This window comes from Schistocerca americana, chromosome 6, assembly GCF_021461395.2.
Source record: "Schistocerca americana isolate TAMUIC-IGC-003095 chromosome 6, iqSchAmer2.1, whole genome shotgun sequence".
NCBI classification, from domain to species: Eukaryota; Metazoa; Arthropoda; class Insecta; order Orthoptera; family Acrididae; genus Schistocerca; species Schistocerca americana.
In genome coordinates, this window is record NC_060124.1 from 150,578,833 (window position 1) to 150,650,921 (window position 72,089).

Below are 72,089 nucleotides of genomic sequence, written 5' to 3' on the forward strand. Positions count from 1 at the left end.
TTGGGTTACCCTCCTCTTCTATCTTGTTCTGCTCCTCATAGGTCTGGGCGAAGAGCTCTGCTTGTCGTAGTGCGTCAAATACTACGGTGTTTCCGTCCATTAGTGCTGACTTTCTTGGTTTAGGGTTCTTTAGGCTTTTGATCAGCTTCCAGTCCTCTCTTCCTCTGAGTGTTAGCTCACTCATGCGGTCCTCCCACTTTTCCGCCTTCCATTCTAGCACTCTTTTGTGTATTTCACGCGTGAGTCTATTCACCTCTCTTCTGTCTTCTGGGTTTCTGTCTCGAATCCATCGCTTCCTCGCTCTGTTTTTGAGGTACTTGAGGTCTTGGATCAACGGTGGGAGCTCGCTGTTCTTTCCTTCCACGAATGTCATTTTGGTTGTGGCCTTTCTTTGCGCGTTTAGCCACAGTCTAGTTAGTAGTTTAGCTCTCTGGTCGTAACTATTAAGTATATCTTTGGCATAATTCCGCATCATTTGAAATGTACCTTTTGTTGACGTTTATGTTTAGCTGAAATAATGGATGACAATCCACTGAGTTCTTTAAAGGAAGCTTTACAAGCATGCGTATCCAGTGGCAATAGTAAGTAACTCATAGAAAGAAAGTACGTTTGTAAACCCTAACTTATATTTGATACACCAAATACCTTACTTTACGATGTAACTTGTTGTGCAGAGAAATCACCAGAGAAATTGAAAGAATTGGAACAGCAGCTGTATAGAAAGTATCTGACTGAATGGCGCTCTGAACCGAAAGAAAACCATTCGTCCTACGACGTAATACCGAAGTTCTATCGCAAGGTTAGTCAGTGTTCCATTCATGACTTTTTTTTCACTTTTCTCCTAAACGTGCAGTCTTACGTTCTCACCACTTCAGGAGCATGGTAATTACTGTTTTATACCTTAATTTCGTTAAAAGTATATGTGGTGATTTAATAATTGCCCAAAATTTGCAGCTACCAAAGCAAGATGATGTTCTTGCGCAAAAGTTGAGAGAAGAAGCCAGAGCTGTGTTTCTACAACGAAGAGGCCGTCAGTTGTTGAACAGCAATGAACTGAAGGTTTGTAACATTTGTTGGTTCTTCGAACTGTTGCTGGTTTTATCTGATGTGATTGCCTGCAATCTGTTAATTTTTAAAATGTCGTAGGCTCTGTGGGTCCTGCTGGAGAATCATCATAGCCCACCCTTATCAGATGATGAACAGTTAATTAACTATGAAGACTTTCTGAAAGTGGCAGAGAAGGGAGGACCAAAGTGCAAGTAAACATCGTTCTTGTTTATTAGGGTACGATCTTGCTTTAGAGATGGATTGTTTATTTGTATTAATGATAATGCCCATCTCCGTGATTGACTGCATGATTTTTTAAGTGTGTTAGCGCAAAGTTTCTTCACACTGTGTGTAAAAATGAGCCTCATAGCTTTAAAGTACTGTTGAACAATAAATCTTTTTTTGTGTGCTGTTTATTGTAGAGGCAACTGAGAGCATGGCATCAGTATTTTGCTCTGAGGTAGTGCCTCTGTGCTATAATCAGTTTTTCACCACAAACAGGCTGTTTTTAGTTTCATATTCATTAGTTATCTATATAAAGGGACTGAGACTTGATTACATATGTTTGTGTTTTCAGCAGGGTGCTGCTATCTGACTCTCTCCAATTGATCAGGGAGAAGCTCAATTCCATAATGACTAACCTCTTCCAGTTTGTTCTCACATCTAAATTCCTTCTCTTCAATAGTGGTTGTGAACAAACAGATGGTTTCACCAAGGGTTGCCCTCTGTTAACAGTAGAGCTTGAACATATGCATGGAGGATTTTGAAGAGAATGATCTCAAAAATGGTGCACTGAAATTCATGTGTGTCCGTAGCTATTGTGGTGACACATTTGACATGAGGCTACATGGGTGTGATGGCTTCAGTATTTCCTCCAATGTTTGAACACTGCAACTCAGCATCAGTTCACCATTGAAGTGGAAGATACTATGGAGCACAGTGTGTGCAGAAAATCCATCCATGCTTCTTTGTACCTGCACACTTTCAGCTACCATTATTGCCAACAACTTGAAGATGTGCAACGTGCACTGATCCATGGGGTGTATGCAATATCTGACAAAGAAAGCATACCAATGGAGCTCACCTGTCGTAAAGGTGTAGTCTAAGAGAACAGATAAAATGAGTGACAAATCCGACTTGCTTTTGAGCAGAAGGTAGACGCCCAACAAATGGAACACTATGAGGAGAATAAGACAGTGGCATACCTGCTGCGTGCCAACAAAGTTTCAGAACAACTAGCAGAATCGTGGCTTCGTGTAATGTGTTTTTTGTCTTCCTCCAAAAACATGAGCACCGTTAGGTACTCTGAAAGGTGAGGTGGGACTTTGTCAGCTGGGTGCCTATCATAATCTGTGTAATACGGTTAGCCGTACATCAACCAGAATGTGCAGACAGTCAAAGAAGGATGCCTGGAGCACAGGAGACTTGCCGAACTCAACTAAATGTGTATTTGTGTAACACTACATAGCTATGGTGCGCTTCATGAAATGTGAACAAATGCAAGTGTTAAGACAAACATCACCATTTTGGGATTGTCTCTTAAAGGAGGCTGTTGAGTGAGCAGCGGCCTGATCAATATGGACAGTGGTTCACTCTTAGTAAAGCGTGAGACACAATCTTCAGTCACCGAAGTCACAGCATTGACAAAGAGCGGCTTCCACATCCAATGGGAGAAGCAGAAATACTGATAGGCCAGAGTTCATGTGCACCATGCAGCAAAATACGGTGTATCAGAAACATAAATAGTTGTACCTCCAATATATTGTCATCATTGGTTTCAAAAAGTCATTATATTGCTACTTTAGGAAACATTCCATCTCTATTTTTAGCTATGATAATTCTATAAAATCACAAGGGTTAATCAAATATAAACCGGAATTTCTTTTTATAAGTGTATTTAAGCTTCAGAAAAATTCATACACACAAATTTGTCTTTTTATGTAGTATCCTGTATGGGAAATACATTTTTCCCATTGGATAGGCAGTTTCTTGGTTCTATTTTTGTAAAATGAATGTGGCTGTGACAACAGCTAGTTGCACATGAACACTTCATCAAATCTGTGTCCTCAGGTTGCTTCCTTTAGTGGTCCAAACAAATGAAAATTGCAGTGGGATAAGTCTGGACTGTAGGAAGGATGTTGTAGCATGGTCCAGAACAATTCTTGGACATTTTGTTGAGTTTTGGTAGCAGTGTCGTATCGAGCATTATCATGAAGCCTGATTGCATCCTGGATTGGAAATGTGTGCGTTTTCTGGTGATATGCACATTTTTTGTTTAGTCCAAAAGTTGGCAATAATATGCAGTGTTCACAGTACAACATTAGTGGAGAAAATGTATGTGAAGAACACCTTTAAAATCAAAATAGACTGTTGCAAGAATCTTCCCCACACAGAAACTGTTTTTGGCTCTGAGAGGTGCAGATTTGTCAGTTTTGCACTGTTCCAAGGTGCTTTCTTTTTGGTTCGGGGGTGTAATATGCACCCACATTTCATCATAGGACACAGTCTGTTACAAAAAATATTTCCTTTCAGTTTCGTAGCATGACAGTACCCATTTACAAACCTTGAAACAATGAAATTGGTGTTCTGCAGTGAGATGATGAAGCACCCACCTTTGGATGCTTTTCCAAACCTAAAGTTGTTAGTAATGATTGCCTGAGCACTACCGTAGCTTATGCCATCCTCAACAGCAACTTCAGCAACTGGTATTCAACAACTGTCTTTAGTGAGCTGGCTAAAAATGCAGATATTCTCCTCAGTCATCCTGCTCCGGTGACATTAGTGAGCTGCATTCTCAGTTGTTTCTCATCCTGTTAAAAACTGTTTGTGTCTTCCGAACATTTGAGGCTTTCTCAGGTTGTTGTCCTCAAACTGTGTTGCCAGTCTTTTCAAAATTTCAGATGGTTTTATGCCCTCTGTGTGAGAAACTTGACTATAATGCATTGCACAACAGATGACGGTACTCTTGCTCTGAGATTGCAATTCAAACTAAAGAAACAGTCCAACATTGTTCTAGCTGTTGAGAATAGTCACTAGAAATGAAACCAACAATGAGCAGTGATTGTCCCACTCTTCATTTACCAAAAGGTGACTAAAATGCTGGTTTATATTTCATTCACCCTTGTACTTTCATTTTTTTCCATAGCATATTGTTGTAATATATAATACATAATCTTTAAAAATTTCTGTTACTCTTACTTCATTGCAGGCACTATTTCACACCACGGGTATTTGCTAAGTTGCAACATGGAGATCCCTATTGTAGAATCAACATAATGGTACTTTTCAACTACATTATGCGTAAAGTATGGTACCACGAGACTCGCATTGGTTTGTCTCTCTACGATTTTGTGGGTCAGGGCTATTTACGTGAGCTGGTAAGGATATACTCTTGCAAATAAATAATATAATTATGAAAAACACTGACACATTGGCTGCATACAACTTTAACATTTCTTGCTCAGACTAATCTAACAATTACTGTTCTATTTCCAAGTTCATTAGTTTCCCATTTGTTTATTTTATTAAATATGATAGCCAGATAGAAGATATATATCTGTCTAATAAATGTATGTTGCTTATTATAAGCAAGAATTAGCATCAGTCTGTAATTATCACCTGTTTAAGAGTTTTACACACACACATACATACACACACACACACACACACACACACACACACACACACACACACACACACACACCGGAAAGTTCAAAGCTTTCAACTTAAGCTTAAAAACTAAGACAATAATTTTGTGGATCAGAGAGACAGAGAGAGTCCTCATTTGATTGCAGTTTTACTCCCAGGGTAGGTTATTGGTGTTAATGTGTGCTGCGTCATGTTGCACAAGCTACGCTTATCTATTCAAATTAAACGGCACATGGCACTATATATTGCATGTCATTGCTCATATGCACTTGGCACACAGGGGCTGTTGTGTTCCATTGGATAGAATGTTTTGAAATAAATACCTTGTAGTGCTGTCCATGCACCAAGTTATTTCCAGTTTTGGAAGAGAAACTATTGCAAATGTCAAGGTTGTAGGCGAGTCCGAAGAATGATGTGATATGGCTCTCCATGCTAGTTTGGCATGTGCAGATGACTTCATTTCTGTGTGATTACCACAGCTGACATCCATTCACTCACTCATTCACTCTGTTCCTCATCTTCAGTGAAGTTCCTGACACTAGATTTTACAAAACTGCACAGTTCTTTTATTTAGGGCAATCCACTCCATCAGCTGAAGAGATTCAAGAAATGACTTACACCATTTATGAATATATCCAGTGCAGGTACCACAGAGAACTATCATGATTTCAATCAAATGTCACTAGCCCCTCACTTACCAACACATGTGAGTACTGACTTGCTGCAGATGTCAAAACTCTTCTGGGTTTTCTGGCTTATAATTTTTCAAGCAATATATTATTTTGTCTGCAACTTCAATTATAGTTACATCTTTTCCAATACTCAGAATACTATTGGAGAAAGTATGTAACTGGCGTGGAAGTAACTGAAGGGTGGTGAAGCATTGCAGATTTTTAAAAAAATTCTTCGTGATGATAGAATACTTATCAAGGGACAGGAGGTAGTATTTTAATGTTTGGAAAACATCATTACTATTTCAGCAGCTAGTACAAGAGATGCCGATCTAGTTTACTGTGATGTAGAAGTTTCTTGCATTCTTTTCCGCAAACTCACAGAATGATTTTAGTTGTTCAACTTACGTAGCATAAATATGGAAATTTCAGTAGATTTTTACGAGTTATGAGTTGTATATCAATGCGTGATTCATCTGTGCCTGTGTGGGCACCATTGTGAACAATGTGAGCAGGACATCTTACACCTATTAAATTATTTTCACTCTCTTCATGCAACATAAAGTAAAGTTAGTTTTTACCTTTCCTTTTCTTTTCTTTCATCCATAATTGGTATTTGTGTTGTCAGTCAAATTTGCTACAACCATTTTCTTAAGAGTGAACTTTGCCAACATATTTAGGAAATATGAAGTCGAATGCTTGGTACGTTTAATACCAACTCCAACACTCATTATCATGCCTTCATCCAGATGGTGAAGCTTAACCACTGAAGGAGCCAGCTCAAAGTCCATGTGGCTGGAAGAATCTACAATCTGTGAAATAAATTGTGCTTCTTTCTCTTCCTTCATTATTTGTTCAATAGCAAGGAATACAATCTCATTTGTGATAACTGGTTTGAGCGAGTTAACTATGTCACTGGTTCAGTCAATGGACTTGAAACTACTTTCACGATTAGTACTTATTAATTTTGAACTTAGAGTTAACCTGAAATGTAGAATAATGTTTTGTAGGGCCTCATATGAGTTGCTATGCCAGTGCATTCTTCATGCCCAATGCTAAATTTCACAGTACAAACTGTACACTGAGCATACTCCCTGTGTCCTTTAGTAAAAGGGAATCCTTGTGGCATCTTATTGTTTAGTTTGCACTTGTGGTTTCCCATGATTAACAGAGTTAATATTAAAATGAAGTTTATCAGTCACCACCTCAAGGACTGGAAACAGTAAACTGTACAACATACTGAAATTAGAACATGTGTTGTTGTTTATGAGGTTACAGTACCATTGTGTTGCCAAAAGAATTGATATATTGTATTGAACTTGACAACCGACACAGTTTAGTTCTTTCGTGCGAATGAAGTGTAATAACAACATTCAAAAAACTCAGACAAACAAAACATTGTATCAGGATAGGTGAAAAAGAAAAGTGTAACAATGTAAGATGAAAAACTGAAACATTTTGTTAATACTGTAGAACAGAAGCAAACTGGTGCTTTTCATTTATCATTTTGTTAAAAATCAGGAATATCACAGAAAAATCAGGATGAATAACTGTAGCCATAAAGCTCTTTCCTCTCTAATTAAATGTAGTACCTCTTCCTTTATTGTGAGATCTAAATTGTCTAATCGTTAACATTCTTCTGTAACCACATTCCAAAAGTTTCGATTCTCTTCTTGTCTGTGCTATTGGTTGTTTATAATTGCCTTCCATGTACCACCACACACAAGATAAATTCTTTCAAACAAGATTGTATAACACCTAAATTTATATTTGATGTTAGCATATTTTTCTTTTTCAAAAAAGCTGTTCGTACTATTACCTTTCTACATTTGTATCCTCTTTTATTTTGTGTTCTGAGTTCTTTTGATGCCCAAATAGCAAACACTGTCTGCCACTTTTAAAGCCCCATTTCCTGACGTACTGTTGCCAGTAGCATTTGACTTAATTTAACTAAATTCCATTACCCATGTTTTACTTCTGTTAATGTTTATTTAAAGTTTTCAGTTCTTTTCCTTGAACTTCAATTCTCTTTCCATATTTCTCTTTAGCTTCCTTTATGGATTGAATGATGTGTGTTATGCCTACAACCCTGTCTCACCCCCTTCTCAATTACTGCCTTCCTTTCATGTTCCGTGAATCTCATTACCTTCAATCTGTCCTCTGCAGAACAATTTGGAGGTAACATGTTGCTGCCTGATAACTGCAGGATTTCAAAGAATATATTCCAGTCAATCTTTTCAATAACTGTTTCAAAATCTACAAATGCATATCTTCTAAGATTAATCTTAGGGGCAGCATTGCCTCACCTGTTTCTACTTTTCTCCTAAACATAAACTGATATTCAGAAAGGGAGGCACCATTGCTATACGGATTTTGCAGATGGTAATGGTAGGCAGAGGGCCACCTTTGCAGCCTATATACAGTGTTATCAGTTTTGGATGTGTGTTTACAGTGAACCTTCAATTTTACATTTTCCGTGTTTCCATACCATAACTTCATAGCCGCTGTGAAAAACCCACAAGATCAATGCTAAATTCCCTGATTTTACATTTCGTCCTAGTAAGATTTACCTCGATTCTAAGTTCTTACTTGATGTCTCGTTTGACTTTATCATGTTTTCTTCCTGTTGACATTTGATGTGACTGAAAAAGTTTTAAGTGGCTCAAAAGACAGATAGTTCGCATCACTGGTGGTGGCAAAATTAAGGGACTATTTTAGGCTGCTATGGAGTGGTGAGATGAGAGAGAGGAAATTCTGATGTAATCCACAATCAGTGTTGCCAACACAACTTGCAGTATTTAGCTTCACCCTGAAATTATGATACAACTTCTGCTAGATTGCAGTGGTAATGGAAAACAAGACCGTCGGTGCAAAGTGTACCGGATCCAGCCAATACATGATGAAGGAGTCCAGCCACCATGTTTTCTTGTGCCACTTGTAACTCAGTCTCATCTTCTTGCATATATTTCCAATGTACTGTATTCAGCAACAATATCTATCGTCAACCTTTTAAATTCAAACCCTGAGTCTCGAAGAATATGCTCGGTCGTAATTGAGTAAAGGTTGCCCATTTCTGGCTAGTGAACGGTTATTGTTAAGTTGCCCAATAGCCAGCATAGCCACCACACAACACTAACACATGTGAAATGAGCTCACGGATGTGTAGAGAGGGGGAGTGGTCCTTCAGTGATGGGATTGCAAGAAGGGGTGAAAGCATTTTTTGAAGTGCTGAAAATATACTTTTCGTCCAGATGAAGTGCTGTGACAGAGGTATCTCACAGAAATTGAACAAGGGCACATTTTGAAGACTTCTGTGTTCAAATCTGACACGATACAGTTGCAACAACTACATACACTACACATTTATGTACTTTGCAGCACACACTACAGTTTGTAAAGGCTGGCAGCAGTGATAGAGGGCATGAAGCAAAACTGTAGCATCTGAGCTTTCTTTCAGATTTACATTTTACACACTGTACAGAAATTCACTGAGCCAACTTCCAATAAGCTTGTAATATGTCAACTAGGGAAGTAAACTCATTTTTTCATGTCTCTGTTTCGCTCATCAAGCCTAAACTAACACTTCAAAGGTGGTGAGCATATGAAATGCAACTCATAAGAAAAGCATTAAACAGTAACAGCAGTGGTGACAAAGTACATCATTAAGCAGATGTCCACGTGTACATTTATGGTTTAACCACTTAGCTGCTGTGATGTTTTTGGTTTAATTCAACATGTTCATCAATTTTTGCGTTTTTCTAGGTGTATACAAAGGATGATCTCTCAAAAATGTCTGTTTCAAATGTATAATTTGCAGTCGAGCATGGTGGAAATCAGCTCGATTACCTTATACCCAGATACCACAGTTTTTTTGTTGAGTTTTTACTTGCTGTTACACATCTGTGATTTTTTTAAGAACTGATGAAATTCATTACCACAAATTATTGTATAAACATTGTACTGTATATTTAATTTCCTTCACTTGGATAGATTTTATACAAAGTATTTGAGAGGATTGCGATTTTTAGTCATATGCACCAATTACATCTGTTTTTGCTCATAATTTGGGGAGTTATAACATTTTCCTCAATTCTGCAGTTTCCTCCGTTTTTCGTATAAGTCTGGACCACGCGAAAACGTAAAATAGAGGTTTTGCTGTATTTGGAAAAGGTACAAGTATTTCATTGGAACAATGCCGATTGACAGTACCACAATCAAATTAGAGTAAATTAGGAATGTCAGAAGTGTTTGTTACTAGTGTCGAGTGCAAGTAGTTTGAGATATAGTAGTTTGAACAGTGTAAACAAAGACATTTGTTTGTTCCATGTGGTTGCACAAACAAATGTTAGATACGGGTGTGTATATGCATCCGTACACAGATGTTAATATATCTACGGAAATACCATTTTGTTAAATGGGCCATTATCTAGGACAAACAAAAGACAGACAAAAGTGAATACAATACCTCTGAGGTCTGACACGTAAAGAACCAAATGATCACCACCAATGTCAATACAAGATTGCAGTCTGCCATGCAATGGTTGCCGTACATGTTCCAGCATTCCAGTGGAAATTGCAGCACAGGCAGAAGTAATACACCATTTCATACCGTCTGGTGTCGTTGGTATGTTCTTGTAGACAGCGTCTTTCAGCTTCCCTGGCCAAGGTACAGGTCCTCTTCATCCAATCCATCGATTTGGAAACAATACCTGAAGACACGCAGTTTTAATTTGTGTGCTATCATGTTGATACCACAGGTTCCTCCTAGTCTGAAGGGGAATGTTGTCTAACATGACTCGGGTCTGTCTGCAGGTTGAGATACCTGAGCAAATTCAGTGTTCTCTCTATGAATAGAGGGCTGAGGAGGTGATGGTACACTATTCCACACTACATGGTTAAACTCCATGGGCACTGATGTACCACCTGTAGAAGCCGACAGGGATTGTTAACAGAGCAGCAGTGCATGTTTCTGAGATTTACTTGGTCATGGTTCGTAAATGTTGCTTCATCCGTAAACACATCTTAATGGTTATGCTCAAAAGTTCGCAAGATTCGCAAAATCATTTCCATGCAGCATTCGATGAAGAGATATGTGATAGCGATGGAACTTAATGTCAGTGGAGAATGTGTGCCATTTTCTCATGCAACTGTATGGGAGCTACTTCTATGTCTGAAATATTTGCAATGCAAGTATTAGGTGATTCATCGAGTATAATCCATATTGTTATGGAGCCACGACTTATTGCAGTGTGCACACACACACACACACACACACACACACACACACACACACACACCACCTGTCAGTACCTGGCTTTTTTGTTATTTGCATTATTATAGTTTTCTTATCAGTATGAGGGTATTTTTCCAGTTATGTCGTGGTTGATTCTCTCAATAATCTTAATTATTCTGAGAGATTGTTACCCACTCAGAGTGCCTTGTTTCAACTTAGGTCTTTCAGTGCCCAATAAAATTCTTCATATTACCCATCTCATGGTCATCCACATCTTCTTTCCTTTCCATAATATTTGACTCTAGTTTCTTCCACTTTTACAGCCCTGCTTTGTATGCCCCCACCCCTCCCCTTCGAGCCCCACTTTCGGCCTCATCCTACTTCCTTCATACTGGTTTGCTGTTAAGAGTTCAAAGTGTTCATACGGCTGCTTCTCTTTTTCTCCAAAGGTTTCTATTATTTTCCTACAAGTGATTTGTATCTTTTGGGCAGTCATGCATGCTTCACCAGCTTTGTAGTTGTCTCCTAGCCATATCTGCTTTGGCACTTTTTACTTTCTGTCAATTTTTTTTAAGAACCTGTATTCCCTGTTGCCTACTTCATATGCTGATTTTTTTCTGTTTTATACTTTTATCAGTTAAATTTCATGTTTCGTGTATTACAGAACTTTGAAGCTGCTCTATTGAGTAGGTTATACATTGAACAAACTAAGTGTAAAGTGAGGGTTGAAGGTGAGGAATCTGAATGTATTATGTTGGAGCAGCAGAGAGAAAAACAAGTGAATCAAAGTAAAAAGTAAAAATGAAGAAGCGGAGGAAGCACTGGAGAAGGAACACACTAGTTAAGAAGACCAGCTCCCTAAAATACTTCGGAAGCATTATTATTTGAATAATACAGGATGTACCAAAAAGAATCATCTGATTTAAAAAAATAATAACTATTATGTTGTTTGAGATATGTGCATGAACAATGTACTGTTGGAAAGAGTAAACTCTAGAGTTTTACATGGTTCCTGCTAGGTAGCAGCAGTGTGTATCCACTTCAGTTCTATTAAAAATGGTGTCAGGACAACAGGGAGCGTTTTGTGTTCTACGTTTTGCGCAGTGCAGCTCAGTAATAACTGTTCAGTGTTACTTTCATACTAGGTATGGTGTGGATCCTCCTACTGCACAGAGCATTAGACAATGGCATGAACAATTCCAAGAAACATGTTTTTTGTGGAAAGGCAAATCGCCGGGCCGTCCTAGAGTGTCTGACACAGACATTGAATGCACCCGCCATAGTTTCACAAGGAGTTCACAGAAATCCATTCGCTCTGCAGTTCAACAGCTCGACATACTCCCAATGTCCATCTGGTATGTGTTGTTGACGTTTACACATGAAACCGTACAAAATTCGCCTACTGCAAGCTCTTCATGAAGGTGTCAAACAATGTGTGGATTTCTGTAATTTCATTATTGGCAAGATGGAGGACGACCATTTTCTTCCATGCTTAGTGTTTAGTGACAAGGCAATATTTCATTTAAATGGAAAGGTGAACCATCATAATATGAGAATATGGGGTATGGAACAACCATTTAAAGTTGTACAAACATGGAAGGTGTGTTTCGTGCTGTTGCATCGGAAAAGGTGTATGGTCCATTTTTCTTTGCCGAGAACACTGTTACAGGAACCACATATTTGGATATGCTTGAGAACTTTCTTTTTGCGCAGTAGGAGACTGACTTAAATGACTTCATGTACCAACAGGATGAGGCACCACCACACTGGCATCTGGATGTGGGGGAATTTTTAAATTGAAGGATTACTGAACAATGGATTAGTCGCACTGGACCAGATGATTCAGCCTTACACTACTGGCTTCCAAGGTCACCGGACCTGACTGTGTCTAATTATTTCTTGCGGGGGTTTATAAAAGATTCTGTTTATGTGCCTCCATTACCAACAACAATAAATGAACTGATACATCGCTTAACAGCAGCCATTGAGGCTGTAACTCAAGACATGCTTGCTGCGGTGTGGGAACAATTTGAATAGCACATTCTGCATCTCAAAGGGGTGATCGAACACCTATGAAAAGGTATTAAAAAAAAAAAAAAAACTTCTTGTGTTTCCCATTCGTCAAAAAACAAAATTCATTGTATATGTTTATTAGTTTCAGGAATATAAAACATGCCAAACTGGATTATTCTTTTTGATACACCCTGTATCATGGAGGATGCACACTTATCTACTGTTCTCACCTACACGTATAAACTTCATATCTAATTCCGTCTTACAAAAACAACAGGACCGTTAGCAATATGCAGTCCAATGTCTGTATTCCAACCAGACTGTGAACTAATGTGGACGTCACGCAGCTATTTATAGCAACTCCTGATGCCCTCCATGCCCTTTGCTGCTCTTTCATTTTCCTGTGAAATGCACATTCTTTCCGCATTTTCCTGTTCTAGTGTATGTGATGGCTGATGAAATCTTAATAAATTGAGTGCCAGACCCCAACCTTTGCACAAATTAAAACCTCCATCCCTTCTTATGAGGTTTTCAACATCTTTATTTTGATAGACACCTTAACTTCTCTATCCAAAAGCATGATATTTCCATCATAATACTAGTCTCATCATATTTCATTGACAATTACATTTTAGGCAGTGCTCAGTGACAGTTCACTTTCTTGGTTGTTTTAGTAGGATGTGTTGCTGATGTTGCTTTTCTCTCTCGTCTACTGTTCTAATAGTCTGTCCCACATAATACATGCTACCTTCACATACAATGCAGTATGCACCTGGCTTTCCAAGATCTAGATTATCTTTAAAATTACAGGGATAATTTCTTATCTTTGTTGACAGAAGCAAAATGCACTGGACACCATATTTCCATAGAAATCTACAATCTCTCTGTGTATTTGGCCAGTATAAGTCGGATTAGTGATTTGACTTCTGAAATTTTCCCGGCGTATTTCTTCTTCTAATAATTTCCGGGTATGCAGCCGGATCCCGTCGACATTCTGCCACGATATTTCGGCCCAGAGACGTCCGGCCATCATCAGGTGAGTACACAACTACTGAAGAGCCCAGGATACCGCGACTGCACCTGGGCTCTTCAGTAGTTGTGTACTCACCTGATGATGGCCGGACGTCTCTGGGCCGAAATATCGTGGCAGAATGTCGACGGGATCCGGCTGCATACCCGGAAATTATTAGAAGAATTAGTGATTCTTGGCCATTCTTTCTCTGTCCCAGTCTCAACTTCTTTCTCAGGCATTCTTGCTTTTGTCTATGATGCCCACTCTGCTTGACAATCTGAGTAACTATTCCTTCAGAACTTCAGTAAGTCTCTCCCTGTCTGAAGTGTTTGAGCTCTGTGGACCAGAACAAACAATACTGCAATTTCTTGAAAGATATCATTTTTATGCCAGTGACTGTTAAACTTTTTATTTCCACTATTGCAATTTCGGCCTCGGGCCATTATCAAGTACAGATGTTTTGGCTTAAAGCCACGTCTACAAGCTGACACATTTATGTGTCATTGTCATTTGCTGTTATATACATTGACAACTGTGTTCCATGAAAGTCCATTCAGCCATTTAAATTTCATCAGCTAAATTAAATAAAAATGTTTTTCGCCATTGCTCTGTCTTGATATATGCTACGTAATACATAAGAGCTACGTCATTCACTGTTATATATGTTAACAAAGACATATAAATATGTCAGCTTGTATAAAGTAGACATGGCTTAAAGCCAAAAAATATGCACTTGATAATGGCCTAAGGCCGGAATTGCAATAGTGGAAATAAAAAGTTTAACAGTCACTGGTGTAAACATGATGTCTTTCAAGAAATTTCACATGACTGTGAATCCCAGTTATGAAAAGTTAATGCTGCCATTGTTTCATTGTATTCTCAGTATTTTTATACAGCATGTTTTTAACCTCTGATGAAAACAGAGGGGTGTTACAAGATTAACATGTGTATCTGTCTGTGGCTTCACAGCTCCAAAACAAAAGGTCCAATTTTAATACAGTTTTTTTTTAATTTTTTTATTTGGAAGCTGGTGTAGTAAGACTGGTTCATAGCTATGTTCCATGGAAGTCCATTCAGCCATTTACATTTCATCAGCTAAATTAAATAAAAATGTTTTCCGCCAGTGCTCTGTCTTGATATACACTACGTAATACATAAGAGCTACATCAAGTTATGGAGGACCAGACTGTATAGCTGAAAAAGATCGAAATAAAAGTCCACTAGAACATATGTTTGCCTTTTATGGTTGACAGACAGTGATGATTTTTGGCTTGAGAAGTCACCCATTTCAGCACTAACAAAGTAGGAAAAGGGTGATTGTAACTCAACTGTAAAAGATAAACATATGCTTTCAAAGACTCTTTTTGAGGACTACAATTCAGTATAAAATCAAATGATCTTGCCATAACACTTTAAGCAGCCTATTGCAAGAGAGTGCAATGGCAGCCCACTTTCTTCCGGCTCGATTTAGAATTGTCACCATTGCTTATTACTTATGTTATATAAATTAGTTAACTATATGCTAAAACACAGTCAATAAATATATGTGTGAATTAAAGAAAGAAACGTGTAAATTCCATAAGTGAAAAGATCTCGTGCTGCAGAGTCTTGTTTCATTCCGGAAAGTAGTCAGGTGAATGTGGGGTAGCATGTTGATCATACTGTGCTAATAATATAAAGTTTAAATAACATGAAATGAAACTTAAAGTTAAAATTAAAAAGAAATGTAGAAAATGTATAAAAACCTTAAATAAAACAATTTTAGAAGTTTTTGTGTTGGGTATTTTTAAATTTTAAGTTTTTAGAGGTTTTTTGTGTATTGTATTTTTTTATATAGTACAAATATCTATTCAGTGGTTGCTCAGTTATTCATAAGTACCACTTGTTTCTCAAATGTTACCTCTTTTAAATATGGTTCCTATCTTTTCTGAAAGATCTTGAGACTACTTTGTTGGCTGTGCTAATTAATGAGATGTCTCTACAATATCTTCATTCATGTTTATCGCCTTTTTTACTGACTGGTAATATGGTCGCATCTTTTCCCTCTCCTGTCACTCTGTTTTGTTCCAAGTGTTCGTTATGGGTTGGTGCATTTCTCAAGTTCGTCTTCTCTATTTTTAAGTAGTTTTGTTTTTATTCCATCACACCATGGAATTTTGTTGATTTTTACTAGTTTGACTCTACGGACTGTATGTTACATTGTTGGCGATGCTACTAAGACATCAACATTCTGATATTGCTGTTGTTCCTTCTTTTCTGTACTTCCAACTTGACATTTAAAAGTTAGTCAAAAATATTCCTTCCAGATTTCCGTACTTTTTGTTCTTTCCAAAATTATATTTCCATTTTTTCATCTTTTATCCCATAGATCCCTGGTATATATCCTTTACTGAAGAACCTATGTGACTTGTAAAAATCTCTTGCATTCCCTGTAGTCTTATCCTCTTCTGCTCTTTTAATTAGACTCTCCACATGTTCTCCCCCTTTTTTTCTTCTGAGAAGATTATTAGCATTTTCATGTGCTTGTTTACTTTGATTGGAATCTTCATTTTGGTGTTTTTCCATTGTTATTCTCCTGTATTTCACTTTTTATTTGCATTCTTCTAAGAACGATAGATTTTACTCCCTCTGTTTTCCACACATGTCTACTGCTGCATCTTCCACATTTGCTTATATCATTTCCCACTTGCCTTCAAAGCCAATGTTGTCTTCCATTGTTAGAAACTCAGATCTACCTTGAAGCTTAATGACATATTCCTGCACATTGTCATTATCTTTCAATTTGTTTTTGCCAATATTCTGTTCTATTATGCTCTTACCTCTGCTATTCATTATCATTTTTCTGTTATGACTAAGGAACCCCCCCCCCCCCCCTCTCTCTCTCTCTCTCTCTCTCTCTCTCTCTCTCTCTCTCTGTGTGTGTGTGTGTGTGTGTGTGTGTGTGTGTGTGTGTTTTGCAGGAGACTGTTCAAGTGTGAGGAATGTTGTCAACCATGGCAGCACACCACTGAGATGTGACTGTGGTTGCTCATCCATGTTAATCTTAAAAGAAAAAAGGCTGATTATACCCTTTGAAGAGACATTACACCACATTGTGACTTTCTGACTGTGTAAGAGCTGCACAGCAAATTGAAGAAGCCTTCATTGTGCCTAATTTTAGTCAACAGACAGTGACATTCGGTTTTCATAATCATTTCATGTAACTGTGGCGTGATATTGACCTTGTACAATTGCAACTTTAAATTTGGCTGCGTAGTCATTCTTCTTGACAGAGGCTTCAGAAATAATGATCTTAATCAATGTGCTCTTTCAAGTTGAATGTTGTTCAGTCCTGCCCAAATGAAATTAGAAAGAAAAGTGATCATAGTTTTACTTACAAGTGATAGTTGATTTATGATATTTTCAGTGTAACTAATATTAATGTATGCTGAATTTATGTTAACTAGCAACACACAGTGTGAACGTGACACATACACATTGAAGCAGTTCAGAAAATGGTCGGTATCTTAGATATCTGAGTGAAGCCTGTGGCCAGTAAATTGTAGAGGCTCATCAACTAAAGTACGCATTTCAATAGGTATTTTGTAATGGTTGTAGTTTACAGTGTTTCAAAAGAAAGCACACTGTTTTTGCAAGGAGCCAAGGTGTTCCATAAATTTAGGTTGTCTTGGAAGGAGATGATTTTAGAAATTTTTGCATGTGTCTCTAGTTATTGAGAGTGGAAGTTCTCAAGGGTATATAGAGGACGTGTTTACTTCAGTTGCAGTACTTCTGTATTATGTTTACAGAGAGAGTAGATGACATGTACAAAGATACTATAATTCATAGTTGATAAATGTTGCAGATACAAACCTAAAAATGAAATACTATGCTTACAGAAACTTCAGAAGTAAGGCTTGTAGAATGAAAATAACTTTCACATATTCATTTATGTCCTTGTTTGCTGAAACATTTTTGTCTTGGAAGCTGGTGGTTTTTTTTTTTTTTTTTTTTTATTATTGTGATATATCCTGCACAATTGTAAAAAAAATAGGTTAAAGAATACGCACATTTATTTGCTTCACCACAAATTTAAGTTACAGAAAAAAAATTATGTTTCAGTGCAATGTAAATGATGGTTATCATTAATGTTAAAACCTGAATCTCTCTAATCCAGATTAAATCAACATATTTATTTAAAACTACATTGGTAGAAGTCAAGGTGGCACTGTTTTGATTTAAAAAGAGCTGTCTCTTTCTGTCAGAACAAATCAACTTATGGAAAACTAGGTGTTACCCACTGCTATGTTCACATATCAGTAGTTTTTTTATGATGAGAGATGGTGAATAAGTAAGCTGACAATTTATAAATGTGTATGTATATAGTGCTGTAGAGATGCATCTATATATGCAGTGCCAGTATACAGTAGTAGTTTTTAGCGATTGCACTGTCACACAGTTCTGGATGTGAGATTTTTTTTTTACTACCAGAGCATCACACAGTAACTGTCTCTTCTTCCCATTCCAATGCATTATAGAGTCTACATTTTTCATCCATCCCCCTAAAATGACTAATTTATATTAACATAATCATTTAATAGATTGTAATCATATGCAGCTTCTCACTCCCACCCTCCCCCCTCTCCCTGCTCACCCATGTTCCACATGTAAAAGTACGAAGTCTCTGTTTGTCGTACAGCCTTTAAATGTTGCCGTTGTTGTGAGTCTTGAAGCATCATGGAAGCTGTATGAGATGCGTTATGGTCAACTGGGCTTGTGAGTCTTCTACTGCCTCCGTAAGTGTCAAGGCTGCCTGACTGCATGGAAGCTCCATTGGACCTGAGATTGCTCCAGAGTTAGTTGGATTCGAGTAACTTTCGCAGCTTGAGCTCCCTTAGAACTTAGTGCTAAATCAGACTTAGCGTTTTGAGGCTTATCATAATAGTTTTAAATATGGTCCTTGGGCTTACCATTGGGTTTTATTGTTGTATCTCCAGCTCTGCCAGGTTGTGTAACAACTCGGTATCACAAACCGCATGCACAATAACATTGGATTTGCACTTTTCACAGAATACTCTACGAAGTACAAACACTAAGAGTTACCGATGATTGCGCCATGTTGTCTGCATCCCACACACATTTACCATAATTAAACATGTTAATAATATAAAAAAAAACACTTTCTGCTGTAGCCTGTGACTTTCCTCAGGTTTCAAGCTATCTCCATGACAAATTTCATCAGAATCAGTTAAGCAGTAAAGTCGTGAAAATGTAATAGACAGAACTTCTTTTATGTTTGATAATATTGATATTGGTATGGAACTATGGATTAAACACATTGAGAATTGAATCAGCGGTGTATTGATTATGTTGAATCATATTGTGTTGAACATACCAACCAATAAAAGCATTTTGAAATATATGGTAAAGTTCAAAAGTGAAAGAGTAAATAGTTTTTTGCAAAGAATAAATATTTTTGTTTAATGCACGTAATATTCTCCAAATCAGTAAGTAACTTGTTCTGTATGTAAACGTAGTCTTCCGCAGCCATTGTCACAGTCAATAAAATCCTTCTGGAGCAGTTAGCAATACAGCCTGAGGAAGGTACCTTGCAACAGTCGCCGAAACGTTGGAAGTTTACAGATGACAATGCGGCCTCAAACCCAGAAGAATTTTATTGACTGTTACCTTGTACTACAAACTTTATAAAGTAACTTGTGTTCTTCCTCAAGGTTCAAGCTATCTCATACCAATTTCATGAGTATCACTTCAATGGTGTAGTCATGAAAATGTAACAAACAGAATTACTTTCGCATTCATAGTATTAGTATGGGTTAAGATTGTATAAACATTGCATTCTAACTGTTACTCATGGCTGTGCTCACATAGCGGTTAAATGAAAAGAAATTAAATTAAAGGAGACCCCAGTCATGATGTTCGGGAGCTTCTGCTAGTCCTTTTACTCTCCACTGATGCAACTTCTGCATCAGCGATGATAAAATGGTGCTGAGGACCACACACACATCCAGTCGCTTGGAAAAAAATACGACCCGGACAAGAATCAAACACGGGACCCCACGGTTGACGGTCAGTAACATTTCCCACATGCCCACGAGCTGCTCACAGATATAGACACACATCTTAGAAGTTGTAACAGACACATTAAGATTAGTGGTTGAACTGCAATGGGGTTATGACTGACATTAGTATGGAAGTGTGGATCATTGAATAAGCATTGTATTCATTACTTTGTATGTAGAACATATCAAACAATAAAAGCCTTGTCACAAATATGGTAAAATTCAAAAGAAGAAGAGTAAATAGCTTTTTGAAAGAGTAATTATTGTTCCATATTTCGTGTTATATTCTTCAAATCAGTAAACATGTTATACTACTCACTTTCTAAAACATCTTGAACCCTAAGGAAGAACATAGGCTATCTCCACGCCAAATTTCATCAAAACCGCTTCAGACCCTGTGAAAGCATAACAGATAGTTACTTCTGCAGTTATCATATTAGTAAGGATTTAGCAAGTACAAGAATGTGACAAATGATACAAATGGAGAATTTATTTGCTTTATTATCTCATGCGATACTGCTGGTCCTTCATTTCTGTTTAGTACTATTGCAGACTACACTTACGTGACATTATTATTCATGTTGCAGGATCTAGAAAATTACATCATGGAGCTGATACCTACACTCCCTCAGTTAGATGGACTGGAGAAATCATTCCATAGTTTTTATGTGTGTACAGCAGTTCGCAAGTTTCTCTTTTTCTTGGATCCATTGCGTACAGGCCGTGTACGAATCCAAGACATACTTGCATGTAGCTTCCTTGATGACTTGCTTGAGGTGTGTACTGTTGAATTTGTGTTATGCTGTTTGATTTAGAACACGTGTGTATTTATGGTTGTAATGTTTAGTAGGTGGGATAAATAATAATGGACCCTATGACATAGGCTAAAAATATGTTCAGAACTAGTGCAGTTTCAGATTGGTGAAGGCACTGTACTTATATTCAAAATGGGAGAATTTCTATCTCCTTCCAACAGTCCTGATTTGTGTATTGTGTGGTCTCCTTAAATGACTTCAAGTAAAAGTTGTGTTAGTTCGACAGGCCACAAACTCTGCTGATGGGCATAAAACTCTCAACTTCCTCCTTACCTGTCTTACCAGATTCAAGTGTCAGCTCTAAACAATTAATTGGACTGTAGGAAATAATTCTTATATGCTGATTCAAGATCTCTGCAGTATAATGTACACTTTTAAGAACAGATACACTCCAACAAGGCACTGACATTAAAATACTGCTGCTCTTGTAAATATTGTGGTGGAAAAGTATGGTAATTTATATATAACTTGTATACAATGACATTTACAGTTGCGTGATGTGGACCTACCAAAGGACCTGCAAGATAGCAACTGGTTTTCAGCTCCATCAGCTTTACGTGTCTATGGCCAGTACCTGAATCTTGACAAGGATCACAATGGTATGCTCAGTTGCAGTGAGCTTTCGGGGTATGGACAAGTTTTATATTCTATAATAAATGAGCAGTAGTATTATCTTAAGCTTCTGTTCTACAAGCCTCTGTGTAATGTTTTTTATGTCAACTTTTATATAAAATGAAACCTTTGAAGCTGTTTTACATTCGATGTGGTGAGGTCCTTTCAATTGTATAATGCCTTCAGTATTCATTACTGTAAGAAATAATTGTCTTTAATTGAAGAAAACATTCACACTTAATTAACAAATATTGGTTCACTTCTTCTTCAGGCAATTAATGCCATTGTTGTGGTTATTGTTTTTGAGAATCTTGCAGCTCCTGTGATATATGTTAATGTAGTTGAACTTAAGAGATTATTATGTTTGTCATAACATTTTCAATGTAATTCGTGAATGAGTTAATGAAATATTTTTTTAGGTATGGCACTGGTACTCTATCAAAGGTTTTCACGGAACGAGTATTTCAAGAATGTCTCACGTATGATGGTGAAATGGATTACAAGACATACCTTGACTTTGTGCTGGCCATGGAAAATAGACAGGAACCACAATCCCTGCATTACCTCTTTAAAATTCTTGATGTACATGGCAAAGGCTACTTAGATGTATTCACACTCAACTACTTCTTTCGGGTGAGTCAAAAATAAATCTCTGTCTCTCTCTCTCTCTCTCTCTCTCTCTCTCTCTCTCTCTCTCTCCCTCTCCATCCCTCCCCCCCCCCCCCCCTCCCCCTGTCCCTCTCTCCCTCCCCACAGCAAAGATGGATCTGTCCCAAGATTTCAATGAAGCTCATGCTAGACTGTAATCCATGACTCACTCTTCCTAAACTGCAGTACACAAAACACTTTGTGTTGACCCACTACTGTCTTGTGTCACATTGACTGAGCAATGCATGGAGTGACATGTAGCAGCAATTGTCTAAAACTCTAGGCCATGCCCATTCAATCATTTCGTGTCCAGTGCAGCTCCTCTTTCTTAATTGTTACAGTCACAAACTAGATCATTAATTTTGATATACCCAGCATATTATAAGGTCAGATACAGTATTAAACTTAAATTATTCTCTAAAGAAGCAACAGCCAAATAATAAAATAGCAAGTCAGGTGAATTCAAAATGTATTTGTGAGAAACATGGGCTGTACAGTTAATTACATTATCAGCATTCCTTAGGTTTAAGAGTATTTGTGTTCTGAATTACACAAAAAATCCAAATTGGGTGTTTTACAGATAAAAGACTAAACATAGTTTTGTTAGATTTTGCTGCATATTTGTAAGCTGCCAATAATGTATCAAAGGGGCTTAAGCTCAGTGTCTAAAGAGCGCCTCACTGGCATGTATTGCATTCATGCCAATATGTGCCTGTGTAACATTAGAATTGTTAAATAAACATTGTATCAAAGTGCTCAGAGGCTGTACACTTCCGAATCATTATGTTCAACTCTGGCCTGCTCCAAATGTTGCCTTCTCTTCCCCATCTCTGTCCTGGAGGTTTCAGATGTAGAACTACGTCCTCTAGTGTACGAAAGTTGAACCACAGGAAACTGCAGCTTGGATGCATTGTGGACTGCTTACAGAGCTGTTTATAAATCTGTAAATACAGCTTTGAATTTATGGAGTTGTTAATAACAGGTCAGGAAGAAACCGGTGTTTTCAAATATACATTGCTCATTGAGCATCTTTATGTTATGTTAACCGGGGACCTAGAAATGACAGAGAGGCTCCGCCGCAGTCGCAGTGGTCTGCAACCCCACGATGGCTACTACAGTCCACATCACCCCTCTGGTGCCCCACATCGAACCCAGGGTTATTGTGCGGTGACCCCCCCCCCCCCCCCCCCCCCCCCCCCCCTCAGGAAACGTCTCACACCAGACGAGTGTAACCCCTATGTTTGCGTGGTAGAGTATACATGGAGAACTTGAGAACTTGTTTGCGCAGCAATCGCCGACATAGTGTAGCTGAGGCGAGATAAGGGGAACCAGCCCACATTTGCCGAGGCAGATGGAAAACCGCCTAAAAACCATCCATAGACTGGCTGGCTCACCGGACCTCGACACAAATCCGCTGGGCGGATTCGTGCCGGGGACCAGGCGCTCCTTCCCGCCCGGAAAGCCGCGAGTTAGACCGCACGGCCAACCGAGCGGGCTGAGCATCTTTTCTTTCAATTTTTTCAGGTGGGCATAAATTTCTAATTCTTCATGTGTGTTCATAAAGTATACCTTCTTCATATAATGAAGGATTACCTGACTACCACCACTTCACATCCCAGCATCTGCCTGTGGTTGAATTTTCTCAAGCTAGAGGACGTAAGTCTACCCTTAACATGGATGCCCCCTCCACTGCAACTATTTTATGCTTTTATTAAATCTGAAAACCTGTTTTTAGCCTTTTATTTGTAAAATTATGATTTGGATTTTTCAAATGTGTCAAAACATAAATCCTCTTAAACCCTCTTATTGTGTAATGAATTATACGCCTAGCTTTCTCACGAAATCATTAGGTACTTTAAATCCAACTGACTTTCAGTTGTATGATTTGGATGTTACTTCTTTAGTGCATAATGTAAGTTAGGAATGGCCAAGAAATCGGCACACGTGCAGTGCTCTTGCTCATGTACCATAGCTCTCTCGCATGGATGCGCACTTCCCTCACTGCCACACCATGCTGTCTGAGTGTGAGAAGGGGAACTACTAAAGTTCCACACCTAAACAGCAATGCAGTCACGCTGCATATGGCTTGATTTCATATTTATCAATTACATAGATCACAAACAAAACAAGTTTCCATTAATTAAACAGTGAATATCATATTTCCAGCAGTATGTATTGCCTTTCAGAAAACTTGTCTGAAACATATAACCCTGCCCTGCATAAGAACCAGGCTTATTTCAGAAATAGAGTGACCATGAAAGAGTGTCAGGTGACGTCTGTACACTGGTACTTAAGTTTTTCAGAGAACACGTACCACTCCATACAGAATTAGATGATGTGGCTTTCCACATGTGTGCAAGTAGAGATTTTACTTTCTGTACTGTTCAGGGTAAAAAGATATCAATTAGATGATCTGCAGATGTTATCCTCAGTGAAAGCGAAGAAGAATTACAGGATTTGTTAAATGTAATGAAGAATTTCGTTGAATGTAACTTACAATTTCTTAAGCAGAGAATATGTATTGAGAGCGAACTAAAAAAAGACGAAAGTAATGAGGAGTAACAAGATGAAGTTAACGAATTTTGCTACTGTGGAAGCAGAGTAATCCATGATGGACAAAGCAAGGAGGACATAAAAAGGAGACTAGCAAAGGCAAAGAGGGCGTTCCTGGCCAAGAGAAGTCTACTGGTGTCAAACATAGGCCGTAATTTAAGGAAGAAATTTCTGAAAATGTATATTCGGAGCACGACCACTGTGTGGTAGTGAATCGAAGCATTTGAGAAGTGATGAAGCATTTGAGAAGTGATGTTACAGAAGAATATTGAAAATTAGGTGGACTGATAAGATATGGAATTAGGGGGTTCTCCGCAGAAACAACGAAAAAGGAGCTTATGAATTGAACCAACAAGGAGGAGAGAGAGCATGATAGGAAATGTTACACATCAGGTAATATCTTCCCAGGTACTGCAGGGAGCTGTAGAGGTTAAAAATAGTGAAGAAAGACAGATTTTATACATCCAGCAAATAACTGAGGACGTTGGTTGCTAGTGTTACTCTGAGATGACAAGGTTATCACAGGAGAGGAATTCGTGACAGGCCACATCAGACCAGTCAGAAACTGATGACAAACAAAAATTTCTCTCTCTGGATAGGGAGCTGCCCTATCAAGAGGTAGTTAACTTGATCCACCAGCTACCCCAGCCTCTCCTCCTGCTGGCCAATTTCTATGCCCATAAGCTGTTGAGGAATGGTATCAGAACATCTGACTAATGCAATCAATGGAACACTCCACTTTCGTCAAATTAATGTGGCATATTAAATGTATTTAATATCAGTCTATTGATCTGTAACTTTTGCCTCCTCCCCTCAGTGCAATAGAGCACACACACTGACTTCTGCAGGAGTTATCATTTGCTAATTTTCATATACCTTCCTCACCATCACCCACCTGCGTGCCCACCACAGTGGGGCCTTACTGAAGTTAATTGTCAATGCCACCTTGTCATCCAGTGCGTGCCCACTACAGTGGCACCTTAATAAAGTTGACTGGTATGCTTTCAATGTCACCTTATCATTCAGTGCTACTCCACAAGGGAATATCGACAATATACTACTGGATACAAGTATCACAATACTATTAGGTTGGTGCATAAGTTCGTAGCAGTTTTGTTTTGCGTGCTAGTGTTGCAGTTGCTATGGGTGTATTGATCGATTGTCATTTTTATAGTAGTTTACTGTTGCTATTTGAATTTACATATTGTCATTTTGTCAGTTCGAGATAGAAAGTGGAGCTGTGGGTGCTAGAAAATGGAATGCCAGGTGGAGAAATTGGAGCATTTCCAACATATTCCTCTGTTAGAGTTTAGTGGATTCCTCTGTTAGAGTTCAGTTGAGGGGTGACAGCAACAGAGGCAGCCAAGAACATTGCAGTATGTATAGGGATAATGCCGTAAATCGAAAATGTTTTTCTCATTTTGAGGATGATTGTTTTGACATTAGTGACTCTCCATGTTCAGGAAGATATTTGGGAATTTGATGAAGATCTTTTAAATGCATTAATCCACAAAAATCCATGTCAGTATACTCAAGAACTGTCAAATGTAATGAACCGTGCTCATTCCACCATCGTGCTGTGACGAAGCAAGCTGAGATGATTGTAATTCCCCTCTTATTTTGCCATCTGCCTCCTTTAAATTCGTTTTGTTACTTTTAACTAATTATCATTAACGTACGCGAATATAATCTGCATTTCCATAAAAGAGAAATATTGGCCCTCAGTTTTAAAATAAATAATACTAGATCTAATTTTGTGCTTAGTTTTAGGTATGTAATTGATTTTCTAATTTATTTTGACTATTACTGGTTACTATATTTCATTATAGAGCGAAATCATTAATTGTTTTGTGACTTAAATTCTATTGTTGACATATAAACAAGTATAAATTCTGTAATGATTATAAACATTTGGAAGACGAAATGCTAGTAATCTCAAAGTATCTGTTTGGCTATATTTGAAAACATGTTAGCAAAACCAGCTAGGAATTAATTCCCAAGTAATTACAGTTTTGTCAAAAGTATTGTTTGTGTAACAATATTTGTTAATTTCATGATTTAAACAAATAATTCGGCCTAAACCTCACAGTACAAGAAAATGTTAAAAAGATGCAATTTTCCGATGTATTCAGTTAATTGAGTGAATTAAGTTTTAATTGTAATTTCTGTAAATTTAACTTTAAACAGTGTGTAGTTTCAGCACCTACTATTGTGATGATATACAGGGTGTTACAAAAAGATACGGCCAAACTTTCAGGAAACATTCCTCACACACAAAGAAAGAAAATATGTTATGTGAATGTGTCCGGAAACGCTTACTTTCCATGTTAGAGCTCATTTTATTACTTCTCTTCAAATCACATTAATCATGGAATGGAAACACACAGCAACAGGACGTACCAGCGTGACTTCAAACACTTTGTTACAGGAAATGTTCAAAATGTTCTCCGTTAGCAAGGATACATGCATCCACCCTCCGTCGCATGGAATCCCTGATGCCATGATGCAGCCCTGGAGAATGGCGTATTGTATCACAGCCGTCCACAATACAAGCACGAAGAGTCTCTACATTTGGTACCGGGGTTGCGTAGACAAGAGCTTTCAAATGCCCCCACAAATGAAAGTCAAGAGGGTTGAGGTCAGGAGAGCGTGAAGGCCATGGAATTGGTCCGCCTCTACCAATCCATCGGTCACCGAGAAGCGTACGAACACTTCGACTGAAATGTGCAGGACCTCCATCGTGCATGAACCACATGTTGTGTCGTACTTGTAAAGGCACATGTGCTAGCAGCACAGGTAGAGTATCCCGTATGAAATCATGGCGGTGAATCCAGGAAGTACAGTCATTACTGACAAAACTAAAATGAGCTCTAACATGGAAATAAAGCATTTCCAGACACATGTCCACATAACATCTTTTCTTTATTTGTGTGTAAGGAATGTTTCCTGAAAGTTTAGCCGTACCTTTTTGTAACACCCTGTATAAGGGCCTAATTTTTGGTCACAAGACAGTCAGTCCACGGCAGAGTTTCAGAGAAGTAACCTGTGCTGGTTAGAACAACAACAATGCTTCAATTTAACTGTGAAAGAAGTGTTAAACAATTAGGCTGTGTGTAAAAACCAATGACAGTGACAGCTCCATAGGTACCTGATTATTCTTTAAGAACTGTGGGCTTTGTGGTTATGTTTTTACTGCTCGTAGATGTTCAACAGTTAACTATTGTAGCAGTATGTGGAGTTTCGCCTGCAAACTATTAATGAGGCTTATCACAAGTTAAACAATAGTGCACCGGTCATATAACTGTTATTATGGGGGGGGGGGGGGGGGGGGGAACAGTGAAATTAAAGTATTATTAAACACAACTGTGCACCTGTCGGCTACGTAGTTTGCAGTAGTCAGTGTCGGAATCCACAACCCATTTTTCAGCCAGTGTAGCAACGCTGTACGTCAACACCGAGGACAACAATCATCAATTGATGAATAAATAAAAGCAGGTAGAAACAGCCACAGTGCGACACTTGAATGTGATGGGAAAGGTTCAAAAATCAGGTGTATGTTTACTATGTGCTCCTAGCTAAAATCACAAAAATCAGTGGGTTGCCATATGTGCATCTCTGCTTTCTTCTCATCAATTGACTCGTGAATGACACTGACCGTTCCTATCCTTTATGGTTACTGACGACAAGAAATGGTGTCTTTATGCTACCATAAGGAAAATAAAGGATTGGTTGAGCCCTAACAAAGCAGCAACTCTTCATACAAAGATACTCACATCCAGAAAAGCTTATGTTATGCATCTGGTAGAACAGCAATGGGGTGGGGTACTATTAATTGCTTCCTCAAGGTGTAACCATCACTACTGAAATTTGTCAACAGTTGAGATGTCTTGCAAACACAGTCCAAGAACAATGACCAAGAAGATTACATGAAGTGATGCTACTCCACGATAGCACCTTGCTGCATTCTGCTTGACTGACAGAAAGTACTATACAGGACTTGGGTTGGGAATTCATTCCGCATCCACATTCTTTAACTGATCTTGTATCGACGCGCAGGTCGCCGAAGTGGCGTCAAATCGAAAGACCTGCACCAGGCGAACGGTCTACCCGACGGGAGGCCCTAGCCACACGACATTTCCATTTCCAACTGATCTTGTGCCATCAGATTTTCACCTTTCCCACTCTCTGTTGAACAGCCTTCAAAGAACATCCGTACTGCATGAAAATGCGCTTCAAACGTTGCTCAATGAGTTCTTCACCTCAAAACTGCATGATTTCTTCAGTTATGGAATCGAAAAGTTATTCTTTTATTGGCATAATGTTTTAAATAGTGACCGAGAATATATTATTGATGGCTAAAGTCTCTTGTTATGTGTATCCGTTGTGTTTATTAAACTCGTGGAAAACGCTACGAACTAGTGCACCAACCCAATAAAAGTAGTGCAATTAATGACCCCCTTTTCCTTGGGAACTCTGCATTAGAAACCAGTCCCATTGTGGCTACAGGAAATTGCCAAGGCCATCAAAGATTGCAGGCAGGTGTTCCAATGACATCTAGTTTCATCCTTCAGAGGAAAACATTTTGTGATTGATTGCCACACCATAGGATCTGTGATATCGTTGAATTAATAAATGAAAAAACACCGTCTGGAATACAGTTTCTTCTATTGCCAACTACTAGTTTCAATCAGACTGCAGATCATCTTCAAATCTAAGTTGGAACAGGAAACAAATAAATATGAGTAATATTGCTTGCTACAAGCTACAGCTTTTTTATAACCTAATTCCTTATCCCGTTTTCATCTTATAGTAAGAGTCCTCATTAGTTTTATTATTCTTTATTTTTAAATAAAGGCAAGCTCTTAAAGTTGTTTCAAAAGAGGGAGGACTCAATGCAACAAGATGTGTTTGTGAATTTTGTAGTTTCACAAAATATATATACAAAAAGCCAAAAGTAAAATTTACACTTGATTGTTTCCTACATATGTATTTTATTATTCACTCTAAAAACAAAGATGATGTGACTTACCAAACGAAAGTGCTGGCAGGTCGATAGACACACAAACAAACAAAACCATACACACAAAATTCAAGCTTTCGCAACAAACTGTTGCCTCATCAGGAAAGAGGGAAGGAGAGGGAAAGACGAAAGGATGTGGGTTTTAAGGGAGAGGGTAAGGAGTCATTCCAATCCCGGGAGCGGAAAGACTTACCTTAGGGGGAAAAAAGGACGGGTATACACTCGCGCGCACACACACACACATCCATCCACACATGGATACACTCGCACACACACACATATTCATCCACACATGGATGTGTGTGTGTGCGAGTGTATACCCGTCCTTTTTTCCCCCCTAAGGTAAGTCTTTCCGCTCCCGGGATTGGAATGACTCCTTACCCTCTCCCTTAAAACCCACATCCTTTCGTCTTTCCCTCTCCTTCCCTCTTTCCTGATGAGGCAACAGTTTGTTGCGAAAGCTTGAATTTTGTGTGTATGTTTGTTTGTGTGTCTATCGACCTGCCAGCGCTTTCGTTTGGTAAGTCACATCATCTTTGTTTTTAGATATATTTTTCCCACGTGGAATGTTTCCCTCTATTATATTATTATTTACTCTGTAACACATGCATATACACTAACATTTTTAATTTTTTAAATTGTTGATTTTTTAATTGTATTAATTATTTTTATTTTATATCAAAGTACTAGCCAATCACAGTACATGTGCCATGTGATTATACAGTCTTTTTCTGCTACTCCATCCTTTGTGTTTCACATTACTTGTAAGTCATTTGAACCACTGTTGATGAATTGCACCATGATGTGCCAGGTATGTATGAGTGACATGATGATTGGATGTTTTTAAGTCTATCTTTGATGGTATTGTTTATAATGTTACAGTGTTGCAATTTTTGTTGCCTCTTTTTCCTGTTGCAACTTAAATGTGAAGATTATCCACAGAGCAAATCAAAACTGATAGCATTAAAAGAAACTGTGATCCAGATAGTGTTTTACATTTATTAAAACCTTATTGCTTTTAAAAGGCTCTATGTTCAGGCACACTGTCTCATAAAACACCAGAAGAAAGAACAATGGGAAAGGCACATCATTTCCATAGGGACCTTTACCACCTCTTAACAGATGTGGGCCAATTTGCATTGTACGTATGGCTGTCAATTAGCAACATTTTCCTATAAGCCTCATAGATATTGATGTTCCCACTGACTGTACAGTTATTGCGTCACACTTTTCTGAAAACTTCACTCAACAAGCTGTGTCTGGCAACTTCCATCTACACAAGAGGCATGTGGAGGAAAATAGCCTGTCCAGTACATAGAATCCACAACAAAGCACTATGTGTATCTGTAGATCACAGACACCACGTCCTTGCCATTTTTAATCATATCTAGTGTGAAGCTAAATTCCCAACCCAGTCGAGGGAAAGCAGAATTGTCACAACCTTGAAAGAAAGTAAAAACCTGTATAAGTGTTGTCCTAACAGAGGATAGAGGGAAGATGGGTTTTGAGGTCAGTCTGCAATCTCTGAGTGGTGGGGAGCAAATGTAGAAAGACAAATTGCCAGTGGAGGCAGGTTGACTTGAATCAGGCCCAAACACTGTCACAGGGCACCTACAAGAGGCGTGAATTTTTAGGACTCTGCTGCTTGCAGCAGCAGACTCATGGAATTCGGGAATCTGATTAATACTACTTAGTTGTGACCAGACTAACATTCTACACTGAATGTTAATTCTAAACATTAGGGGAAAAAAGAGGCTGTTGGTTGCACAGCAGAAGCCAGTGTCTGAATCCACAGGGGTATTAATTCTAAACATTAGGGGGAAAAAAAGAGGCTGTTGGTTGCACAGCAGAAGCCAATGTCTGAATCCACAGGGGTAAATGATAATAGAAATGGCAAACACCAGCAGCATGTTAGGTACAAACTTGAGAGCAGTTCTCAAAGTGAGAAAAGCAGACATGTTGGAGCTTACCGAGGCTGGCCGCAAGCAACACAGAGTCAGCACCTCAACAATCTGTCTGAGAACTTCCTCTGAATACAAGAACATGGGTTTTTAAATAATCATGGCGGTACTCTATTTCTCCCTTTCTATAATCATCCCACCAATCCACTGACAGTAATAATCTTTAGCCAATTTGACGAGTCGTTCTGCACCTTCAGGGCGCCTCTGGCCATCGCATTTAGATTCCTCCCCTTCTACTCAGTAGGTAGGGACGCTTCTGGACTTTACATAAACAAATCCCATATTTGGTAATGACAGCATTCATCTGAAAGCTAAACATCACTGCCACTCCTATTGTGACCAACAACAACAGTGTTTTGTGTCACTTGACCTCCTCCTCAGTCCTTTTGTGACTGAGAACTGCTGTAGTAGTGCTGTAACCTGCATTAACTCACTGACCTTACAGTTCTCAGGAGCAAGTATCAAGCTTGCTGCCTCTGCTAGACATGCCTTTTCGTGTCCATTTTCAACTATGACATCTTACAACAACGTCTAGGCTGTTGATGGAGTTACCAGTTAATTCTCTGAAATGGAACTTCTCCCCTGGTGCAGTTGCCCAGAGCATCTGCAATTTGCAGGACTCTAGTGTTACTGTTATCTCCGGTAATCTAAACACTACCACTTTTGCCTGGTCTCTGCATTCTCTCTCTGATGTCCTATCTTGGAGTGCCATTGATGGCTCCCAACGATCTTAAGCTTAACAACCTACAAGTCATTACTTTGTCAATATCTGACATAAGATGGTCATCTGGTTGACTCCATCAAGCTCTTGAATCTTCTATGCAAATTACTTGTGCAGATTTTAGGAGAGACATTCCACAATTGACCACTTAATTTGCCTGATTTCCATTATAACGACAGCTCATCACTATCATCTTGGACTGGAGAAACACCTGTGACACTTCGTAGTTTGGCCACATCTTTGCCACCCTTGTGTATGAGTCTTGTTTCAGATGCTCCTTCACAATATTTGTATGGAATCTTCTCCAGTTGTTTTGCTTTTGAGTCAGTGTGTCCTACAGTACCCTCCATACCCAGGAAAATGCTGTCCCCTAGTGTCTGTGTTGAATGATCTGTCAAAGCCCTTTGACTGTGTAAATTACAATATCCTTTTAAATAAATTAGAATATTCTTGTGTAACAGGAAATGCTGCAAAATGGTAAAAATCATGTATCTATGACAGGACACAAAGGGTGTCATTAGGAAAGAGACACATATTAAGCTATCAGGGATCATCCAACTGGGAACTAATTACATGTAGTGTCTTACAAGATTCCATCATGTGGATATCGATGACGATTCATCAGTAATGTTACAAAATGCCAAGTTTGTTATGTATGCAAATTATACAAACATTGCAGTAAACAACAAAACAAGTGGAGTGTTACAAAAATTCGGTTGATGAAATTAGTTTACTAGTAATATCAAGTATTGCGAGTATTAATACAATACCCTGCTGCTGCTTAAATTTTTGAAAATAAAAGAAGAAAAAACAGCCATGGTGTCCAAAGTCTTCCAGAAAGAGAAGTCACCCTCATTCTGGCAACAACATTGTGAAAGAGGGCAGAGGAGTGAACAGAGGATCAGGGCACGCTCTTGTTGTTGGGGTGGGAAACTGTCCCTAAAAGACAGAAGAAATGGCAATGATCAGTTGCATGAGGATGCAGAAGACAATGGAAACCACTGCAATAAAAATTCGTAATGTGTATCCATAGGAATTGTGGCCAGCAATCGAAAAAGTGTCATGATCATCTCTCCATTGGAAAAAGATTCTGGACTAGTTCCTCATTCAGCCTCCGGGAGGTGACTGCCAGGAGGGATTGACTAACCAACTACAGCATAGTGTTCTAAGAGTCAGGGTGTGGAATGTCAGAAGTTTGATCGTAGGGAAGCTAGGAAATCTGCAAACAGAAATGCTAAGGTTCAATGTAGATACAGTGGGGCTCAGTGAAGTGAAGGAAGGATTTTTCTATCAGATAAATGTAGGGTAATATCAACAGCAGCAGAAAATGGTATAACAGAAGTAGGGTTCACTATGAATAGGAAGGTAGGGCAGAGAGTGGTTACTGTGAACAGTACAGTGATAGGGTTGTTCTCGTCAAAATCAACAGCAAACCAACACCCAGAAAGATAGTTCGGGTACACATGCTGATGTCATAAACAGAAGATGTTGAGATAAAGAAGGTATATGAGGATATTAAACTGGTAATTCAGTACATAAAGGGAGGTCAGAACGTAATAGTCATAGGGGACTGGAATGTGGTTGGGGAAGAATTAGAAGAAAGGGTTACGGGAGAATATCGACTTGGTAGTAAGAATGAGAGAGGAGAGAGACTGGTTGAGTTCTGCAATAAATTTCACATGGTAATAGTGAATACTCTGTTCAAGAATCATGAGAGGAGGTTGTATTCCTGGAAAAGGCTGGGAGATACGGAAAGATACTAGTTAGGTTACATCCTGGTCAGGCAGAGATTCTGAAATCAGACATTGGATTGTGAGACACCTAGGAGCAGACATAGACTCAGATCACAATTTGTTAATGATGAAGATTAGACTGAAGTTTAAGAGACTAGTCAGGAAAAATCAATGCACAAAGAAGTGTAATATGGAAACAGTAAGAAATGAAGAGAGGTGCTTGAAGTTCTCTAAGGCTGTAGGCACTGTGATGATGAATAGCTCTGTCGGCACTGCAGTTGAAGAGGAATGAACATCTCTTAAAAGGGCAATCACAAAAGTTGGAAAGAAAAACATAGGTACCAAGAAGGTACCTGTGAATAAACCATGAATAACAGAAGAAATACTCCATTTGATTGACCAAAGAAGGAAGTACAGAAATGTGTAAGGAAATTCAGGAATACAGATCACTTAAGAATGAAACAAATAGGAAGTGCAGAGAAACTAAGACAAAATGGTTGCATGAAAAAGTGAAGAAATCCAAAAGAAATGACTGAACGAGGTCATGCAGTAGTTTGCACACTGGACTCGCATTTGGGAGGATGGCGGTTCAAACCTGCGTCCGGCCATTCTGATTTAGGTTTCTGCAATTTCCCTAAATTGCTTCAGACAAATGCTGGGATGGTTCCTTAACCATCCTTCCCTAATCCGATGGGACCAATGACCTCACTGTATGGTCCACTCCTGCAAATCAACCAACCAACCAAAAAGAAATGATTGTTGGAAGGCTTGACTCAGTATGCAGAAAAGTCTAAACAACCTTCAGTGAAATCAAAAGCAAAGGCACTAACATTAAGAGTGCAATGGCAATTCCACTATTAAATCCACAGGAGAGAGATCATAGGTGGAAACATTACTTTGAGGGCTTCTATGAGGGTTAGGATTTACATGATCGTGTGATAGAAGAAGAAACACGAGTTGATAGGAGTGGGATTGGGGATTCAGTATTAGAACCAGAATTTGAAAGAGCTTTGGAAAGCTTAATATCAGAAAGGGCAAAAGGGATACATAACATTCCATCGGGACTTCTAAAATCATTGGGAGAAGTGGCAACAAAATGACTTTTCAATCTCAATGTATTACCAGTCAATTGGAAAAACATCATAACATATTGAAAACTGCAAGAGCTTACAAGTGCAAGAATTATTGCACATTAATCTTATTTGCTCATGAATCCAAGTTGTTGACAAGAAAAATATACGTAAGAATGGAAAGAAAATTGAGGATTTGTTTGGCTTTAGAAAATGTAAAGGCACCTGGGAGTATTCCAACACTGGTTGATAAGGGAAGCAAGACACTTGGATTGGGTTTGTCAACCTGGAAAAAGCAATCGACAATGTCAAATGGTGCAAGATGTTCAAAATTCTGAAAAAACTAGGAGTAAGGTATAGGGAAAGACAGGTGAAACACAATCTGTACAAGAAGCAGAGGAAACAAAACAGCGGAAGACAAAGAACGAAGTTTTTAGGTTAAAAAGGGTGTAAGGCAGGGATGTAATCTTTTACCTGTGCTGTTCAATCCATGCATTGAAGAAGCAATGTTGGAAGTAAGAGTGGGATTAAAATTCAATGTGAAAGGATATCAGTGATAAGATTCACTGATGACTTTGCAATCCTCAGTGACAGTGAGCTACTGGATCTGTTGAATGGAATGAATAGTCTAATGAGTACACAATATGGATTGAGAGTATCAAAGAAAGACAAAAGCAATGAGAAGTAGCAGTAATGAGTACAGTGAGAAATCTAACATCATAATGGGTGAGCATGAAGCATATGAAGTTTGGGGTTCTGCTACCTAGGCAGCAAAATAACCTTTAATGGAAATAGCAAGGAGGACATAAAAAGTAGAGTAGCATTGGCAAAAAGGGTGTTCCTGGCAAAGAGAAGTCTACTTGTCTTAAACATAGACCTTAATGTGAGGAAGAAATTTCTGGGAACATATGTTTGGTAGTGAATCATGGATAGCGGGAAAGCCAGAACAGAAGAGAATAGAAGCATTTGAAAAGAATGTTGAAAATAAGATGGACAGAGAAGGTAAGGAATGAGGAGATTCTCCACAGAATGAGCAAGGAGAGGAATATCTGGAAAACACTAACGTGAAGAAGTTACAGGATGACGGGTCATCTGTTAAGACATCACAGAATAACTTCCATGGTACTAGAGGGATCTGAGCAGGGTAAAAACTGTAGAGGAAGACAGTGATTGGGGTAAATCCAGCAAATAATTGAGTATGTTGGTTGCAAATATTACTCGAAGATAAAAGGGAGGGCACAGGAGAGGACTTTGTGGTGGGGTGCATCAAACCAGTCTGAAGACTGATAACTCAGAAAAAAGTTTGGAGCAGCAACATGGTCATTGTAAATAAGAGTTGCAAAATGATTTTTCTATTTGGTAATTACTACCTTTTAAATGAAAATATGCTTAAAATTTTTGTGACTCATTCCAGATCAGTGACAATTATTTCACTTAGGATCTGTGCAAGGTACATTAGCATATTTGTTTTTCATTGTTAATATTTATTGTGTATTCTTGTTTTTCTAACATGTTAGACATCCTGGAGGATCTTCTCATTATGAATCAGTTGGAACAAAAAGTACATCTGATCTATGGGCTTTTTTGTAATGACAATCAGTTGGCTCACAGAAGATATGGTTTCACCGTCCCTATGTGCTGCCAACATTTTCATTTACTGCAGTTCAACTGTGAATGTTGATTAACACCAGCTGCAAGTCACCATGAGGAAAGTTCAGCCCTGGGGCTTCATCATGGCTTAAAATTTTCTTCTTTTAAAACGTGTTACGCTCTTTTGCCATCTTGGAACTTTTTCAACATCTAGACTTCACTTTCATAATGAAATGCTCAATGTGATACGCTCATCTCACTTTTAGAAGTTTCTGTTTGATGTTCGGTTGATGTGACCACTACGTACTCACCAACCTATAAAAAGTAGTGAGTTGAAACTGCACATTCTCTTCTTCCTCTGTAACACCACCTGTAGTGTGGAATACCTCCACTTTTTTTTTACAAAGCCCTCGTTCTATCTCAACTGGATTATGGGTGTCTGGCTTATGTTCAGTATCCCCACTGTCATTATGCATACTGGCCCCGTTTTGCACTATTGCAGAATCCAACTTGCGACTGGTGGACCCCCCCCCCCTCCCTTCCTTACTTTTCCCCAAGGTGTGTACCTCACCCTAAGTTCAGCCTGGACATTTTCTTCTGATAGATATAAATAGTAAACCCCTCTGCTAGTTAGTGTGTCTTCTGCTTAAGAAGTGATCTCTATTGACAAAAGTAGAGTATCAGATGGCACTAACTTCACACTTTCAAGGGCTCACATGCAACATTCCCTACCATACAGGTGCACAATTTTTTCATCTGAATTACGCAATCCGAGTTCTCCATTACACTTGCACTGAAGTGTGAGAATTTTCTAATATGCATTGCCCCCTTAACAGTCTTACAGGCCCTAAAACAATGCTATCATTGGAACTGATTGATTTGAACCATACATGATTGTTTTCCCCTTGCTCTATTTGCAAGTGGAACAGGAAAGGAAATGACTAGTAGTGGCACAGGGTACCTTCCATCATGCATCGTACGGTGGCTGGTAGCGTATGTATGTAGATGTGGATAAAGATATAGATGGCCATTGCGAACAAGCTGTCAAGCAACATAAGATCTATCAACTGCACACTGGCCTTTCCTTCACGATTTCCTAAGAGGATCGACTATCTTTTCTTGGCTCCGTGTTGGTCACACACAGCTTACTTATGGCTACATCCTCAGGCAATAGGACCCATCCTATTGTCATTGTGGCACCCCCTCCATCAGTGGCCTACATCCTTATCAGGCTGCCCCAGGTTTAGTGCTTTGCAAAAACTTGAGAGCTCATTACCTCTGCTGTTAGCTGATGAAATGCAAGCAGTGAATTTGGTTCTACATTTTACTGCAGAAAGTGGTTTATTTACTCTCATTTGAAGTTTGTCACATGTCCTCATAACCTCTCTTTACCATTCTGTGACACAAGCACTTTCCCAGGTTTCTACAGTGGGCTGCTGGTCAGAAGCGGAAGCTGACAACCCACTGCGAAATAAATCTTTTGGGACTGTTTTTGGACAGTGCACCTCCACCACTTCACTGTATTTTATTATTTTTTATGTCACTTTTGCTTTTTTGCTTTCTCGTTCTCGTTTCACACCTCAGGGGGAATCTCTAAAGATTGAATTCGCTGACTACGTGCCTTTAAATAGTTCAATGGCCTGACATATGACATAAAGTCTTCATGCTTTTATACTTGTAGTCCTCCTCCTCCCCCCCCCCCCCTCCCCCCCTCCCCCCCCCCCCCCCCCCCTTCCATGTGATGGGAGCATTCTGCCTTTATTAGTGACGGGGGACCACCGGTCAGGGGTCTGCCACAAGACTATCCCCCGGGAGCGCACACCTGCTTTTGGCTGACATACCTACACCACCTCACTGCATTTCATTACTTTCCTACTGCTGTTATACTTTTGCTGTGCCTCTTTCCTGGTTCTGTGCCTTGGGTGAAACTGCTGAAGATTGAAATGGCTGTCTAGCTACTGTAAACAATAGACCAGCTGACTTGTGGCCTCTTCCATTTTTTGTGCTTTTATATTTATCCTTCTTTTCATAAATGTTTGTTGTTTCACTTTTCTTAAGTGTGCATTATATATTAACGTTTTACTGGTGGTTGCAGTGTACAGCCTATAAAGTGGCATGGACTTCCAATGAAGTTGCTGAAGGAAATTTCTAAGTGTCATCAACAAAGTTCCATATGAGGATCATCTCTCAATTTGCTGTACCTATTTACCCATTTATAAGACTACCTTGAATATAAAATGACCTCCCCCCTTAAACAAAGAGCTCCTTGAGAAATTATTATGCTCAACATATTCTAATTAAAATTACAAACAGTGTTATTGATATAAAATATCTCCCTAAAAAGTTAACATATATCTATTTTAAACTTACGTCATTTATTATATTTTGGTATTGGAGACACTGGAAGAATGAGGTTTTAAATTGTAAGACATTTCCATGGGCAAATGTGGGCTCTGACCACAATCTATTGGTTATGAACTGTAGATTAAAACAAGAAACTGCAAAAAGGTAGGAATTTAAGGAGAAGGCACCTGGATAACTGAAAGAACGAGAGGTTGTAGAGAGTTTCAGAGAGAACATCAGGGAATGATTGACAGGAACAGGGGAAAGAATTACAGTAGAAGAAGAATGGGTAGCTCTGAGGGTTGAAGTAGTGAAGGCAGCAGACGATCAAGTAGGTAAAAAGACGAGGGCTAGTAGAAATCCTTGGGTAACAGAAGAAATATTGAATTTAATTGATGAAAGGAGAAAATATAAAAATGCAGTAAATGAAGCAGGCAAAAAGTAATACAAACATCTCAAAAATGAGATCGACAGGAAGTGCAAAACTGCTAATCAGGGATGGCTAGAGGACAAATGTAAGGATGTAGAGGCTTATCAAACTAGGGGTAGGATAGATAGTGCCTACAGGAAAATTAAAGATACCTTTGGAGAAAAGAGAACCACTTGTATGAATATCAAGAGCTCAGATGGAAACCCAGTTCTAAGCAAAGAAGGGAAAACAGAAAGGTGGAAAGAGTATATAGATGGTCTATACAAGGGCGATGTACTTGAGGAAAATATTATGGAAATGCAAGAGGATGTAGATGAAGATGAAATGGGAGATATGATACTCCGTGAAGAGTTTGACAGAGCACCGAGTCAAAACAAGGCCCCAGAAGTAGACAACATTCCATTAGAACTACTGACGGCCTTGGGAGAGCCAGTGCTGACAAAACTCTACCATCTGGTGAGCAAGATGTATGATACAGGCGAAATACCCTCAGACTTTAAGAAGAATATAATAATTCCAATCCCAAGGAAGCAGGTGTTGACAGATGTGAAAATTACCGAACTATCAGTTTAATAAGTCACAGCTGCAAAATACTAACGCAAATTCTTTACAGACGAATGGAAAAACTGGTAGAAGCCGACCTCGGGGAAGATCAGTTTGGATTCCGTAGAAATGTTGCAATACGTGAGGCAATACTGACCTTACTACTTATCTTAGAAAGTAGATTAAGGAAAGGTAAACCTACGTTTCTAGCATTTGTAGACTTAGAGAGAGCTTTTGACAATGTTGACTGGAATACTCTTTCAAATTCTGAAGGTGGCAGGGGTCAAATACAGGGAGCAAAAGGCTACTTACAATTTGTACAGAAACCAGATGGCAGTTACAAGAGTCAAGGGACACGAAAGGAAAGTAGTGGTTGCGAATGAAGTGAGACAGGGCTGTTGCCTATCCCCGATGTTATTCAATCTGTATATTCAGCAAGCAGTAAAGGAAACAAAAGAAAAATTTGGAGTAGGAATTAAAATCCGTGGAGAAGAAATAAAAACTTTGTGGTTTGCTGATGATATTGTAATTCTGTCAGAGACAGCAAAGGATCTGGAAGAGCAGTTGAATGGAATGGACAGTGTCTTGAAAGGAGGATATGAGATGAACATCAACAAAAGCAAAACGAGGATAATGGAATGTAGTCGAATTAAGTCAGGTGATGCTGAGGGAATTAGATTAGAAAATGAGACACTTAAAGTAGTAGATGAGTTTTGCTATTTGGGAAGCCAAATAACTGATGATGGTTGAAGTAGAGAGGATATAAAATGTAGACTGGCAAAAGCAAGGAAAGCATTTCTGAAGAAGAGAAATTTGTTTGTTATAGATTGTAGTGTCAGGAAGTCTTTTCTAAAAGTATTTGTATGGAGTGTAGCTATGTATGGATGTGAAACATGGACGATAAGTGGTTTAGACAAGAAGAGAATATAAGCTTTCGAAATGTGGTGTTACAGAAGAATGCTGAAGATCAGATGGGTAGATCATGTAACTGATGAGGAGGTACTGAATAGAATTTGGGAGAAAAGGAATTTGTGGCACAACTTGACCAGAAGAAGGGATTGATTGGTAGAACATGTTCGGATGCATCAAACTATCACCAGTTTAGTATTGGAGGGCAGCGTGGAGGGTAAAAATGGCAGAGGGAGACCAAGAGATGAATACACTAAGCAGATTCAGAAGGATGCAGTGTGCAGTAGGAGATGAAGCAGCTTGCACAGGATAGAATAGCATGGAGAGCTGCATCAAACCAGTCTCTGAACTGAAGACAACAACAACTATACAACATGAAACAAAATGAAGAAAAAGAAATGATTTACATTAATTTTCATCTTCACTTCCTTCTTTACTTTCAGTCTTAGCAAGTACTCTGTGGTAATACTATTTTTAATCAGTGTCTTCATTTGTAAATTTACTTCCATTTCTTCGTTTCTGGCACTCCTCCCATATTGTCAATCTTTTGAACCATCCTTGGTATTAGATACACACACCTTTTTAATCCTTTCATAATAGATCCAGTTGATATTCTGCCCCAGGCAGTAAGAATCTGTTGGCACAGCATAGGTATTAAGGGTTTCTTTAACTTCCCACCTGCAGTGAGGGCAGGGCCGCCTCTAATAAACCACTCACTGTAAATCTATCATGGGTGAGCCGGATAGGGCTGTTCACAGTAGCATCTGTTACGTGAAACTAAGGTCATTCTGTGAGGAATTATTACCAAGTCTGTGTTGTTCTTCAATATCAGCTCCTCGACTTTGTGGGTGAGATTATCCTGAAAGAATCCAGCACCCACATTTTCCTTCTTTTAAGCAGAGAACCTATTACTCTGCTCCAACCAACCTTCAACTAATCTGGCATTGGATCATTTGTTATCTGTCCCTTTTCTTGGCATTTAAAGGTAAATTTGGAGAGGGGAGCTTGCTTCCATCTGCTAGTGCCCCCAGCATTGCTGTTGTTATGGGTTTTTCATTGACAGAACTTCTTATATGAACACTTTTAACTCCCTTCACATCAACAGTAACAGTTTTGGAATATCAGAATAAATATGTGTATGATTAACATTTCCCATATGGCCAAGATGTAATTGTGACGTTTTCTTCGATTTATTTTATGACAGTGATACACAAGTAGTTTTTCATCAAATATCATGGGCAGTTGCTGAGATACATTGTTCTGCATCATAACATAAGCCTTGTCCCCAAATCATCTTCGCACACTGGCCAGAACTTCCTTTGAATTCCACAGTGCATGTAGTTGGAAAATCGCTGTTTATTATCTGCATTTGGATAATTTCTCGAGTAATCAGGGAGCCTCCATTACATTTCTCTCACACATACTGACCAACCTGCTGGCCTAGTTCATGAAAAATATCCTGCTTCGTTCTCCTGAAAATTTAATGTGTTCAACTGATGTTCTTCAATTTATTCTTCATCTGACACCACCTATGAGCATTCACTTAGGTGACAGCAAATTTTCTTCCTGCTGCACAGATGTTCATAGCCTCTGCTTCATGAATCACCAAGAACTAAAAATTGTATTGCGTATGTTGAGCAATTTTGCACTGTGAATTCATAGATCCGCATTTCTCAAGAGTCACAGCTGTATTTTGCGTCCACTATTGATTGCTACAATTAACAATTCTTACAGTGCTGACACTATTAGCAAACTGTACGACAGCAATATGTTGTCTTCTCTGTCTCTTTGCAGCAGAATTGGCAGAAGTCATACCACTTCGGGTTCACTGTGTTGCAAAGTGAAGCTCTACATTCTAGCCCTGATCGGCCAGCCAGGATCCACCAACCATCATGTCATCCTCTGCCAATGGCATCGTTGGGTGTGGTATGAAGAGGTGTGGGCTCAGCATACCACTCTCCAGATCTCTGTCAGCTTTATTGCCCTTGGAGCCTTGCTTCTCATTTAAGTAGCTCCTCAGTTAGCCTCATGAGGCTGGGTGCACCTCTTATCAGGCCTCCCACCAAGGAAAATCCCTGACAGTACCGGGATTCAAACAAGGGTCCTCTGCATAGCAACCGGACACACTGATCAGTGAGCTACGGAAACGGACTTAACTGTTTTGCCAAATTTGAAAATCAGTAGTTCTGTAGAGCAGTGACCACCATAGCTCCATCTTTGAAGATCATGTTTCATTTGTCATTGCGCATTTCAAGTGTTCTGTGCAAACATTTTTGTTAGTATTAATTTGTCTCCTATAGAAACGTATACTATTGTTGTGTATTTGTCCAATTTTAAAATCTCTTCAGTTCCAGCTATTGTCGGATTCAGGCAGACTACAGTTCTAAGTGTGGTAGATGGTCATAAAAAGCCAAGATACACAGTACACATTCCCATGGTTGGTAGCACAACAAAATTTGCTGCTCGTTCACTACTCTCCTCCACACATCCATCCTAGTGCTCGGCCAAGCTGATGCCACTGTTCTCCCTCCTATCCTTCTGAACTCTTCAAATTAAATCTGCATGTGACCTCCATTTCCAAAGCTTCATCTGTAAATGTAAGATGATCTCTATTTAAGGTGTTACTCAACACAAAAGCTTTGACCTCAGAACCAATAGATTAATATGTAAATACAAGATTATCCTGTATTTTGGGGGAAAAACCTCTGAAATGTTTGGTGTTTTGTCACACTTGCTTTGTTTGTATATTGAATCTAAGTAACCTTTTTTCAGTCAATACAAGAACAGATGGTAGTACATGGACAAGAGCCTGTCTCATTTGAAGATGTTAGTGATGAAATATTTGACATGGTCAAGCCCACCAATCCAGCTAAAATCACTCTTCAAGATCTAATAAACTGGTAAGTTAATGCTCTGTCAGAGAGAGTTATTAGAGCTGGAGTTGAAGCCCGGTATTTATTAAGCATGGAGAAGAAAATTGTCCATGATTTATTTAAAGGAACAATCCTGCCATTTTCCTTAATTGATTTAGCAAAACCACAGAAAACCTCAAGCTGTATGGAGGTTTGAAGCCTGCTCCTTCAAATTTCAGGAAAGTAATTTTAACAATCCCTTCCGCCCTTCGACTGACAGAAATACCTATTAAAATTTACTTTTGACAGTTGATTGAAAACCAATTAGAAAGTCAGCACACACTTTAACAAAAATCATAAATGATGAAAAGTAGACTATGTATCTCAGAAGGTGAAGTTACTAGTCTTCCATAGACTCAGTTCACGTTGTACCAATTACTACACAGTTGATGCTGAATTAGTCTTTACAGCTGTCGTCTCAACAATTAATGACATTCTTGTAATCGGCCCTAAGAAAGTCTCTTGTGGAATTATGGCTCTTCTTTCTGGAAATCTACAGTGAAGGCAAAGTGATGAATCTGTGTGGCTTGTTTAGTTCTAGAAGAAATTCTGTGTTCTGAGACAACCCACAATTATTCAACTAAGTTGAAGTCCAGCCTCTGAGGATATAGTCAATTGCACTGTCATATCATTCATGTAACACTCATGCCAGGCTGCTTTCAAAAGCTAAGAAATAACAAGGGTAAGAACATCCTTACATCATCTTGTTTCAGTGAGATCTAAACACACAATTGTGTTTCTGTCCACAAAACAAAAAAAAGCTCTGAGACTACCAAGTGAAAAATGCAAGCACTCTGTAAAGTACCAGTTGCTCTATATGCACAGTAATGATCACTATATTTGATGAGCATTTTTCCAAGCCCTTTTCCTTCCATTGGCATGTCTCATGGTGCATGCATAAAAATGTCTTGAGATTTTCCCATAGCTCATCCACTGCTTGATAAAGGCCTCTAGTCACGACCGTATATTGCAGTCTTCAGCTACACACATTCATACTGCTCCTGAATGTTTTGTAATGTTATTTAGTCATGTTTCGTTAGATCGTAGGGTTGGTCGTTTCTAATCTCTCTCAATTGAGCAAAAAGATTATATTGCTCACCATCCGTTTGCGTGGATACATGTTCTGCCAACCTCCTTTATCACTTACATTGCAGTTATAGGAATATTGTCCACTCTAGTCTTTTTCCTGATCTATTTGTTAATTTCCTATCTGTTCCCTGATCAATTTCTTTCCTTATGTCGCGTAGAAATTCCCAACATGCATCGCTACGGTGCTCAGTGACCAACCCTCAGTTTCTTAATGGTTTTCATGTCAAAATATCTTATCTCACTGGCTTTATTTAATAATGGAAACTGTCTGAGCCATTTTGACATTTTTATTTATTTCTGTTCTTGTCCATCCAGTTGTTGTCTGCGACTGCCATAACTTTTTCTATGACTTCATTGTTTTCACAATCTTTTTTTCCATTGTGTTGGTTATTCATTATTTTAGTTTTATTGCAACTGATTTTTAGGCGTACTTTCAGACTTGCTGTATTAATTTCTTACAGTTTATGTGCAATACAGGCAGTAAGTACAATGTCATGAGAAAAATGCAGATTCCATCAACAAGCATTACTTCTTCATTTTCCAAGTTTGTGAACCTGATATATAAGGAGCAGTCATATGAAAATGAGGCAGAGGCAAAAAAAGCTGGTAAACTGTTTATTATTTCAAAAGTAATTTCCATAACTGTTAATACATTTATCCCTCTGTGAAACAAGATGGTCAGTACCTTAATGGAAAAATGTTTGTGGTCGCCTATGGAACCACGATTGTACCCAGACATGCTCCTCTTCATCCAAAGCAAATCGACAGCCGCAAATGCGTTTATTCAGGGCTCCAAAAATATAGGAAACACATGGGGAGAGATCAGGAATTTATAGAGGATGTGTAAGGACTTCCCAGTGAAACTTCTATAGCATACTCGAAACAACCTTGGCAGCATGTGGGTAAGTGATTACTTTTGAAATAACAAACAGTTTACTTACTTTTTTCCATCTGTCTCATTTTCATTTGACTGTCCCTTAAAAAATCTCTTCATATTTTTCCTCTTGCAGTCTGAATTTTTGAACTTGCTGATGAAGGCTAAGGAAGGCTGTAGCATTGTTTTGCTTCAAATGTTTTCCTCTGAATTAGATCAGTTACAGCATTGTTCCAGTATTCAGGAATCGTCTTCTTCAACAGCTTTTGTAGTACTTGGCTCCAGCTTAACCCAGTTTTATTCAAGCATTATTACTTTCAGGTGCCCTTCTTTCCTTCATACCTTGACTGATTTCTTGTGCTACTTCCGAAATAAATATTTTAGTTGCTAACCATCTGTGTTTTTAATTCATCATGTGAACTAAATGAACATTTAAAGAAATCTTAAAACACTTGTATACAGTGATCTGTGTATTAGTAATTACTTGTCCAATAAAATAATAGTGTATACACAAGAAGTGTCTCTGTTGTTTTCTTCTTCATTCTCATTGTTTTCAGATGTTCATTTCGCCAAATTTTTGTTGTGTTTTTTCTCATCCTTTCAGAGATATTTTTGTATTTTTTTGTTTAATTTAGTATATGCTTCCACGTTCTTATTGTCATTTGCATAAAACATTTTTTGCATTCCCAATAATTTCCTTGAATCTTACATAGACTAGGCACATGGCCTTAAGAGAAATGTGGTGGTGATCTTGTAAGCTTTTTAACAATTACATATTTCAGCCTCAGGTAACTCAAATGATATCATTACTGGTTTCAACTTTTTGCCAAATCATCTGATGATTAGAATAGATTGCATAGTAACATGTCAGTTGAACAGGCCTGGAGAGGCACCTCCCTGGGCCTGTTCAGTTGTCGAGTTATTACCAAGTCATCATCAGAAGATTTGAATAAGTTTGTTACGGTAACCTGAGGCTCAGATATAAAATTTAAAATCTCTCACCTTCTCATTAATAGTTGCCTTATTCTATTTGAGATTTTATTTTGTGTTAAACAATTGTTCCTTCTGTCTGTATCCGTATAACATTGCTAATTTGTACTCTGCATCTTTATTACGACTGTGTGACTTCATGAAATTATAAAACAGCTTTGCATGTTTACGTCTTATATATTTCCTTTGTTGTGTGATAAAATGTAGTCAATTTCATTTTTAATTACATTTGCTCTTTGCAAAGTCCATTTTTCATTTGCTTTCTTCTGAATAATGCGTTAAAAATGAACATGTTTTCTTTTTGACAAATTTCAGTGCTATTTGACCTGAATTGTTTTTGTTTTATGCTAAATTTCTCATTGGGAAATCAATCTTTAATTTTGTAGTACTTTAGTATTATATATTAAACCTCCTCACTAATGTCTTATAGTGATGTTTGATGTCATTTATTAGCTTGAGTAACTGTTTGCAGAAATCTTCTACCTCGTCATCAGAACATGAGCATGTTCATGTATAGACTTAAGTGATTTTCATAGTCCACCTCTGTGGATAAGTGGTCAATGTGCCTAATTGCTGTGCAGGGGACCTGTTTGACTCCCAGCCAAGTCAGAAATTTTATCCACTTGAGGGCTGGGTGTTGTGTTATTCTTATCAGTATGTAATAATTGAAGGGGTGAGAAAGATATAATCCAAAGCCACAAAATGTAAATTTTTCAGAAGAGTGTTTTAAAACTAAATCCATGAATCATATTTCAACTTTTCTGGGTATCCTACAAAAGTAGTTTATTTCTCCAATGTGTTAATATACAGAGTGATTATAATTAAAGTTAAACTTTCAAACCACTGTAGAAATAACACCACTGGTCAGAATGAGATCAAATTTCAACAGAATATTATCACAGAAGGGGGAAAATGAATGACGGAAGAAAAATAAATAGTCAAAAAATGTAACAATAGATGGCGCTGTAAACAACATAATTTAATAGTGGTCAATTACAAATGACAAATGAATCATACAACAATGCTTAAGGTGTACATTTGACATTAAACAAACTGTACTCCTCAGTGTGCGTGGGTGTACAGGTGTGATGCTGTTAGTAACATAAGCCCGTCCACCACGGCAAGGTCATATCACATCAGATGGGAAAAATCGGTTTTCAATTGTCCTGAAGCAAAAACCGCATAAAAAGCATCAATCAAAATCAAATCAGATTATTAATTTCTGTGCGACTGGTGCAAAACATGTTCAATATGCTGTCCACTGTTTTTTGCAATGGGTTGAAACTGAGAAACAGCACGTTCCACAACTGATTGTGTTTGCAACAAGTGTTTCCGGGGTCATGTTCAGAATGTGTTGCACAATGTGTGCCTTCAATACAGCTAAGTTTGCAATTGGAACACTGAACACATCATCTCTCATATAGCCCCACAGCCAGAAGTCACACAGATTAAGATCATGTGATAAGGACAGCCAGGCTGTAGGGGAATTGCAGCTGATAATTCTAGCATTTTCGAAATGGCGCTTCAGCAGCTGCTTAACTGGATTTGCAATCTGTGGAGATGTGCCATCTTGCATAAAAATGATCACATCCATGCTGTTGGAGAGCTGGAGTGACTTGGTTGTGCTAAAGACACTCATAGTGCTTACCAATGACGGTTCAGTTAACAGGACCAGAAGCACCTGTCTCTTCGAAAAAATACAGGCATATGATAAATGATGCTGTAAGCCCGCACCACGCAGTGACCTTTTCAAGATGAAGTGGTGCTGGGTGATTTGCGTGTGGATTTTCCATTGCCCATATTCAACAATTCTGTGCATTGATATATCTTTACTGATGGAAGTGGGCTTCGTCTGTCCACAAAATCTTCCGCGGCCAATCATTGTCCACTTCCTTGAGAGTAAGAAATTCTAAAGCAAAGGTCTCTCTTGCTGGCAGGTCAACAGGAAGCCACTCTTGCACATGGGGAATTTTGAATGGATAACAAAGAAGGATGTTTCGTAGGATTTTAAGCACCGTGCTGACGGGTATGTCCAATGTTCGGGCAATTCTCCGTCCACTACACATTTGCACACCACCACTCATCTCCTACTGCATTGCTGTGGCCACTGCTTCCACTGACGTCGAATTAATTTGTTTCCTCCCTCTACTAGGTTGCACACCAAAAGAACCCGTCTTTCCGAATTTCCATATCATTTTCTCCAGACCCACAGCAGTCATCGGATAAATGCCTTTTTTCAAACACTTCAGTGGCCAGAACTTCTGCAGATTGACGTGTGCACAGTCATCGTTCTTGTAATACAGCTTTACAAGGAGAGCGCGATCCTGCATTGAGACAGTCATGGCTAACATTGCAGAGAGGAAAAGCTGTGTATCCACTTGTTTATACCAACTTCAATGGGTTGTAAGCGTGACAAGTGTTTTCATTTACATATTCTGGTACATACGGAACCATCTGTTGATAATTTTGACACTTTTTTTTCCGCTTGTGCCATACATTTTCTCCCTTCTCCAATAACATTCCGTTGTAATTTGATGTCATTCTGACCAATGGTGTTATTTGTACAGTGTGCAGCATTATAGTGTGAACAAACTTAAACATTATCAACAAAAAATATTTTATCCCTTGGGTGAAATAACATTGGGCTTTGGCCTGTCTCATACTAAATGAATACAAGGTTTACAAAAATTTGAACGTCAGCATACAACAGAACTTATAATGATAGCGACTACAGTATTTCAAACAATATAGCCAATATCTATCAACCTCTGTGTCATTTTCATCATTTTCTTCCTTTGTTTCACTCAGACTCTTGAAGTATCCATTCGAAACATCTGGTGTAAATGGCATCAATGACATAACATCTTTGAGTTCTTTGTCACAAATTGGAATGGGTTTTAAGTATTTCCTTGATAGCTCAAACAGATTAAGCTCCTGTTGTGCTCATCCTTTTCTAGTGATATTTACAGTTCTGAATTCTTCAATATCAGTGTACTGATACTTCACTTTTAAATGTGAGGCATTCCTTCATCAAAACAAAAAGCTGTCACTTCAGAAAATCAGAACTGAGATCCATAATCATGTTTGTCCTTCTTTGCAATATTTATCTGCAAAGATATCAGATCTATAAAGTCTGCTTGCTTCATTTTAACGGCTGAAAATGGTTTATCTTGCTCGATTCTCTAATGACTGTAATACAATCATCAGGGGTGTACACAGTGGAGTGTCTGTTCTTAATGTGCTTCTCAATTCAATTGAAATCTCTATCACAGGGCAATTGTGTGTGTCCAACTTGTTGAAACCAGTGTTCAACAGCATAAATTTTCCTGAACGCACTAGTGATCTGTCTAGTGCAACAGTTGTCCAGTTTTTGCCTTGGCCTCTGCAATTATCGCTTATAATGTGAAGAATGTTTGCTTGAGACTTTTTTTATTTCTATGAATTTTACTGGACAGCTTCCTATCTCATCAGATCCACACTTTGCTTTGTCTTCACTCCACACAAACATATGTCCCCTTTCAGATCCACAATCATGAATAGCAAAATTATACGTCCACAACTTCCTCTTATAGAATGCAGGTGCAGACATCAGCCTGGGTGTTGGAAAAAATTGTTGTGGATCAAAAGCTATTGCAAGATGTTCCTCAGGATTTTCCCTAGCTAACTTGGAAAACTGTGTAACGATATTTTGTCCAGCACATCCTTTGGCATGACGTAGCTCCCTTTCAATTTTTAATCTTCTAATCATATCTTAAGAGTTGGTCAATTGTGCATTTTTTATTTGAATTTGAAATTCATCACATGCATGACATGTGTCTTAACATGGCAATTTAAAACCAATATTAAATTTGTAGTTAAAAATATCTCGAAATTTCGAAACTTTTACTTGTGGTGCACTATTTTATTCACAATATTTCAAACAATGTTCTTGAGGTGATGAAGAAATCAACATGTTATGGTCGAAGTACACTTCATTAGTTTTCTGTGTGCGGCTGTAATGACTGGCTTACTTAGGTATTTGAGCTGTCTGAACTGCTTCTGGTGAAATTTTCCTTGATGGATTCCCTATTTTTCCTGGAAACAAAATGAATAATAGTAATTTTAAAGGGAAATGCTCAGATAAGAGAAATTAAGTGAATTTTTGTTTGAAAATGATACTTAAAGAAAAATGCTGGATAAATAATCAGAATAGAGCAAAATTATGGTTTTTCTGGGAAGCAACATTAATTTAATCTTTAAATACCACTTCTGTCTTTTAGAGAAGTAGAGTATCCATCAGACAATTGTTTTTGTAAGTTCTTAAGGCATCCTTGATTGTTCTGAAGCCCATGCACACTTAAAAATGCTTCTCTGCATACCAAAATATTACAGCCATTAACCTTAACCTGGTACAAAAAAAGTAACTATTCACCGTGAAACTGCGCTATTCCTTTTCTTTTGAGTACCTAAAAAGGTAAAACATATTAATGAAAATAATAATATTTTACGTATAAAAAATACATTATATAAAAAATTAATTTCAGATTTTCATTAATCATAGTTACCTCCTTTGCACTTGTTTCATGTTAATATTGCTCAGAAGGTAATTATTTTGGCGATTGAAATCACCCAATTCCAGGACTACACATTTTAGCACCAGCAGTTTGTCCTGTTTTATCAGATATGTACTCTCTGGCAGAATTTCTCTGACGTTTACATTTTTCCCTTTCCCAATTGTTCATATTTCTTCTTTCTTTCTGCCTTCAGGTTCTTTAGCAGGAAATACTCTGGGAGACCTTTTACGTCTGTCAGCATCCTAAGCCAAACAAAGTATTCAGAATGAGAAAGACCAAAGCCACTTTAACACATATAACATACCTTAATATATTATACAAATAGCCTTATAATATTAAAATTATTACTAATTATGAAGTAATTAATAGGAGAACTGTAAATTGTTCATGATTAACACATACATATTTTAATTAGCAAGTATATAATAGTTATAATTACTCAATAATATTTTACTGTGACACAGTCCTAAGCCTCAATTTTTAAATGTTTAAAAAAGTAAGTATTTTCAACTTTACATGTCATTTTCGGATGAATATTCATCAGAGGGACACTAACCACTTCCACTGGATGAGTAACCCTTCAGAACTGGCCTTTTCTGTCTCAGAATCTTCTTTTTTGGTTACACATGGAAATAACCTCTTCTTTGCAAGTGCCATTTTACTGTGGCTTTGAATTGTGACACACGCACTCGAAAAGACTACTTCCTCACTGAATGAGAACAACAAGTGTGAACTGCTCTGCCATCTAGTGAGTGAAAGTTAAAATATTTTCGCAGTAGCTTCCTCTGGTGAGTAGAAGTTCAACTAACACAAGAAACATATTTTAAGATGAGTTTGGCTTTGGACTAAATCATTCTCACCCCTTTAATTGTCAATGCTCAAGTCGCCGAAGTGGCATCGTATAAAAGGACTTAGCGGTAGGCAACAGACCAACCCCAGATGGGGTATCCCAACCAAAAATGCCCTTTGATCACTTTCCCTACAACATGGTTTTCTGCTGTGCCTGAGTTTCCTTTGTACAGGAAAGCCTACACCTAAATTTCTTCTGTCATAGAATACATGATCTGATTTTAATTATGTCCTGGCTTTATGTATTTGTGCATTCTTATTATAATGAGATACACGTACAGAAATAACTGGATACGTCTCTTGGCATGATACTGCTGTTTGGGAAAACATTTAAGTAGCATGTAACACTTTTTGTTTTAGTATATGTTAGTCAGACAGCTGTATGATCATTAAACCAAATTCCCAAACTTCACTTGATCAGCCATATCAGTACAAGTATCCAAAAATTACTTGTCACACTTCATGTTGGGTATTTCTGTACTACCTTCCCCACACCATGTACAGTTGTGTCCACTGCTGAACATTTCCCTCAACCTCTGTCACATCCTTTCTAATCACTTTAAACCAGATTTATGCCCAGAATTAAATTTCCCCTTCGAAGGACATACATTCACATAGTCATGGCTTAACCACATATGCAGTAGAATGGTATCTTGCAGGAATAGGAATAATTGTAGAAAAGTTAAACAATATACAGATGAAGAGTACAAGAGAACAGGGTAATCTGGTATAGTTAAAACATTGGCACTCTCATTCAGAAGGTGGTGTTCGCAAATCCCCATATTGTTATCTGTATTTAGGGTTTCTTTGGGTTCCTTAAATTTCTTAAGGAAAATGCTGATATGGTTCCTGTGAATAGGACAGGATGGAATTGCCCCTCATCCTTGTGCAGTCTGAGTTATATCCTCTCTAAAAACTTCTTCGCCAATGGGGGCTTTAATCCTGGTCTTCCTTTCTTTCTTTTACCAAGAAATAATAGCTGCAGCAAAACAGCTGAAGAGCTGATTCTGCTCCAGAATTTTAAGAATGCTTCCGTGTTTTGAAAGATGTTTCCAAATGGTATCTACATCGTGTAGCCGGAAACATGTTTTGAAAACTTGTCTCAAGCAGCATGTTTTGGCGTGTAATTTGTGGTTGTAGCATGTTGGAAAATAGCTCGATTACCTTGTACCCAGATACCAATTTCAATTTTTTGGCAAGTTTTTACTTGTTGTTACATGTCTGTGATTTTTTTTAGGATCTGATGAAATTCATTACCACAAATTATTGTATAGACATATTCTGCATTTTCCTCAGTTTAGCGGTTTCTAAGTATGGACCCTACAAAAATGTAAAATAGATGTTTCACTCTACTTACAAAAGTCCTGAAACTACATAAACACCAAACTAATTGTACAGACTATATATTACATTAAAAATGAATGCCTTGTATCTTATGAATTACTTCCTAACTGTTGCAGCCTTTTATCTTGTATGTTCAAGTCAAAAATGCAAAATGTACTAATGTAACATAAAATGTGTCAACTCACCAAGTTTTGTTTGTGAAAATTACATTTACTTCCCTCCAGTAGTGTAGTAGAGCATATTTTGAATCTAAGTTTACTACTTCATTTTGTAAACCAAGCACCTTTTCTATAACAAGGATTCAGATTTTATAGAGTGTATGGACCTTGTAACTCTGTTACTCATCCTATAAATAATGATTTCTGCAAACCATTTAATTCAGTTGATTGCCTGATTTGATCTCTCTCTAAAGCAATGACATGTATCATAAGAGTGCTGATTATTTTCAAAGACCAAACTACTGAAGCTCTCTAATTACTGTATTTCCCCTCTTGATCACATACTTATTGCATTGAGTTCACTCATTTACCACTCATTATCTACATGAAATATAAACAAACTTTGCTAATCTTTTATTGCTGATAATATTCTAAAGTAGTAAATGATATTTTTCTTCTTCCTTTCTGCAGTGGTCAAGGTGATACAGTAGTAAGCATCCTGATAGATTTGAATGATTTCTGGACATATGAGAACAGGGAAGCCATATCTACTGATACTAATGAGGCATCTGCAGAAGTGTAGTTTGCTGTGAGATAACATTATAATTATTTTATAACTTATTTTATTACTTTTTACTATAAAAAAATACATGCCTTATTGTGAGATTTTGATATGGAAATGAAAAAAAACACTAACAAATGAAGCTAAAAGTAATGAGTCCTATATTGTTTAATATCATTGTATTTAAAATTCTAAAAATACTCATCCACAGAAACAAGTGAAAATTGTGTTAAAATTTCATATTTTTAAAGCTCTTGCATAGGTTGGTTATGATGTCATAGACCCAAAAATGTAAGAACGCTTTTAGGTGAATTACATGCATACAAGCAAACACCAACACAGAGTACTGTGTCACAATCTTTATAGTAGTCTCTTGACTCCCTTATTGCCTGTTTTCCATCTGTGTTACACATCTTACTGTACAGTAGGCATTCGAAAAATAAAGTGAATATTTGTTTTTAGAAAGAATATTTTTTATTTGACTTTATCAATGTTATCCCTACACAATAGTCCCCATTAGATATTGTAAGTTATGACATTGCTTTTTCCAGTCCCCAAAACACTTTCAGAACTTGTTCTTTGGAATAGCTTTCTCACTCTGCAGTGAGGTTTTAAACTGACCTGTGCCTGTAAAATGACAGTCCTGTAATGGTTTCTTTTCAGCAACAAAAAAAGTTACTTGGTGCCACATCTGTCAAATATGGAGGCTGTGGTATCATTAGAGCATTGCTTTTGGTCAAAAAATCATGAACAAGTAAAGAGTCAGCATGAGCATTATTTTTGTACAAAAGCCATGAATTATTTTCCACAAATCTGTGCAATTTGATTTATGAAAATGGTGTTGACCTTCACCAAAGGAGATGGTGCAGTGATTAGCACATTGGACTCTCATTTGGGAGGACAAAACAAATTCAAACTTGAGCATTGTCTCTAATTGCCTCGTTGAACTCTAATCTTTTTTTTTTTTTTTTTTTTTTTTTCCATTATGTATCTTTTGACCTCCTGTAAAGAACTTGTAGTGCACTATGACATTAAAACCAAAGAACACAGTGAGCATTACATTCGCATTTGATCGCACATATCAGGTTTTTTTCAGTCTTGGCAACCCAGATTTCTGCTCAGTGATGACTGAGCCTTAGTTTTGATGTCGTATCCATAACCCCATGTTTTTGCAGTTCTGCATTGTTTACTTATCTAGCAGCCCTATCATTTTTGTTGAAATATTTCATGGGGTGACCAGGATTTGATTTTACACCTTTCCATTTCCAAGTACACCCTTTAATACAGACTACCAAGCCCGACATCTAGTATACTAGTGGCCTTACAGAACTCTGATATGCTGATCCCAAGCCCAGGGCTGCCTTATGAAAGTGAGGAGGGGGGGGGAGGAGCAACCACCTCTTAAAAACAGGGCTCACCTGGCCCATGTGGTAGTATCCTTTGAGTGATCCAAGACAGTATAACAATGAGGACTTCAATGGTAGTGAGGTCAGAAAGAATGGATCTTGGAACAGCAGAACTAGTGGAAGAAGCAACTCAAAGAAAAAAATCCACAGTGTGTGTGACTTGCAACAAGCAACAACATCTGTTCACCAGAGGTATGGCTGTAAACATTTTCCTCTGAGCTAACAATCACTAGAATTGTCTTCAGGGAACTGGCAGTCAACAGTGGAAATGTACTTTGCATCAGATTTTACCCTAGTAAGTAACCAGTCTTCCATTTCCAAGGAAATGAAAACTAGGCATTTGGATTCGTGGGACCTGCAAAAGACTGCAAAGGATAAGTCAGAGCATTCTGAAACCCAAAAAATAAACCACAGCAAAATAAATTACCTACCCACTTTAATATAAATTCACTCTTAAAAACAGAGAAACTTTAATAAACGTTCTTAAACCAAAAAATGCTTTGTAAGAAACAAGATTTACTGATGGCCATCCCTTTGATTCAGGAGGATTTGGGATATTTAAGGGAAAACCAGAGAAAAGAATTATGAACACTGTACCTCAATTTGGAACATGTTTCATTGCAAACAAAACACATTAAACTAAATAATAGAGTTTAAATCAGTTAATGAAAGATTTCTGTGCTAACATGTAAATTATCAAAGTAAGTTTGCACTATTTTAAATATACATGCACCAACAAAAGAGAAAAACAGAACTCAGAATGAGCAGACAGAAAATTTTTGACAAAATTTGTCAAACCTTCTAGGTCTCATTACATAGGAAAACACAGTAATACTGCTAGAAGACTTTAACATACAAACTGACAAAGAACGTCAACACACAGCCATAGTAGGAAAATTTTCTGCACATAAAAGAACCAACACAAATAGAGAAAGATTCATAAGTCTGTGCAAACAGATGGTGCTAAAATCTATATTCTTCAAAAAAACTTTTCTAGAAAACAAACTACAAGGGTATCATGAAATACGATTTGTGCTGAAAAACAACTCTGTCATATTGCTATAAGTAAACACTCTTAACTGGAGGCTGAAATTAGCCTGTAACAATGCCGTAGCACACTTCTAAAGTTCTTTGGTGCTCCTTTAGTCCATCAAAACTTGGTGAAAAAGAGACTCGTTCAAAATTTGATCAAATAATTTGTAGAATAAAGGTAAATTCACACTTTTTTTTGATGAGACAGCACATCAGTGTCATCTGATTTGTAGATGAATAGGTCCACAGGGTCATCACAAGTCAGTAAAGACACTATTTCTGAATATTTATTCTTTATTTTCAGTTAAACTGGCACATGTAATAAAAGATAACAAATCGATTTTACACCAAGAAAGCTCATTTGCACACAATTTTTCATAACAAGACATACACTATGTGATCAAATATAGGCGGACAACTGGCTGAAAATTACTCACAAGTTTGTGGCACCCTCCATTGGTTATGCTGAAATTCAGTATGCTGTTGGCCTACCCTTAGCGTTGACGACAGCTTCCACTATCACAGGCATACATTGTCAGGTGCTGGAAGGTTTCTTGGGGAATGGCAGCCCATTCTTCATGGAATGTTGCACTGAGGAGAGGTATCAATGACGGTCGATGAGGCCTGGCATGAAGTCGGCGTACCAAAACATCCCAAAGGTGTTCTATAGGATTCAGGTCAGGAATCTGTGCAGGCGAGTCCATTACAGGGATGTTACTGTCGTGTAACCACTCCGCCACAGGCCGTGCATTATGAACAAGTGCTCGATCGTGTTGAAAGATGCAGTCACCATCCCCGAATTTCTCTTCAACAGTGGGAAGCAAGAAGGTGCTTAAAACATCAATGTAGGCCTGTGCTGTGATAGTGCCATGCAAAACAACAAGGTGCGCAAGCCCCCTTTATGAAAAACACGACCACACCCTAACGCCACCGCCTCCGAATTTTACTGCTGGCACTACATATGCTGGCAGACGACGTTCACTAGGCATTCACCATACCAACACCCTCCCATCAGATCGCCACATTGTGTACCGTGATTCGTCACTCCACACAATGTTTTTCCACTGTTCAATCGTCCAATGTTTACGCTCCGTACACGAAGCTAGGCATCGTTTGGCATTTACCGGCATGATGTGTGGTTTACGAGCAGCTGCTTGGCCATGAAATCCATGTTTTCTCACCTCCCACCTAACTGTCATAGTATTTGCAGTGGATACTGACGTCGTTGTTGTTGTTGTTGTTGTTGTTGTGGCCTTCAGTCCTGAGACTGGTTTGATGCAGCTCTCCATGCTACTCTATCCTGTGCAAGCTTCTTCATCTCCCAGTACCTACTGCAACTTACATCCTTCTGAATCTGCTTAGTGTATTCATCTCTTGGTCTCCCTCTACGATTTTTACCCTCCACGCTGCCCTCCAATACTAAACTGGTGATCCCTTGATGCTTCAGAACATGTCCTACCAACCGATCCCTTCTTCTAGTCAAGTTGTGCCACAAACTTCTCTTCTCCCCAATCCTATTCAATACTTCCTCTTTAGTTACGTGATCTACCCATCTAATCTTCAGCATTCTACTGTAGCACCACATTTCGAAAACTTCTATTCTCTTCTTGTCCAAACTATTTATCGTCCATGTTTCACTTTCATACATGGCTACACTCCATACAAATACTTTCAGAATGAACTTCCTGACACTTAAACATATACTCGATGTTAACAAATTTCTCTTCTTCAGAAATGCTTTCCTTGCCATTGCCAGTCTACATTTTATATCCTCTAAATGATTAATGGAAAATCTTATATAAAGATGTGAAACAAATACTAACAAAGAGATAGAGGGGCTGGCCAGTACTTACCTCAGCTCAGTACAGCCGATAGATACACAAAAAACAGAACAGAACTGAAAATTTACGTTCCTAGCTTTCGGAACAAATGTTCCTTCATCAGGGAGGAGAGAGGGGAAAGAAAGGGAAGAAGGGAAAGTGGACTCAGTTACTCACAACCCAGGTTATGAAGCAACAGGGAAAGGAAAACAGGGAGGGTAGCAAGGATGGAGGCATGGTTGTCAGAGGGAAGCCAAAGATATACTACTGTCAGTACTGCGCCAGCTTCAAACCAAAGAGGATGCATACAGAAGTAAAGAGGTATATAATATAAAGATAAACACAACTATGTAGGATGAAAAGATGCGTGAATGGCTAAAGAGGAAAGGGAAAGAGGAGAAGACTGAAGAGTAAATGGGAGCGAGGTTGTTTAACGTAGGTTCAGTCCAGGGGGATGGCGGGATGGAAGGACATGTTGGAGTGCAAGTTCCCATCTCCGCAGTTCAGAGGGACTGGTGTTGCGTGGGAGAAGCCAAATGGCACATACGGTGTAGCAGGTTCCTAGGTCCCTAGAATTATGCTGGAGGGCATGCTCCGCTACTGGGTATCGGACATCTCCTAGGCGGACAGTTCGTCTGTGTCCATTCATGTGCTCAGCCAGTTTAGTTGTTGTCATTCCGATGTAAAAGGCTGTGCAGTGTAGGCATGTCAGCTGATAAATGACATGTGTAGTTTCACACGTGGCCCTGCCTTGAATTGTGTATGTTTTACCAGTAGCAGGGCTGGAGTAGGTGGTTGTGGGGGGATGCATGGGGCAGGTTTTGCAGCGGGGTCGGTTACAGTGGTAGGAACCGCTGGGTAGAGAAGGTAGTCTGGGAATATTGTAGGGTTTGACAAGGATGTTACGGAGGTTAGGGGGGCGACGAAAGGCAACTCTGGGTGGTGTGGGGAGAATTTTGTCAAGGGATGATCTCATTTCAGGGGTTGACTTGAGAAAGCCGTATCCCTGGCGGAGTAATTTGTTGATGTATTCGAGGCCAGGATAATATTGGGTGACAAGGGGGATGCTTCTGTGTGGTCTGGGGGTAGGAACATTGTTGTTGGACGGGGAGGAATGTATTGCTCGGGAGATCTGTTTGTGGACAAGTTCTGCAGGATAATTGCGGGAGAGGAAAGCACTGGTCAGGTTGTTGGTGTAAGCAGATACGTTTGCCACGAATACCTAGGCTGTAGGGAAGGGAGCGTTTGATGTGGAATGGATGGCAGCTATCAAAGTGAAGGTACTGTTGTTTGTTTGTGGGTTTGATATGGACAGAGGTGTGGATGTGAGCTTCAACAAGGTGAAGGTCAACATCCAGGAAAGTGGCTTGGGTTTTGGAGAAGGACCAGGTGAAATTCAGATTTGAAAAGGAGTTGATGTTATGGAGGAAATTAAGGAGTGTTTCTTCACCATGAGTCCAGACCACAAAGATGTCATCTATAAACCTATACCAGGCCAGGGAAAGCAGCTGTTGGGTCTTCAGGAAAGCCGCCTCCATGCGGCCCATGAAGAGGTTGGCATAGGACGGAGCCATCCTGGTTCCCATGGCCGTTCCCCTGATTTGTTTGTAGGTCTGGCTTTCAAAAGTGAATTAATTATGGGTGAGGATGAAGTTGGTAAGTGTGATAAGGAACGAGGTTTCTGGAAGATCTTCGGGTGGGCGTTGGGAGAGGTAGTGCTCAAGGGCAGAGAGACCATGGGTATGTGGGATGTTCGTGTAAAGGGATGTAGCATCTATGCTGACAAGAAAGGTTTCAGGTGGGAGAGGAGTGGGAATGGATTTGAGGCATTCTAGGAAGTGGTTTGTGTCTTTGATGTAGGATGGGAGTCTGCGGGTGATAGGTTGGAGGTGCTGGTCTACCAGAGCTGAGATACGTTCTGTTGGGGCTTTGAAGCCTGCTACAATGGGACGGCCAGGATGGTTCTCTTTGTGGATATTGGGTAATAGGTAGAAGGTAGGGGTACGTGGCTCAGGTGGAGTGAGTAAGTCTATGGATGCCGTTGTGAGGCCTTGTGAGGGACCTTGGATTTTTAGGATTTTCTGCAGCTCAGTCTGGATGGAGGGAATGGGATCTTGGGTAACAGCTTTGTAGGTTGAGGTGTCAGAGAGTTGACGCAGTCCTTCTGCCACATACTCCACACGGTCAAGTACCACAGTTGTGGAGCCTTTATCTGCCGGGAGGATGACAATAGAGCGGTCTGTTTTCAGCTCCTTAATGGCACGGGATTCAGCTGGGGTGATGTTGGGGGCTGTCGGGATGTTCTTCAAGAAGGACTGGGAGGCAACACTGGATGTGAGGAATTCCTGAAATGTCTGCAAGGGATGGTTTTGGGGGATGGGAGGAGGATCCCTTTGAGAAGGCGATCGGAACTGTTCTAGACAGGGTTCAACACTGGATCTAGTATTTGGGGGCTGTGTTTGGGTAGTGAAGTGATATTTCCAGTTGAGGTTCCTGGTGAATGTTACAAAAAGGTACGGCCAAACTTTCGGGAAACTTTCCTCACACACAAATAAAGAAAAGATGTTATGTGGACATGTGTCCGGAAACACTTAATTTCCATGTTAGAGTTCATTTTAGTTTCATCAGTATGTACTGTACTTCCTCGATTCACCGCCATTTGGCCCAATTGAAGGAAGGTAATGTTGACTTCAGTGCTTGTGTTGACATGCGACTCATTGCTCTACAGTACTAGTTCATCACGAACGTAGTTTTGCAGTCAGTGCAATGTTTACAAATGCGGAGTTGGCAGATGCCCATTTGATGTATTAGCACGGGGCAATAGCCATGGCACGGTGCGTTTGTATCGAGACAGATTTCCAGAACGAAGGTGTCCCGACAGGAAGACGTTCGAAGGAATTAATCGGCGTCTTAGGGAGCACGGAACATTCCAGCCTCTGACTCGCGACTGGGGGAAGACCTAGAACGACGAGGACACCTGCAATGAATGAGGCAATTCTTCATGCAGTTGACAATAACCCTAATGTCAGCGTCAGAGAAGTTGTTGGTGTACAAGGTATTGTGGACGGCTGTGATACAATACACCATTCTCCAGGGCTGCATCAGCGCATCAGGGATTCCATGCGATGGAGGGTGGATGCATGTATCCTCACTAACGGAGAACATTTTGAACATTTCCTGTAACAAAGTGTTTGAAGTCACGCTGGTACGTTCTGTTGCTGTGTGTTTCCATTCCATGATTAATGCGATTTGAAGAGAAGTAATAAAATGAGCTCTAACATGGAAAGTAAGCGTTTCTGGACACATATCCACATAACATATTTTCTTTCTTTGTGTGTGAGGAATGTTTCCTGAAAGTTTGGCCGTACCTTTTTGTAACACCCTGTATAGCGATGGATATTTCACACCACCAGGCCAGGCTTTGATGTGCCCACTGACAAGCACATGGTCAGGCTTAAGGCTCTGCTGTGGCACCAGTGGCCTTATAGCTGTCAACATGTTAAGGGTGCGAATTCTTTTTAAATACAGTGAAGCACCAATTTTCATACTATCAGTTTTTTACATAACAACTCGGGAAAAGTTTTATTATACTGTAGACAAATTTGGGAAGAATACAATTTTGTAAATACCTCAGAGCATTGTGTAATTATGTAAAAGTCATAACATCCATACTTTACGATCAGAATTGCTATAAATGTTACCCAAATGGAAGTGGAATCATCTCTTTCAGTTGACCAAGGGTGATACTGTAAGATCTAGCTGATTCAGAAATCCCATAATTGTGTTTTTTTTATAATGTACACAATGTAAAAGTTGCTGAGTGCTGGTTAGTTTCAGACCACTACCTATGTATCATTAACTATTTAGAAAAAAGAACCAATACCAACCCAAAAAGTTTAGCATACAGACGCTACATAGAGAAAATGATTTCAAAATTCTTTTTTGTTGGGAACAACTTCAAAAAAAATTAGTAAGGTGGAAAAGAAACTGTTCCTCTTAAAAAGAAATGGAAACTGCCTGGTGGAATGATGATTGGTGTGAGTTAATTATAAAGAGACAAGAAATGTGGGATATCTAAAACACAAATAGAAATGATAAGAGTGGGGAAAATTTTATAGAAGCCAGGAAACTTACATCAAAAGATCTCACAAATATCAGAGTACAACACATTAAAGAACAACTAACATCAGTTGAGTCATAAAAGCACACAACCACAAAGACTTTTATAGTTTAAAGAAGTACGCACCACCTTGTTTACAGTTTACAAGCCCAAAAAGCACAGAAGTCTGCATATAATATCATTGAGAACTGAAGAACACATTTAGATACTTCAAAGAACTACACAACTGTGATCCACCAAAAGACGATTTCATTGTGATAACATAATCCAAGTACAACCACACTCAAAGCCACAAACTATAGAGCAAATCAGAGAAATTATAAAACAACTTAAGGAAACACACTAGTGAGAACATTATTCTGTGTCCAAGATATTTGGACAACAAACTGCGTATCCAGGGTGTATACACCCTGGGATAACGGAAAAACCCGGGAATTTTTTCATCCAGGAAAAATGTGGGGAGTTTTTCATTGTTTTAGTTTTCAGTTAAATTTTTTATTCACCATATAGATGAGATGCTGAGTCGCAGATAGGCACAACAAAAAGACTCTCACAATTATAGCTTTCAGCCATTAAGGCCTCCGTCAACAATAGACAGACATACAAGCGCATGAGCGCTCTCTCTCTCTTGCGCACGCAAGCACACACTCACCCACGTGATTGCTGTCTCAGGCAATTGAAACCACACTGCGAGCAGCAGCGCCAGCGCATGATGGGACTGGCGACTGGTGGGGGTAAGGATGAAGCTGGAGTGAGGAGGGGGAGGGATAATATGGGGGGGGGGGGGGGGGGGTGACGGACAGTGAAGTGCTGCAGGTTAGACTGAGGGCAGGGGAGAGATGGGTAGTGGGGGTGGAGTGGGGTCGGGTCAAGTAGCAGAAAAGGAAAGAAATAAAAAGAGTGGGTGTGATGGTGGAATGACGGCTGTGTAGTGCTAGAATGGGAACGGAAGGTGCTGGATGGGTGAGGACAGTGACTAACAAAGGTCTTTTACATTCCATCCTGGGTTTTCCATTGTTTGATCACTTAAATTTTTGTCGTTTTGACCAGTAAGAACTGATACTCTAACAAAAAATCTTACTTTAACCAGCTACTGCAGAATAATATTGCAGCAATAAAACATAGACGAGAGAATAACACCAAAATGAAACTTCAGTTGCAAAGAAATGCACCAGTTACAACAAAACTCAGTGCACACACAAGCATCTGGCAACAGCAAAATCTGTCAAAGACTATGCAATACTTCTTAACAACAAACTGCTTTCGTTGTTTCTTTCTCGTGGGCCTCGTTTCGATGAGCATGATGTCAACAGGTGTTTAATTTCTAACAGGTTGTTGAAACATATTGCGAATGGTGGTTTGGAAAGGGTTACTTTCTAAGTAGATGTACTTTTACACAAGGTGAATTATGTTACATGTGGTAATATGCAATTACTTTCTTAAATCAAGGAGCTTTAGACTTATTTAAAACTGAACACTGAGGACCAGAAACTTAGAAAAATTTTGTGCCCAAAAGACCATTACTTAAAATTTTACTGGAACATTTGTGTCTGGTCTATCTTAGAGGGTAACACACATTACAAAGACAAAGTTTCGTGGTTAATTTGTCTTACTTATTTTAGTTCTTTAATAGATTACAAATTATGCAACAACAGCAGCAAAAAGTAGTAACTATCCTTCAGAAAAAATGTTAAGTGAGTCGTTGAGCAATTTCTAACATAATTGGCTTTTCCTTGTAAAAGTAAATGCTTGACGAAACACATATTCTGCCAGATAACCTACAAAATGAAACTTCCTGGCAGATTAAAACTGTGTGCCTGACCGAGACTCGAACTCGGGACATTTGCCTTTCGCGGGCAAGTGCTCTACCAACTGAGCTACCGAAGCACGACTCACGCCCGGTACTCACAGCTTTACTTCTGCCAGTACCTCGTCTCCTACCTTCCAAACTTTTCAGAAGCTCTCCTGCGAACCTTGCAGAACTAGCACTCCTGAAAGAAAGGATATTGTGGAGACATGGCTTAGCCACAGCCTGGGGGATATTTCCAGAATGAGATTTTCACTCTGCAGCGGAGTGTGCGCTGATATGAAACTTCCTGGCAGATTAAAACTGTGTGCCCGACCGAGACTCGAACTCGGGACATTTGCCTTTCGCGAGCAAGTGCTCTACCAACTGAGCTACCGAAGCACGACTCACGCCCGGTACTCACAGCTTTACTTCTGCCAGTACCTCGTCTCCTACCTTCCAAACATTTCAGAAGCTCTCCTGCGAACCTTGCAGAACTAGCACTCCTGAAAGAAAGGATATTGCGGAGACATGGCTTAGCCACAGCCTGGGGGATATTTCCAGAATGAGATTTTCACTCTGCAGCGGAGTGTGCGCTGATATGAAACTTCCTGGCAGATTAAAACTGTGTGCCCGACCGAGACTCGAACTCGGGACATTTGCCTTTCGCGAGCAAGTGCTCTACCAACTGAGCTACCGAAGCACGACTCACGCCCGGTACTCACAGCTTTACTTCTGCCAGTACCTCGTCTCCTACCTTCCAAACATTTCAGAAGCTCTCCTGCGAACCTTGCAGAACTAGCACTCCTGAAAGAAAGGATATTGCGGAGACATGGCTTAGCCACAGCCTGGGGGATATTTCCAGAATGAGATTTTCACTCTGCAGCGGAGTGTGCGCTGATATGAAACTTCCTGGCAGATTAAAACTGTGTGCCCGACCGAGACTCGAACTCGGGACATTTGCCTTTCGCGGGCAAGTGCTCTACCAACTGAGCTACCGAAGCACGACTCACGCCCGGTACTCACAGCTTTACTTCTGCCAGTACCTCGTCTCCTACCTTCCAAACTTTTCAGAAGCTCTCCTGCGAACCTTGCAGAACTAGCACTCCTGAAAGAAAGGATATTGCGGAGACATGGCTTAGCCACAGCCTGGGGGATGTTTCCAGAATGAGATTTTCACTCTGCAGCGGAGTGTGCGCTGATATGAAACTTCCTGGTATTGGCTGACTACATCACATGCTCTGAACATTTGCTTCACTGTCTAGCGAGGTCCTGTAACGTGAACTATAATTGATTGACAAATGTGCATCACACTCTAGATTTCAGTGCTTCGGAAGCTACTGTGGTATATTTGGTGGAATTTGTGTTTATACTTTCATAATACAAAAATATCCAATGTAAATGTTGCCATGTTTTTTTTTTTTTTTTTTTTTTTGCTGGGTTGAGTTTTCTAAAGCAGTGGGGAGTTCTATGCCAGTGTATAAAACTTCCACCATTCAAATGATTGATAAGTTCTACAGCTCCGAGGGAAAGTATATTCCTACATCTACATATATATACTCCACTATCCATCAAGCAGTGTGTGGCGGAGGCCACTATTCACACCAAAGTCATATTTCCCCCCCTCTGTTCCACTCGGATCGCATGAGGGAAAAACCACTGTCTGAATGCCACAGTATGAGCTCTAATTTCCCTTATGTTTGAATGGTGATCATTGCGTGATTTTAAAGTTGGTGGTAACAATATACGCTCTACATCCTCGGCGAAGATCGGATTTTGGAATTTAGTGAGCAGCCCCTTCCGTTTAGTGGAACTTCCTGCTATTCCAATGATCTCTGATAGAGGATGGATAAGAATGGTGCTATATTTGTAGCATAGTCAACATAAAATCTTATGGGGATACTGTCTGGGCAAGATGCCTTCCTGACATCTAAGGATCTTAACTGTTTTACAATCCCAGATACACTAAACACTATGTCAGCCATCCTTGCATTTGTTCATCAATTGAAAGGGGAATGGTGCTGCAGTCCTCTACGTAAACGAGTTTTTGAAAGCTAGGTTTAGAATTTTGGCCTTCTGTTTATCATCATCCGTTACATTACCTGTATTGTCACTTAATGTGGAAAAATATACTTTCAACTAAGAAAAGTGAATTTCTGCAAGGGAAACATTATATTCTCACACAAGAAAAAGTGTATTTTTAGCAAAGGATTTAACTTTTACAAGCTTTCAGAGCCAGTGACTCCTTGTGGCAGAAGAGTTGAAGGGGAAGAAAGAGGGGTGAAGGAAAAGGACTGTAGAGGTTTAGGGAAAGGGATACAGTTCAGGGGGAACTGTCCAAACTTTTGAAATAAAGTCAGGAGTATGAAAGGAGATGGTTTGTCACCCCTGCTTTTCAACTGCACATTAGAGAAGGTAGTGACAAAATTGAGAAAATCCATCAATACTGAGGGTGTTCAACTAGCAAGAAACTCAAATAAAGTCATCCAGAAATTGTCTTAACTTCTGCAGATGATGAGGCATTAATTACTAGCGCACTAAATAGCACCATCACAGAACTGCAGACAAAATACGAGGGGCATTCAGGAAGTACGCAACATACTTCTTTCCTGAAAGCAGGTTGGTTTTGCTCACGAGTGCAATACACCATATTATTCTCCACTCTTGTGGCTACAAAACCCTATTTTTCAACATAATCTCCGTTCAGTGCGACAGCCTTCTGCCACCTTACTAGAAAGGCATGTATGCGCCCTTGGTACCACTCTACTGGTTGATGTCAGAGCCAATGTCTTCCTGGATCAATAACCTCCCCATCATTCACTACTCCTTCCTGTGGAGTACATCCTTCATTGGAACAAACAGATGGAAATCAGATGGTGCAAGATCCCAGATGTTGGGTGGATGAAGAAGAACATTCTGATGAAGCTTTGTGAGCTCTTCTCGGGTGTGCAGCCTTGTGTGAGGCCTGGCATTGGCATGGCAAAGCAGAAGATTATTTGAATTTTTGTGGTAACAAATGCAATGAAGTAGTTTCTGAAATTTCCTGAGGACAGCACAATACACTTCAGAGTAGATCATTGCACCATAAGGGAGGACATCAAACAGAATAATTTGTTCAGAGTCCCAGAAGACGGTCACCGTGACTTCATCACCTGAAGGTGCAGCTTCGGAGTTTTACTTTAGGGGTCAAGTGTGTGCTACACACGTCAGAGGCTGCTACTCAGGTAGCTGACTATGTGTGGCATGCACACAAGGTTTTTTTTAGATTATACAACTCTCTATCCAATAAAGATAATGATAACTGTGGGAAACCCAGAAGTATCAGTGTAGGATCGAAAGAAATGCCTCCCATAGGTGAGACTATTAAAATCTTAATTGTTAACCTCTGAAGCATTCGCAACAAAGTGCCAGAATTTGCCTGAAAAGCAGTGAAGCTGGTTGAAATCTAAAATTGATAGCAGTGAGATTTTTGGAGAAAAACTGAGTGTATATTGAAAGGATAGGCAAATGGGAAATGGGGGTGATGTATTTGTTGCAGTAGACAAGAAACTCAAATCCACCAAGATAGAAATTGAAGCTGCATGTGAGACTTTTTGGGCTAGACTCAGTATCAGGGGTTGGTATAAAATGGTAAATGAATCCTCGTATTGCCCACCAGACTCATCTCCTGATGTAACCAAAAACTTTAGAGAAAACCTCAGTTCACTCGTACATAAGTTCCCCAATCATACTGTAATCATTAGTGGAGACTTTAATCATCCTTTAATTAGGAAAATTACAGTTTTGTTAGTGCTGGATGTGATAAGACATCCTGTTAAATGTTATTAAATGCCTTCCCTGAAAACTACCTAGAGCAGGCAGTTAAGAAACGCATTCATGATGTAAATATATTGGATCTGAAGGCAACAAATGGACCTGACGTCTTTGAGGATGTCCACACTGAAACTGGTATCAGTGACCATGATGTGGTTGCGGTAACAATGTTTACCAAACAAAACCGAAACGCTGCTTGTGGGAGCATACAGGGATGAAGCAGAGAGGTTAGGGCAGCTAGGTGCAGCTGGGAGGTTAGACGGAGGGCAGGGGGGAGGGGAGCATGGTAGCAGAAACGGAGAGAAGAAAAACAAACTGAGGGTGTGTTGGTGGAATAGAGGGCTGTGTAGTTCTGGAATGGGAATAGGGAATGACCTAGATGGCTAAGGACAATGACTAATGAAGGTTGACGCCAGGAGTGTTATGGGAACATAGAATTGATTGCAGGCAGAATTCTCACCTGCACAGTTCAGAAAAGCTAGTGTTGGTGGTAAGGATCCAGATGGCACAGTCTGTGAAGCAGTCACTGAAATGAAGAACATCGTGTTGAGCGTCGTGCTCAACAATTGGGTGGTCCAACTGCTTCATGGCAACAGTTTGACAGTGGCCATTCATGAGGACAGATAGCTTGTTGGTTGTCATGCCCACATAGAATGCAACCAGTGGTTGCAGCGTAGCTTGTAGATCAGATGACTGGTTTCACAGGTAGCCCTGCCTTCAATGGGATGATGCTTGTGACAGGACTGGAGTAGACAGTGGTGGGATGATGTGTGGGACAGGTCTTGCATCTAGGTCTGTTATAGGTATATGAGCCATGAGGCAAGGAGATGAGAGCAGGGGTTGTGTAGGTTCGGTGGGTGGCAGAATATCACTGTGTGAGGGGGAAGGATAGTGGGTAGGATGTTCTTAGACATAGGGAAAACCCTGGTTGAGACTGTCATTTAGTTGCTCCAGTCCTGAGCGGTACTGAGTCATGAGGGGTATGCTCCTCTGGGGGAAGATGTTGGGACTTTGGGAGGCGGTGGGTGACTGGAGAGATAGGCATAGGAGATCTATTTTTGTACGAGGTTGGGAGGTTAATTATGGTCTGTGAAGGCCCTTGGTATATTTTGAGAAGGACCACTCATCATTACAGATGCAACGCACATGTAGGGAAGGGAGTTCTTGGTACGGAATGGGTGGCAGCTGTCGAAGTGGAGGCATTGCTGGTGGATGGTAGGTTTGATATGGACAGAGGTACAGATGTAGCCATCTTTGAGATGGAGGTCAACATCGAGGAAGGTATCTTGTTGGGTTGAACAGGACCAGGTGAATTGAATGGGGAAGAAGGTGTTGAGGTTCTGAAGGAATGTGGGTAGGGTGTCCTCACCCTATATCCAGATCATGAAGATGTTGTTGTTGTTGCGGTCTTCAGTCCTGAGACTGGTTTGATGCAGCTCTCCATGCTACTCTATCCTGTGCAAGCTTCTTCATCTCCCAGTACCCACTGCAACCTACATCCTTCTGAATCTGCTTGGTGTATTCATCTCTTGGTCTCCCTCTACGATTTTTACCCTCCACGTTGCCCTCCAATACTAAATTGGTGATCCCTTGATGCCTCAGAACATGTCCTACCAACCGGTCCCTTCTTCTAGTCAAGTTGTGACACAAACTTCTCTTCTTCTGAATCCTATTCAGTACCTCCTCATTAGTTATGTGATCTACCCATCTAATCTTCAGCATTCTTCTGTAGCACCACATTTCCCAAGCTTCTATTCTCTTCTTGTCTAAACTATTTATCGTCCATGTTTCACTTCCATACATGGCTACACTCCATACAAGTACTTTCAGAAACGACTTCCTAACACTTAAATCAATACTTGATGTTAACAAATTTCTCTTCTTCAGATACGCTTTCCTTCCCATTGCCAGTCTACATTTTATATCCTCTCTACTTCAACCATCATCTGTTATTTTGCTCCCCAAATAACAAAACTCCTTTACTACTTTAAGTGTCTCATTTCCTAATCTAATTCCCTCAACATCACCCGACTTAGTTCGACTACATTCCATTATCCTCGTTTTGCTTTTGTTGATGTTCATCTTATATCCTCCCTTCAAGACACCATCCATTCCGTTCAACTGCTCTTCCAAGTCCTTTGCTGTATCTGACAGAATTACAATGTCATCGGTGAACCTCGAAGTTTTTATTTCTTCACCATCGATTTTAATACCTACACCGAATTTTTCTTTTGTTTCCTTCATTGCTTGCTCGATATACAGATTGAATAACAACGGGGATAGGCTACAACCCTGCCTCACTCCTTTCCCAACCACTGCTTCCCTTTCATGCCCCTCAACTCTTATAATTGCAATTTGGTTTCTATACGAATTGTAAATAGCCTTTCGCTCCCTATATTTCACCCCTGTCGCCTTCAGAATTTGAAAGAGAGTATTCCAGTCAACATTGTCAAAAGCTTTCTCTAACTCTACAAATGCTAGAAACATAGGTTTACCTTTCCTTAATCTAGCTTCTAAGATAAGCCGTAGGGTCAGTATTGCCTCACGTGTCCCAATATTTCTACGGAGTCCAAACTGATCTTCCCCAAGGTCGGCTTCTACTAGTTTTTCCATTCGTCTGTAAAGAATTCGCGTTAGTATTTGGCAGCTGTGACTTATTAAACTGATAGTTCGGTAATTTTCACATCTGTCAACACCTGCTTTCTTTGGGATTGGGATTATTATATTCTTCTTGAAGTCTGAGGGTATTTCGCTTGTTTCATACATCTTGCTCACCAGATGGTAGAATTTTGTCAGGACTGGCTCTCCCAAGGCCGTCAGTAGTTGTAATGGAATGTTGTCTACTCCGGGGGCCTTGTTTCGACTCAGGTCTTTCAGTACTCTGTCGAACTCTTCACGCAGTATCATATCTCCCATTTCATCTTCATCTACATCCTCTTCCATTTCCATAATATTGTCCTCAAGTACATCGCCCTTGTATAGACCCTCTATATAATCCTTCCACCTTTCTGCTTTCCCTTCTTTGCGTAGAACTGGGTTTCCATCTGAGCTCTTGATCTTCATACAAGTGGTTCTCTTTCCTCCAAAGGTCTCCTTAATTTTCCCGTAGGCAGTATCTATCTTACCCCTAGTGAGATAAGCCTCTACATCCTTACATTTATCCTCTAGCCATCCCTGCTTAGCCATTTTGCACTTCCTGTCGATCTCATTTTTGAGGCGTTTGTATTCCTTTTTGCCTGCTTCATTTACTGCATTTTTATATTTTCTCCTTTCATCAATTAAATTCAATATTTCTTCTGTTACCCAAGGATTTCTACTAGCCCTTGTCTTTTTACCTACTTGATCGTCTGCTGCCTTCACTACTTCATCCCTCAAAGCTACCCATTCTTCTTCTACTGTATTTCTTTCCCCCATTCCTGCCATTTGTTCCCTTACGCTCTCCCTGAAACTCTGTACAACCTCTGGTTTAGTTAGTTTATCAAGGCCCAATCTCCTTAAATTCCCACCTTTTTGCAGTTTCTTCAGTTTTAATCTACAGTTCATAACCAATAGATTGTGGTCAGAGTCCACATCTGCCCCTGGAAATGTCTTACAATTTAAAACCTGGTTCCTAAATCTCTGTCTTACCATTATATAATCTATCTGATACCTTCTAGTATCTCCAGGGTTCTTCCATGTATACAACCTTCTTTCATGATTCTTGAGCCAAGTGCTAGCTATGATTAAGTTATGCTCTGCACGAAATTCTACCAGGCAGCTTCCTCTTTCATTTCTTACCCCCAATCCATATTCACCTACTACGTTTCCTTCTCTCCCTTTTCCTACTACCGAATTCCAGTCAGCCACGACTATTAAATTTTCGTCTCCCTTCACTATCTGAATAATTTCTTTTATTTCATCATACATTTCTTCAATTTCTTTGTCATCTGCAGAGCTAGTTGGCATATATACTTGTACTACTGTAGTAGGCGTGGGCTTCGTGTCTATCTCGGCCACCACAATGCGTTCACTATGCTGTTTGTAGTAGCTTACCTGCATTCCTATTTTTTTATTCATTATTAAACCTACTCCTGCATTACCCCTATTTGACTTTGTATTTATAACCCTGTATTCGCCTGACCAAAAGTCTTGTTCCTCCTGCCACCGAACT

At 39.2% G+C, this 72,089-nt stretch overlaps 1 protein-coding gene across 2 annotated transcripts; it reads left to right on the forward strand.

Annotated features, from left to right (window-relative positions):
• Window positions 1–421: 421 nt before the first annotated feature.
• On the forward strand, window positions 422–54,427 carry LOC124619527 (serine/threonine-protein phosphatase 2A regulatory subunit B'' subunit gamma-like). 2 transcript variants are annotated; one of them, XM_047145975.1, is made up of 10 exons: window positions 422–581; window positions 675–799; window positions 955–1,059; window positions 1,147–1,259; window positions 4,256–4,424; window positions 20,271–20,459; window positions 20,989–21,125; window positions 21,530–21,743; window positions 43,404–43,531; window positions 53,872–54,427. In XM_047145975.1, the coding sequence occupies exons 1-10, from the start codon at window positions 518–520 to the stop codon at window positions 53,981–53,983; spliced, it is 1,356 nt and encodes a 451-aa protein (XP_047001931.1). In that variant the 5' UTR covers window positions 422–517; the 3' UTR covers window positions 53,984–54,427. The 2 variants fall into 2 exon arrangements, with proteins under 2 accessions (XP_047001931.1, XP_047001933.1); XM_047145977.1 differs by lacking the exon at window positions 43,404–43,531.
• Window positions 54,428–72,089: the final 17,662 nt, after the last annotated feature.

Excerpts from the sequence above, each read along its gene's own strand:
- LOC124619527 (XM_047145975.1), top strand. The coding sequence starts at position 518 with ATGGATGACAATCCACTGAGTTCTTTAAAGGAAGCTTTACAAGCATGC. Across the intron at positions 582-674 it reads ATGCGTATCCAGTGGCAATA|AGAAATCACCAGAGAAATTG; the intron begins GTAAGTAACTCA and ends CTTGTTGTGCAG. Across the intron at positions 20,460-20,988 it reads TCCTTGATGACTTGCTTGAG|TTGCGTGATGTGGACCTACC; the intron begins GTGTGTACTGTT and ends TGACATTTACAG.